The following is a 64,168-nucleotide window of genomic DNA, read 5'->3' on the forward strand; positions in this document are numbered from 1 at the left end:
TTATTCTTTGCGAAGGACTCCGTGGGATATTTAACATCAACCAACTAATGCCGCCAGAAAGGATTCCCAGTTTAACGTCCATCTGAAGGATGGCACACACATTGATGCCTGACCCTACTATGTCTCTGATTGATCTCTTTGACTTGAGGAACTTCAATCATTCAAACTCCTGGCTCACACTATTAGCCATGATTCTCTCTTGGGCAAACCATGCTTCAAAGTTGTCCTCCAAAGCCAGCCAATGACTCAGCATCCTCCATCTTATGATGCCCTTCCTTGGCACACCTGAACTCTTATCCACCTACAAGGCCTTCATCCACAGCTTGATGGATTACTGCTCTCTCCTTTGGGCTAGCGCCCCTGCTTCACGCATTGCTCGGCTTGACGCCATGGAAGCCAAGACGTTAAAGATCATTGAAATCTTCTGTGATGAAGCTGAGTCTATGGGTCTATCACATTCCCATCACAGGCAGGGCAGTTGTCTCTGTCTTCTACCACCTCCTTCCTGGTCTTGCACCCTTTGCTCTTCCAGTGTTCAGGAGAAACTTCCAAAATCTTGCAGCACTGCTCACCTCTAATATTTTCTTTCACTTTTCCCCACCTATGGAACCAACTTCCACATTCTCTTCAATTCCATTCTTTCCTCCAGGTCTTCAAGACAGCTGTCTCAGATCATCCTTAATCCAAAACCTTGATTTTTTCTACCCACATTAATCCAAAGGCCACTTCCTTCCAAATTTCCAGTTTTTCCATCCTAAGAGTTTGCTTCTGTATCTATCTTTTACACCCCCCTGTGTTGGAACCCCACTCCTCATTCCTCTCCACACCCATTTTTACCTGTGACGTGTCACAGGTCCACAAGAGTTTTGTGTTGCTGTTGTTGGGGTTCTTGGTGATGAGCGATTTTTGAAATGTGCACCCATTGGTAGGACAGCCCCACCACACCCACATCTGTAGCTTGACTCCACCCACAATAGTACAAAAACGAAATGATATAACCGCCATCTTGTTTCTTGGTGGGACTAAAACAGGTCTGTAGGCCTCTGCTGATTACACATTGCCCGGCTTTGTTGCGTCAGATTTCCATTGGCTTTGTTTGGGTCGAATGTTAAATTATTAGGGAGGTTTCATCAAGCTTGTATGCGTCCCCCTAAAAAGATAGCATTACTTAATTTTTGAACGGCCACATGTGTGTTAAATGCACGTTTCCCAATTGACCCATGTTACCAGATTTTTAAAGTCAATTCAATCAGGCTTAATGACAGTCCCGTACATCGAATGACCACGTACAGGTTTTTAGAAACAAAAAATGTTTATTACCACAGAGAGAGTGGGAGGGTGGAAGAGTGACACACACACACACACACACACACACACACACACACACACACACACACACACACACACACACACACACACACACACACACACACACACACACACACACACACACACACACACACACACACACACACACACACACACACACACACACACACACACACACACACACACACACACGATAAAACTGAGATAATGGATATAAAATTAATCCCCTGATCGGAATCACAATGAATCTCATCTATCTAAACTTATTAATTCACATGGGAACTCGGGACAGACATTGCTCTATGTAATGTTATTCATTCACATGGGAACACCGTCATACTCGTAAATGATATTGAACCAAAACATAAAGACCTTCGGGGATGATTGAATCAACCCTTCAGCAGCAAGGACGAGGGAATTGAATGGACAGAGGAGGAAAAAAAAAATTTGGTCAGTTTGTGACCACATTATGGTCATTCGTTTATCCAAGTCTCCTTTTAGTTAGTCCTTCAACCCTGCTGTTGGCATCCCCTACCCCAGGGGTTCCCAACCTGTGGGTCGCGGAGGGTGGGCTGGGGGGTAGAGAAGCCTTGGGAGAACTGGGTAGCCTTGGGAGAAGGGAACATTACCAAAACTTTCATTTCGCTGATACCTAGAACACACAACATAATGTTGTGCCGGTGGAGTTAGCTATAGTTTTCGCTTGCTCTTTTCGATGTGTTACCGATATGAGATGAACATAGTCTATTTCCGGGTTTTTGTATTTACAGATCTGAAGCAATGGCTAGAAGGCGCAAATACTCGGAAGACTACCTCAACATTGGCTTCACCACAGTACTCGCCAACAACGGCGTCGAGAAACCACAATGCGTCTTGTGCCATGTTGTCCTGAGTGCGGAGTCGATGAAACCTTCGAAACTCAAGCGTCACCTAGAGTCCTAGACTAAGCATCCGGAACACGCAGAGAAGGATTTGGAGTTCTTCAAACGCCATGAGCTTCTTCTCATGCGTCAAAAGCTCGATGCTAGTGGGTCTTTTCAGCAACATAGTGCAGCAGCAGTGGAGGCCTCATATGAAGTTGCGTTGGAAATTGCCAAACACAAAAAGCCTCACACCATTGGAGACACTCTTATCAAACCCTGCATGTTGAAGATGGTGAAGCTCGTTCTCGGGGAAGCCAGCGCGAAGAAGATGCAGAAAGTATCTTTGTCTAATAATACTCTTCAGAGGCGTATTTCTCATATGTCTATGGATGTGAAAGAGCAGGTTTTGGATGAAATCAGAGATTCTCCGTTGTTCTCCTTTCAACTCGACGAATCAACGGATGTGAGTTCATGTTCTCAGTTGCTTGTCTTCATGAGGTACATTCATTCAGACGACATCAAAGAAGAATTCCTCTTCTGTAGTGCACTTGAAACCACTACAAAAGCTGTTGACGACATGGAAAAGGTCTCTACCTTTTTTCATACCGAAGGTCTGCAATGGGGAAACGTGTGCGGGGTTTGTATGGACAGAGCACCAGCTATGCTAGGATCAAAGTCAGGATTCCAGACAAGAGTGAAGGAGCTGGCTCCCCAAGCTAAGGGCATCCACTGCATGATCCACCGATATGCTCTCGCCAGTAAGATGCTTCCTGCCACTCTGCGGGAAGTGCTCGATTCTGTGATCGAGTGAATTGTGAATTCGAGAAAATTGTGAATTACGTGAAGGCTGGGGCACTCAACACTCGTCTATTCAAAGAACTCTGCAAAGACATGGATGCTGACCATGAGGTCCTTCTCTTCTACATGGCTGAACGTTGGTTGTCGTGAGGGAACGTTGTGAATCGTGTCTTCGAGCTGAAAGACGAAATCAGGTTCTTTCTGGAAGTGCAAGAAAAGAGAGATCTTCTGGCTCACTTCAATGATGAAACGAGGAATAAACGGGTTGCGTACTTGGCGGACATTTTCGACCAGCTGAACAAGCTGAATTTGAAATTTCAGGGAAGGGAAACACACGTTCTCCTATTTCAAGACAATCTACGGGCCTTCATATCCAAACTGCAGAACTGGCGTCGGAAAGTCAATCTTGGGAACATCGCCATGTTTGAAAAACTCTGCGGAGTGATGGATGAGTCTGAGGGCGAACTAGATCAGTTCCTGAAGGATGAGATTACCAGGCACCTAGAGTCCCCAGAAAAGGAATTCCAGCGATACTTCCCTGAGCTCACAGGAGAAGAGGTGGCACTGGTAAGAAACCCTTTCTCTGCTACACTTGACGTATCCAGCCTCCCCGACGAAGTCCACGATGAATTATTGGATCTACGGAACGACTCTCCGGCGTGACCTGTTCCAGAAGAAATTGGTGACTCAATTCTGGTGTGCTATGCATCAATCATATTCCAAAGCCAGCATGCTGACCTTACGTGTTATTCTTCCATTTGCCTCCACCTACCTCTGCGAGGCCGGATTTTCTACCCTCGTCCACATCAAAACGAAGACCAGGAACAGATTGGATGTCGAGGATGACATGAGATTGGCTCTTACAAACACCCCGCCACGAATTCCAAGACTCGCTGCTCAGATGCAACCCCAACCATCCCACTAGCTAGGTTGGAGAGATGATATGTTAGTGATGACGATCATGGATTGTGTGACGATGGATGGCAGTGAGAAATAATAATGAGCTTGGTTTGACTAACTCACTAAAATTACCCGAATTTCATAATGTGCAAGGAATATTGTAGTAAAATTTGTAAAAATTGATAAATTTATGATTGTTTTCTCTTTCTTCACTTTTCCTTCTCAGAAAAATTTGTAAAACTGAAACGGCTGATGGCAGGGGGGTCGCGTGTGTTTCGGGGTTTTGAGAAAGGGGTCGCGATTACAAAAAGGTTGGGAACCACTGCCGTACCCTCTCTCTACTGTTCCATTTGTTCTGTTGCATCCTGATCCGTTCAGTGTTCTAGCTCTTCCACGAGCCTTGCCACTGTATACAAAACAAATAAAAAACCTGAAAGTGGCGTCCAGGTAAGAGTTCACACTTTGAATGCTAGCAAACAAATTACAACTTCCTATCATTGTGTTCTACAACATGTACATATACAAGAGTTCAACGCTGTTCACAAATACTGTATAAGCATCAGCAACAATGGTGGATTTCAGCCGGTAACACACTCACACATAAATGTGGAACCCTGGGTCTTCAGTTGTACGATATATTGCAACAAAAAGAAAAGAAAAGAAAGACTCGTGCATTGGACTAGCTTTGCACCCAAAACAACTGCTGCGAAAGGATTACTTTTGAGGTGCTATTTGAGGTTGGCCATATGCTCAAGGAAAAGTTTTCACATTTCAAACTTCCAAGCTACCCCAACTTTAGTGGGAAAAGCAAGGTCCAAGATGCATGGAAATAAAAACTGAAAAACTGAAATGAGTAATTAGATATGTAATCTAAAGCTCACATTGTAAAAATCTCCCACTATTAGGCCAAAACACAATGCCTGTTACTCTTACATTACGTACAAGTTTGTGGCCTTCTCAAATTTTTTAACCACCTCTCTGCTGGTGCCTTGCTCCCTCTGCTCTTGCTGTCCTTCAACCCTACCCAACTCTTCCAAGATTTATGCGTTCCACCAGTAACCCCCTCCTGGGTAAACTCCCAAAATCCAGGCCGAATGGCATTTGTTCCTATTTTCTCTCATACGTAGAGCCACCTTCCAGAGTTAAATCTCAAGTTCAATCCTACTCTTCACAACAAGTCTTCAATCAGGTGGTGCATCACCACCTTTTCTACCCTCAATGACCTTACCTAACCCACCTGTCTTACTTGCAGGTTAGTGTCCTCCATTCGTTGGTTTAGTCCATTCCCTTGCTTGTTTTATCAAATTGCGTAATCACACTGTCACTACATCGCCTTTATATTCCTTTCGTGAGCCTCAATTTTGTATACATTAAAAAAAAAAAATTGCATTCATTCCACTTCGTATTCACGGTACTTCAAGCGTCAGAAAAACCAAGAGAAAAAAGAATTTATTAGATAAAGAGAATATTTTGATCATACGATTAAAAAAAGTGATGCACAGTGGTAAAATGTTTACACTGAGATCGTACTTCCCAAAGAATGGTTAGGAAGATAAATAACAGAAGTCATATTGATGGCGTGGCAATAACTGATCATCAAGAGATTAATCAGAACGCACTTGTAATAAAAATCTCCAAATTGCCTTTAACTCGTCGTGGAGGAGATGCGATTCGATGCGAACGTACCAAGAAGTATATAATAATCAGCACATAAATTATTCATACATCTCTTGTACTAATAAGACAGCTGTGCTGTCCCCTTCCCCAAGGATTCCCAAGCATGAGTCGCCATACCACGCACCCCATTTGTTTCATCGTCTATGTCTCAAACAGCCGGGTGCCTCGTTCCGATCCACCCATCACTGTACGATCGAAAACCAACCACAAAACGAACATTTTCGTTTTTCGTCACACAAATAAAGCAAGGCATTAAAACATTTGCACATTTGTGCCACACGCGCATGGCATGGACAGCAATTTTACAATTCATACAAAACAAAACGGACAAAGAAAACGAAAACAAGACGAAGCATCCAAAATTAAAGTTCCAAATATAATTAAATAATTTCTAAAAGAGATAGCCAGGCTAACTGTATATACAGAATGTTAATCTAGTTCTAGTCATATATTCTTGTAAATAAACAAATCGGCTAGCTGTACATACCACTTGCCAAATATATTTTAAAATAGGCAGAAAACCTGAACATTTGGTCGAATTCCAAAAAGATGGGCATTTATAGTCGCACTCTGGGAAGGTCACATAAAAAGCACGCAGCGTAACCCTTACCAAGAGAGGCTGCTTCGGCAGCACCGACGATGTCCAGAGTGCGGTGCATTGTGGACGATGATAATCACACTGATGGAAATTAAAGTTAATTAAACCATCAATGAAATCAGCTGGCTATTGAGCAAACCATGACATTCAATATCCAAACACAAATTGACAGCTGCTCATACTGTATGGTAACTACTCATACATAGTACATTTGGAGATCGTGTGAAATTAACAGGCCCGTTGTGGTTGTAACATTCGCTAATACCGTCTCCAGCAGGCAATAGAAATGAGTGAAACAAAGATAGATTTTCTTTTTCCATTTCATGGATCAATCCAGCTTTTGAGAGATTGCCAAATTAATTCATTAATTTACCATCAAAATAATTCCATCTCAAGACATGGGGGGGGAATATCATCTCCATACCCCTTCCAATTCAAATCAAGCAACACTACCGACAGGAAACCAGAAGATCTTTTAACACGTCTGTAGTTCCAATCATGCTCTATTTTAAAGGACTCAACCCGCAGTACAAGCTCGAAAGTCACTCAAAGGCTCAGGTTCACCGTCCCAGGCTGAAGTTTCCCGCTGCTCAAACTGTGTATCATGGCGATCATCTGGGCGTTCTTCTGTATCTCCTCGCGTGCCTCTCGCTCCCTCTCTTCGACTTCTCGCAGGCGCTCCTCCAGCTGCTTCAACTCTCTCTCCCTCGTGCTTTTTTGCAGCTCCAGGGAAGAGGCCTGTGGATGCACCCAACACCGGTTTTCATTAATTTCTGAAGAAGATTTTAGTTTAAGCTGTGAATTATTGAGATTTGCTGAAGAAGCTTGGACACAGATTACACAGTGGCCAAAAAGACTGGCAGTAAGATGAAGAAGAAGAAAAGTATGAAGAAGAATAAGAGTATGAAGAAGAAGAAGAAGAAGAAGAAGAGGAAGAGGAAGGTGAAGTAAAAGAAGAGGAGGAGGTAGAAGAAATAATGGCTTTCACTCATTCAAATTTAATATCGATTAATTAAATTATGAGGCAAGTCGATAGAAATTCACAAATTTCTTAAAGTCTGCACTGATAATGCAAATGTCCCCAAGCACAAAATAGTTTAACACATTGACCAATTTTTATCATGGCCATTGCACGAGCAGGTAACATCATCCGTGCCCAATTGTCTAATGGCTGGTTACAAATCTAAAATCAAATTCGAAGATGTCTACAAGACAATGAATTTCAGTGCGTTTCGCATACAAAAAGGACACAACCAAGTTCAAGGAAGCAAAAGAGTTTGGATGATGAACCGCCCCCCCCCCCCCCCTACCCTCTCCCTAACTTCTGAGTTCCTATTAGTAACATGCAGTGATCCGTGCGGACTCAATCGTGATGTGCAAGAGACTGGGCATCTTTAGTCCAAATTGGATCGAAATAGAAACTAAAAGGAAAATTAAGCTTGATTTGAAGTGCAAGCTTTCGAGGCTTAATGGTTTGTGATATATGGATGCTGGGACTTTGATCATGAGGCGAATACTTTTACCTGTACGGACTGTATAAGGGAGAAGGGGAAGGATACCCCCAAAGTCTACCATGACCCGTTTGATAAGCACGACAAGGGCGAAGCAGGAGCTATAAGTCAAAATAAACAAGGCAAATGTATAAAACAATTTAGTAATTTAAATTTTGCATGGGGTACATAACGTTAGAACTTTGTACGTCACATCCTAATGGAAAGGTGGTGTCCTTTGGTAGGCCGATTTGAATACTTGCAGAAAATGGAAAGGTCATTGAACACCAAAGTCACCAGTACTCTCAACAACAAAAAAGGCAATACTTTGATTTATCAAAATTTGGTGTAAGGCAAGAAGAAAAAGAGAAAATGTCAGAGCCATAAATCATGTACAGTACTGTGCTTCTGTCAAGTTTGAACAAAATCGGCCCATACATGTCCAATAAATGGTTGAGAACATCTTCAACATCAGAATTTTTTTTACAACGAAAATGGCCGCCAGTCGGCCATCTTTGATCGCATCGTGAGACAAAACGATGTGCTTATGTATACCTTCATGTATTGTCTTTGCGCCAAGTATGAACAAAATCGGTCAATACATCTCTGAGATATGGTTGCTCGGACGTACGGACGCATGGAATCCATAAGCCCCCGTTTCCATAAGTCCATCATCCATAAGTCCATCAGGGCCTAATAATATACATATATGGTACATGCATGTATCCATGTACGCATGCTAGTCACAAAATCCGAAGAGTTGCGCATTCAGTCACAAAAACAAGAGGTAGCACAACAGATGACCGCAAGCACCTGCCTATCGCTCGTGCTCCACCAAAAGGCAGGTTCAGTGCTGCTGAAGCAATCTTACTACAAGAATTACAACCGAGCGGTTTACCTTCCCAACAGCAGTCAATGCAGAAATTTGTAAATTGATGCTGGCCATAATTCGCCTCCTCTTTGTGAGACATATTGGGATATTTAACATCCAGCAACAAATTCAAGCAGACGTGTTCACAGCACAATGTTCATCTGAAGGACGGCATACATTGTGATGGAACACCAAGTTGACAGTTTATAGTTGGGCCAGAAATCAAAACCAGGCTAAACAGGCCAAAAATGTATGCGCTACTTCTCTATGATCCTGTGGGACATCTTATATCATTCCAGCTCAAAAACCAAAAGTGCAATAGTTTGGCAAAATGCAGTCCTGTTTCAGCATACCTTGATGCTCAACTCCTTCCGTGCTTGCTCTGTGCGTGTCAGGTCTGCGCGCACGGCGTTCGCAGTCTCCTCTGAACGCTCACGTTCCTTCTCCAATGCTGTCAGCTGCTCATCTCGCTCCATAATCGTTTGCAGCAAATCTTGGAGAGTTTATCAAATCGACACAAATGCTCAACTCACCAACCCCCCTCTTCCCACCTGCGGTTCTACAAGTCAATGATGAGTGATCATGCAAAGTTTCAACAAGTTTAACTGGTCTCAGATATACAAACTCGAATAGATTCAGAAATCATCTCAATCACCGTCCTCGGTTCCTTCAGAACTTTAGAAATGAGGAGCCGATAAGAATATCAGAGTTAGATGGTATGTTTGGCATAGTGATGATCAAACGGTCACGGGAATCGAGTATCATCTGTAAGCTTTACCTTTCATGCATTCTTCTTTCGCTTGTAGCTGTTTTTGCAGATCTTGACACTGTTTCTCCATCTCTCTCAATAGCTCTTGCGTTCTGTGCACATTTAAACAATCAACAACAAGTGGACGATTCACAAGTGGTAAAATTACCTTTATTAACCAAAATATGAAATGCTGTAGAAAGGTAAGTATGAGAAGGGGGAGAACAGGGTCACAGCTGGTAGTGGAAATGGAAGACCATGATATGGTGGTGGGCAGCATTTTAAATGATATCAGCAGGGATGCAAGTGACAACAACAACAACAACATGCATTTTAAAGGCCATTTTCCCTACTAGAGCGGGGGTTAGCCTTGCGGTCCCCATGACAATCTTCTCCATTTTGCCATATTTTCTGCATCTCTCCTTGTTAACCCCCTTGCCCGCATTTCTTCTTCCACCATCTTTAGCCAAGTCTTTCTCGGTCTTCCCCGTCCTCTACTTCCTTCTACATTCATTTCCATCACTCTTCTCAACCAGACACTTTCATCCTTCCTCAACACATGACCAAACCATCTCAACCTGTTCCTCTTCACAGCATCAATCACAGGCTCTATTCCCATCATCTTTCGCAATTCATCATTTGTCTTCCTCTCTCTCAACGATAGTCTGCACATCCGTCGAACCATTCGCATTTCCAACCTTCATTGCTGCTCTACGTTCATTACCCATGTCTCGCTCCCATAAATCATAACACTTCTCACACATGCAGCATACACAGTTCCCTTCAGCTTCAACGACACTCCCCTCATCATGAGCATGCCACTCAGTTCCCGAAACTTCTTCCATGCACATCTCACTCGAGCAACCGTTGCCGAGTCTGATCCACCTTCTCCATTCAGCATGTCTCCGAGGTAGCAAAATGTTTTCACACCTTCCAGCTTCACGCTGTCTCCAAGATCCAACTCAACATTTCCTCCATCTGCAGCTCCCTCTGTGCACACCTTACATTTGAATGTAGCTGCCACACTGGTTAATGACCCTCTCAGACCACGACATTTTTGATGAACCCACTCAGCGCACATTGTACATTGAATGGAGTTCACTCCGACACCCTTCCGACACACACCACAGGGCCACTTCCCAGTTCTTTCCACCTCACCACATGCTTTACCACTTGCCATCACCTTCGTCTTTCCGATATTCACCTTCAGACCTTTTGTCTCCATACATTCCTTCCACTTGTTCATATTTTCCTTCAGTCCATCCATACTTTCCGCAATCAACACCAGATCATCTGCATACAACAACTCCCACGGTAAACCCTCCTTTACGTTCTGAGCCAGCACCTCCATCACAGCTACAAATAGTAGTGGCCTTAGTACCGACCCCTGATGCACTCCCACCTTCACCTCAAACTCACCACTGTTCCCGTCCTTCATCCTTACAGCTGTGCGCGCTCTTTTGTACATTGCCATCACTACTCTGATCAACCATTCCTCCACTCCTAACTTCCTCAATGCCCATGTCAATACTTTGCGTGGAACCCGATCGAATGCTTTCTCCAGATCAACAAACCCAAGAAACAACTTCTTCCTCTTCTCCGTGTACTTCTCCTGCAACTGCCTCACAATGAAAAGCGCGTCTGTCGTTCCTCTTTCTGGCATAAATCCAAACTGCATTTCGTCGATCTTCACTTTCTTCCTTATCCTCCTCTCCAGCACCCTTTCCAATACCTTCATTCCATGCTCCAATAACTTTATCGCTCGGTACGAGCCACACTCCATAGGGTCACCTTTCCCCTTGTATAGAGGGACGAGGGTACTCAGTTCCCAATCCACTGGAAAGCGGCCTTCTTTCACCACCAGATTACAGATCTCTGTCATTCTCTTCACACCCCAACTTCCTGCTGCCTTCAACATATCTCCCACAACTCCCGTCGGCCCTCCCGCTTTTCTACCCTTCATTGCTTTTATCGCCTCCTCAACTTCCTTCTCAGTTATCTTCTCTGCCGGTCCTAAAACTGGGTTACTCTCTATGTTGCCATCCCATTCATTCTCTGTATTCAACAGCATTTCCATATATCTTTTCCATCTTCCTTTAATTCCATCTGGGTCAACAACGATTTGTCCCACTTCATCCTTCAAGCAACTCACCCCCATCACATCACACCTCTTTCGCTATCTGCTTTGCAATCCTGAATACTGCTTTCTGACCCTCTTCCGAATCCAAGCGTTCTCCGAACATTTTCCTACATGCCTCCTGCGCCTTTGCTACCTCTTTCTTTGCAGCCTTCCTGGCTGCCTTATAACTTTCATGCTCTGCTGTTTCTGCTCCCGTACCCTTCGCCTTCTGCCACTCCTTGAACTTCTTCCTCTTCTCGTCAATCCTCTTTCCAACTTCGTCATCCCACCACCATGTTTCCGAGTGCCTCGGTGGTCCTTTTGTCCATCCACATACCTCACCAATGGCTCCCAACAGACTAGCTTTCATTGACGTCCAACCACTTTCAAGCTCAACCACATCATCCTCGACCCTACTCAGCCTCTCTTTTAATGCCTCCCTTACTGTCACCTCTTTCAACCTCCACACCTTCATTCTTGGTTGGTACTTCACCCGCCGAGCTCTCCTCGCACCTTTCACCCTTATGTCACAGACAACCAAGTGGTGCTGTGAAACAGCCTCCTCCCCCGGGATCACCTTTGTGTCCCGGAGGTGCCCCCTATCTCGCCTACGCACCATCAGGTAGTCAACGGTTGTCGTCGACCCACCTGACGTGTATGTAACAAGCTTATTATCCTCTTTCTGGAACTGAGTATTACAAATCAACAAATCAGCTCCATCAGCAAACTCCAAAATCCTTTCACCTTCTCCATTTCTCACACCATATCCGTAACCCCCATGAACTCCCTCAAAACCATCCATACTCCTTCCCACATGTCCATTTAGGTCTCCTCCTACCACAACAACTTCCTCATCTTTCACGTTTTCCATCAGCTTCTCTATCGCACACCAGAACTTGTCCTTCTCTTCATCGCTCCGACCAACCTGCAGAGCATATCCCGAGATGACGTTCATCAAGAGCTTTCCAATCATCGTTTTCACCATCATCAACCTATCACTCACTCTAGTCACACTCACCACACTGTCTACAAACTCCTCAGAAAACATGACACCAACACCATTCACGCCCTCCGGGCACCCTTGCCACATAAACTTGTATTTCTGTCCCTGCCTACCCTTCACCATTCTCACACCACTTCCCTTCCATCTCGTCTCTTGCACACAACATATGTCCACTCTTCTTCTGACCAATACTTCCACCACTTCTCCTGATCTCCCCATATGTAGTTGTAATTGTCATGGCTCTCTTTTTGAGGCAATGTTTTTATGGCCGGATGCCCTTCCTGACGCCAACCCTCTTAGTCGTCTCTTACGACACGCAGGGATACGGTGTACCTATTCTAATCCAGGGTATACACTGGGAAACGTTTAAAACATGGAAATTCTGGGGGGGGGGGGGTGGGGGGGGGCGGCGTCAGCATCACAGCTGCAGTTTAAACATATTTCAATTATATTTAAACAAAACCATGAAAAAACTATCTGGGAAAAGTCTCGAAATGAGAACGTGGATTTGAGAAAGCAGGAGCAGAGGTGGAAGAAAAACGAGATATAGGGGGCGGGGCACAAGTCGAGACGAGGAGGAGAGCGAACAAGCACGTGTCCGGGAGGAGAGAAAGAATTAATATATAATTTATTTTTTTGGTTGTTTATTTGTTTGTTCTGTTTTCAAAACGCTGGACAAAGGGTAAGATGTTCGTGAGAGGTAGGGGGGAGAAAAGAAAATCAAAGAAACAAGCAAATACTATGAAGGAAAGAAGCCATATTCACAAAACACTGACGGGGGGGAGGGAGCCCGGAGAGACCAGGCCGCGCACGAGGCGCGAACAAAAAAACGACTAAATTACACACAAATTTGCAACAACTACAAAACCAAAACCAAATAGAAACACACAATAACACATACACAACAAAATACCCAGCAGAAATTTGACAAAGACATGAACGGGAAAACACTCAAACTTTGATGCCGTGGAGAGATCGAAGCAAGCCTCGTCGCTCGAGGGACCTCGATCCTCGAGGGATGCAAGTGACAGGTTTCCACAAAAGAGAAAACTTATCATGCGGCACAAGGTGCTGCCATGTGGACCCGTTTTAGGTCTGCCTATGCTCGAGGGGTCCAGTGCCTTGAAATGTATATTTTTTTAAACGGGAATACTTTTTTCCTGAATTCTAAGGATATACAGTCGGACCACAACAATCTCGGATCCCGCGTATTCATGGTATATAACATGTGACCTGCTTCTACATTCGCGCTTTGCGTATTCGCAGTTTACATTAGGGCTGGGAGTCAAGGGAAGGAGCTAGGGGTTAAAAGTTAGGGATCTTTGTTCCTTTCACAATTCTTTATACTTTTTCACATTTCTCCTTATTCATTCTAATTCTTGCTTGTTCTTTCTTTCTCTCTTTCTTCATATATGTGTCCAAGGAGAGGTGAATTCTTGCAGAGATTTTTCTGGAAGGTTCACTTGGCTGCGCCTGGATGGGTTTGATGGTTGTAGAGTAGCAGCTGAAACCGGAATCCTATCGAGGTTCCTCCTGATGACTAAATCTTTGCTCTTTTCTTATTCGGGTTCCTTCTGATGACTCCAATGTAGTGCTTGGTTTTCTGTTTCATGACCAACCGATTGCTCTGAAACCCGATACAGCCCTTCTTTCTACTCAATGGTCCACAGGATCGCTTGGTGCGACATTTTTCAATTTTGGATCAGAAGCCCACCCAGGGAATCAGGGAGCTCCCAAGTGGGGTTCCCCCAAATCAGCAGAGGTTTGAACTACAACATCAAGAGATGACTGTGAGCCCACTCGGGGCTATTTATTGTTCATGAGGTAACCTCAGAGATTCTTTGTATCGAATTTAAATGATTGAAAGTACACACTGTCATACTCTTTGAATGAACTTTTATGATTCGGTGTGTCATCTATAAGTTCTCTCTTTCACTCCTTGAACAATGGCTGTGGTGGTATAATTTGCATACTTTTTCTGAACGCTGTGCAGTGCTGTCATCCAGGGCTGTCATTTGACGAAAGTAGCATTGTGCATCGTTTGCTTTGATATGCAGTAAATAAATGAGCTGCAAACTTGGAGAAATGGTCGCTCTGTATCTAACAAACTGGAATATTAAAAGGCTAAAAAGAAGAAGAATATTACAGGAGGAAATAAATTAATAAATCAGGAATTAAACGCAAGTACAATCTCACAAAGATGCAAGTTTATAAATCTTAGCACAGTCATACCAGCACATCTATCTCAGGAACGACTCAATAAATGATTCGTTTGTTCAGGGCATATTATTTTATGAGTTTGAGCATTTCTCACCACTCATTACGTCCAGTGAGGAATATAAAAGGTAAAACATTTGATAGTAACCCTGCACTCACCTGGCATTCTGCTGCTTCAAGTGCTCATTCTGGTTCATAAGTTCATTTCTAGCATTGCCAAGAGAACGGTTCTCAGCTTGCAGCTGCTGCCCCTGCTTTTCGGCCTCCTCAAGACTGCAAAAGACAAACGAGTCCAAATGAGTGCAGATACAGCACGTACACATCTCTTGTCCGACATTAATCTCACAATCGTTTTCTAATGTTCTTCGCCTTAACGGCAAATATATACAAAACGTCTTGTGAATCGTCAAAAAAAAACATATAGACAATATTTCCTCATAAAAATGAAGTATTTCAGATGAACGTTGATAAACAAAATAATATTAGATTATTATTATTATATAGTGAATAACCAATGTGCATTGTGCAACACTGCTTTTTCATTTTTCATATGTCGTGGCGATCCCAAGTTGTTCTGAGAGTATTAATTGTCAACCACAATGTGTGAACTGGCATCGCATGCAGACAAGAGCAGGTGGCGTAGGGAGATCACCCCCTTCATGTGGGTCGTCAGTGAGCAAGTTGGGCGTTTCCTGACGAGGTGAGAGCAACAATCTCATTCTTCTGAAATGATCTCAGGTTCCAGAAACTCAGGTTTAAAATAATGAATACTGCTGCATTGAGCCTGATGAATTTCCCACCCATAACCTCCAGCATGTCAGTCCAGTGCCTGACTACTAAGCCACCACCTCAGTGACCAGAGTGTTAAAGTCGATGACATCAATCAATGATGTTAGTAGTGATGATCATGAATATTAAAATGAAAGCAGCAATCAATCCGTACGCAAGTACTGTCTTGGAAAGTCGTTCCTCCAACTCTGTCAATCGAACCATCTGAGCTTCTAAACGCCTGCTATGCACAAGCAGTCTTTCCATATCCTGGCGACCTCGCTCCCCCTCTGCATGCTCTTCATTCAGCTGGGCCCCCAAGTTCTCGCAATGCCGCTCTGCCTCTCGGAGCAGTCCTGCAAGTCGCCGGGCCTAAGGAACAGAATCATGCAAATCTATTCGATCAGTGCCAAGAGAATAATCCATCTCATCCAGTCTATAGATTCAAAATAAGAATCGATTTAAGCAGTAAAGCCAGGGAAGCCTATATCACACGATTGCAAAAATTGCAGAAGTTTTGCACCCACTCTCTATCAGTATACATACTCCCATTTCTAAATCGAACATTCCTTCTTTCCAATGTTCCACTCTTCCATTTCTTACTTTTTTTTCAATATACCCACACCATCTTCATTCCCCTTTTGCATAGGTACAAGATATATGGCATCTGATATTTTGATAATAGTAACAGTTACAAGTGTACCTCCGCTTCAGTTTGTGCACAGCGGTAACGATACTGAGACAGCATTCTGTCAGCCTGTACCAGGGCGCTGGCCTTGGCCTCCAAGAGGTCCTGTAAGTGGTTATCTTTGGTCTGCAGGAAGGCAAAGCAGCGCAATACATTTTGAATGTTTTTTTCAAGACTTTTGGTCATATGATAGGGGCTTCATTTCTTAGGTCAATGTCTTTCTTATTGCATCTGTATTTCAGCAGATAAATTATATACGTATAAATCATTAAGCTTACAAATAACATCCTCTAAAAGACAGTTAGTTCCACGATATCAACAGTCTAGGACTCAATCCATGAAACTCACAGCAAGAGACGAGAGCTTTTGTTCATAGACATCGATTATATCGGATGTTCTTGGGTCTGTCCCAATGCTGTTCAACTGCAAAACAAAGATTAGATTTGTAGCCAAGATAAACAGAAAATCTTGCATTTTAAGGCACGACTGTTACTAGCCGAGAATTTTGTTCTTGAGACTTAATAATAATAATAATAATAATAATAATCATAACAATAATAATAATCCCTAATAAAGAACTTCAACGCACGAGGAGACCATTAGGTCCATCAAAGCCTATGCTAGTATTGCCAACGTATGGTTGTTTGTCCGAGCTCTATCTATGCGGTCCATATGACTTCCATATGACTTCCGTTTCCGGTCCGGTCGTGAGAGGACGCTGGCGTCACTTGCTCGCCGCTTCTCTGACTGGACCATTGTCCGTATCTTGCTTTCCTGGTGGTCGTGGCGGATTTTTGGCCATTGAGTCTTCCTCTGCACGGTCCCGGCTCTGCTCTGCTGCTCCTGGCTTCACCTGCTCGGCTCCTTCGCTATTTCCTCGGGCTCACTCTCGTGGGTTGTGCCGCCCATTGTTTGCAGCGGCGGTGGTGGCGGTTTGCCGCCGTGATCTTGATTAGCGGCGGCGGTCGTTTGCCGCTGCATTTGCCGCTTTGCCTCCTCAACCTTGGCCTCGTGCTCGTCTCTTCGCTCCTGTCTGCCCTCTGCATGGTCCCGACTCTGCTCCTGGCTTCACCTACCTGGCTCCTTCGTCTCCTTCGTTTCCTTGGGCCTGCTCCCGTGGGTTGGGACCATTGTTTCACCTCCTCAACCTTGGCCTCGTCTCGTCCCTTCGCTCCTGCCTGACATGGCCCTGCGGTACTCTGCCGCAAGGCTCCTTCTGCTTAAAACCCGCTCCACCCCATCATGCATCTCTGCAATCAAATCGAATGGACTCCTGCGTCGACCCAGGTACATTCACCGTGGCTCCGGTCGTAAGTTTGTTTATTTACAATCAGGTCACTCCATCCCCATCCTCTGGTCGGCTCAGCGCACTCCCACTCATCGTCCCAACACACCTGGTCACAACAACGCACAAAATCGCACCTCCTGTCTGCGAACCCTGGCCAAATCACCTGGATTCATACCCGCCGTACAAAACAACATCAAGCTCACCCTGTTCAATACCCGGTCCCTCAACAACAAATGCCTCATCCTGAACGACTACATCCTGGAAAATAAACTGGACTTTCTCTGTCTCACTGAGACCTGGCAACAACCACTGGACTACTACACGCTCAACCTCACCACACCCAATGGATATTCTTACATCAATAAACCACGCGCGGAGGGCCGAGGTGGTGGAATTGCCGTTATTCACCGACAAGACATCAAGACCAACCTCATCTCCATATCATCTGCTCCATCATTTGAACACCTGGCTTTTAAACTCTCTGGTCACACACAGTCAGTCATGGCTGTTGTCTACCGCCCTCCCAAACCACACCCATCATTCCTGTCTGACTTCTCCTACTTTCTGACCCAGCTATGTTCCCTCTCCCCCTCAATCCTCCTCCTTGGTGATTTCAATATCCACATGGACTCCACTGACTCCACGCTAACCACTGACTTCACTGAGTTACTCACCTGCTTTAACCTCACTCAACATGTCAACTTTCCTACCCATAACCGTGGTCACATTTTGGACCTTGTCTGCTCTACTGGACTAATTTTGCACCATCTCTCTGGCTCCGACCTCACTCTCTCTGACCACCTAGCCATCACTCTGACCATCAACATCCCCACTCCAGCACCAAGGCATTATCGCACTATCAACTTCCGTAAGCTAAACGCTCTTTCACCTGCCTCATTCTCATCGACCCTCTCTGAAAAAATGTCCACTTCTCCCTTCGTTGACCTCCACACGCCTTCTGACCTCACTGACTACTACAACCACACTCTCTCCTCCTGCCTTGACCAACTTGCGCCTATAAAAACCAAAACAGTTTCTTTCACCCATTCTGCTCCCTGGTTTACCCCTGAACTCCGCCTGATGAAAACTCGTGCTCGCCAACTTGAAAGACTCCGCAATAAAACAGGTCTCACAGTTCACTCCCAGGCCTACAAGGACCACATACAACACTATAAAGATGCCCTCTCCCGCGCCCGCTCCACCTACTACTCTCAAATTATCCACTCTGGCTCCGGAAACCCAAAAGCACTCTTCTCTACAATAAACAAACTCCTCAGCCCCCTGAACACCACCACCCAGTCATTCACAATAGACAACTGCATCTCCTTCCTTTCATTCTTCCAACGCAAAATTGAAAACATCTACAACAGCTTGACCACCGCCGCACCCGTTCCCCCTCAAATCACCTGCCCCCCCTTATCCTGCCATCCCCTGTTTCAATTCTCCCCAGTCTCCCCTACTGACCTCTCTGAACTCCTCATCGGAATGAAAACTGCCACCTGCACTCTTGACCCCATCCCCTCCAGCTTTGTCAAGGCCTCCCTTCCTGCTCTCTCTCCACTTATCATTGCAACAATAAACTCCTCCCTGTCTACAGGCATCGTCCCACCATCCCTCAAAATTGCTGCTGTTACCCCCATTCTGAAAAAACCTGGACTAAACCCTGACACCCTAAATAACTTCAGACCCATCTCCAACCTACCCTTTCTGTCAAAGGTTTTGGAACGCGCTGTAGCCACTCAACTCAAACATCACCTCTCTGCCAATAACCTGTATGAAACATTCCAATCCGGATTCCGCTCCAACCACAGTACTGAAACTGCTCTCCTCAAAATCACCAACGACCTTCTCCTCTCCTCTGACGCTGGCAACCTCAACATTCTCATCCTCCTCGACCTCAGCGCCGCCTTTGACACCATCGATCACACCATCCTCCTCACCCGACTTGAAACCACCTTTAACATTACCGGCACTGCCCTCTCTTGGATTAAATCATACCTCTCTGACAGACGTCAGTTCATCTCCATCAATAACTGCAAATCCCCCACTGCTCCCCTCCCCCAAGGTGTCCCCCAAGGTTCAGTTCTTGGCCCCCTCCTCTTCATCCTTTACCTGTCCCCCCTCGGTCACTTAATCCGCCGTCATGGTCTCCAATTCCACTGCTTCGCCGATGACATCCAGCTTTTCATCTCCACCAAGTCCATCTCCACCGCCACCCACTCTATCCTGACAAACTGCATCACTGAAATAAAATCCTGGCTTCAAATCAACTTCCTCAAATTTAACTGTGATAAATCTGAAATAATCATCATTGGCCCAAAAACGCTCACCAAGTCCACCCATAACTTTGCCCTCAACATCGACGGTTTCCCAGTATCCACCTCCCCTCACATCCGGAATCTTGGCATCATCTTTGACCAAACCCTCTCCTTCGACAAATACACTAAACAGATCACAAAGTCAGCCTTCTTTCACCTGAAAAACATCGCCCGTCTCCGTCCATCCCTCTCCTCCGTGGCTGCAGAAACCCTCATCCATGCCTTCATCACTTCCCGTCTGGACTACTGCAATAGCCTCCTTTATGGTTCACCCTCAACAATCACCAATAAACTCCAATACATTCAGAACTCCGCTGCCCGTCTACTCACCCATTCCCGGACCCGTGACCACATCACCCCCGTCCTTTACAAGCTTCACTGGCTCCCCATCTCCCAGAGAATCCAGTACAAAATCCTCCTCTTGACCTACAAAGCCCTCCATAACCTGGCCCCATCCTACCTGGCTGACCTCCTCTCCAGACACACTCCCACCCGCAACCTCCGCTCTGCTGGTACCAACCTCCTGACCCCCCCCCCCATCCGGACCAAATTTAGATCCTGGGGGGACAGGGCCTTCTCCATCGCTGCTCCCACCCTCTGGAACTCGCTACCTCACACCATCAGAGACTCCTCCTCACTCACCACATTCAAAACATCACTCAAGACCCACCTGTTCAACACTGCATTCAACATTTAACCCACAGCATCTAACCCCTGACTATCTCCTCTCCTTCTCCCTCCTTTGTGCTTTGAATATTTCCCTATTGATTCTTCTTTTTTTTGCAATTGTCTTTATGTTTTGCTATGCATTATGTTTTGCACTCTGTCAAAGCGTCTTTGGGCTTCCTGAAAAGCGCTATATAAAATAAATGCATTATTATTATTATTATTATTATCCTTTTAAGTAGCTGAACGTCAAGTAAGGGAAGCAGCACATACCGTTTTTTAAGTCTTTGATATGACTCGGCCGGGATGAACCACTGACCTACCAGACTCAGAGTGGACGCTCTAACCATTACACCACCGAGTCATTACACAAAGACTGGGCAGTGCATTTCCATCAGTTTTGAAAGGCTAAACATGAGATTTTGGAATGCAAATCGTTGTGCAATTAAATACATACTGTACCCTGTCTTACCTGCACTCCCGCATGAAACTGCTCCGCAAGTTCTTGTATTTTGCTGGGCAAGGGCTGAGGAGTTGGTGATGCAACATTGCAACGGAGACTGCTAGCTGAAGGGATCAGACGCATTGTTTGTGTTCTCTCATTTACTTCTTTGTCTCCCCCGTGTCTATGTGTTTCATTTCTAATTGCAACACTATCCACGAGCCTGAGAGAAAAAAATAATAGAATGAAAAAGACGAGGAGGAAGAAAAGGATGGGGCACTGGGGCAGACAGGAGGATTTAAATTGTACAATGTTTGGCAATGTATTAAATGGATACTTCTGAAACATGAAAAATTATCAAAGTACTAGAGAACTCATAAAACACCTTGCCCACACAGTATTGAGAGAAATCCTAGGACGTTCCAAGATCCGAGGACGAATTCAGAGCCAAAGTACTGCCTCGTTTTCAGATTTATGTTCCAATTCATGATCAAAATATAACATTTTATTGAAAAGAAGTTGTTCCTCGATCGTAAACTGACGTTTGTAGAGAAACAGACAAACGAAGTGAACCAATTACTTAACCCTATTGTGTAGCACACGTGCAGGATAAATAATGTATCTATATTAAAAAAACATTGTTTCCAGATTCTGAGTTGCATCTCCACTTATCTTCCCCAAGTCCACCCTTTAAAGTGATGTTAAACAATCGAGTGAGATTTATCAGCTCACCTTTTAACCAATATCCCATCACAATAGAGAAGCTGAAATGCTTCAACATCAGGAAAAATTGACAAGTTTAATTTGTACCAACTTTCCAAGACAGTAAATTCCATTTACCACCAATATGGTAGCCGAAGAATTAACTGTACGAAACGAGCAACTGGTTGCGAAGCGGAGGAAATGGCTGACGGGAGGCAACGTACATAACAGTGGGGAAATCAGGAAGTGGAGCGGCCTCAAAGAGGAGCCTCAGTGCACTGCAAACACGTCGCTTATCAGAGGACGTCAGTGCAAAGGTAAGGAAGGGAACCACGCGTGGATCCTGAAAAACAAAACAACAACAAACAAAACCAGAGTTCTCCCTCATAACCCCACAAAATAATGTTTGCTGTGTATTTAATGCCTCCTTACGGTCTTGAAAGGACAACAGTATGCCATAGAAAATGAAAACCCAGCAAATGGTATTTCTCACAACCAAGAATCATGGAGTAAGGCTTTTGCTGCTCTTTTAAATAGCCAAAGAGTAAAAACCAAAGGTCAAGACAATATAAATCAATGTGTACCACTGCTCCCCTTTGAGCGGTCCACTTTGGGTTTGATTTAATCGGTCGTCATGGTGCTTCACAAGAACATGTTTTCTCACATTTCATACTTCACTGGCATATCAAAGGGGTGCCATCCCCTGGAAGGGATATTAAGACAGTTATAAATATATAATTAAATATAAATAATTAAATTAAGAATATAAATAATTAAATATAAATAGAGATATTAAAGCCCTCTGCTAATCATTGTTTTTAAGACGTTAAAGATCCCTCAGTGCCTTTTCCAAAATAAATATACCATTGCGTGCCGGTACTCTGTAGGCCAAATCTCAAATTTCTATTTTAGCCTCCAGGGGCACAAATTCACCACAGTGGTGATGCAACCAGTGTGAATTCAAAGCAGAATTCTGGTCAATTACAAATTTGATACAAGAGAACAATTGCACGCCATTCGGTTACAGTCAAGTTCACCTAGCAAGCTTACCTGCAGGTATTTGTAAAATGCTGCCTCAGTTTCTGGGAGAACTTCCTTAGTGAAGCTCATGAAATCCAAGCATTTGATAATGACATCCGCACCAAAGACACTGCAATAGAGCACGTGAATGAGAGAAAGAGACATTTAAATACCAACTTTCAAAATCTGTTCCAGGGAGTAACATACAGAAAACTTGGAGGACAAAAAATATATACATTGCACAGTAAAAAAAAAAGTACGGACGGGAAGGGTGGGGGTGGGAAAACAGGGTTGGGTAAACTTGAAAGAGAATGAGTTGAGAAATGAGTTTATAATAATAATTAAAAAGAATTAAGGTTACCTCCATTTCCTGTTGTCAGATCTGTCACCCAATCCCATCTTGTTGAAAGCCAGTTGGAAATCCAGGAGTGAGTTAAGCACCTCAGAGCTGCAAGAACTGGCCAACAGGGCTCTTGTCTCGTTATCATGGCACAGGAGTGATTTAGGAGTCAAAGAAAAAAAATAATCGGAAAGATGACCCTCAGCTGTTACACCTACCGCACCTGTACCCATAAGAAAATTTAATTTACATACGACTTCCTCGTGCCTGTGTGCATCCAATTTTATATTGCCGCTCAACCCCCTCCACCCGTCATAACATCACCCTGTGTACCAGCAACCGCAGAGTAACAGAACAAAAGATATCAAGGAGCAGATCCAGACACTTGCTGAGAACATGGCAATGCCGAGCCATACGCGTCTCATCGCACTTTGGTTTCTCCACCTTCTCCTCGTCATGCTCCATCATATCTTGCTTCATCCCATAGTTGCGAAGATGTTTTCCCAATACGGGCAGCACAGAATCATGCACAGGCTGCAGGGACATCCCGCTGCTCACTGCCTCCTGGGGTCAAGGACAGGTAGCATGAACAAAATAGCTTGTGTTTGATCAGGAAATCTGGTGGGGAAGGAAGAGAGGGGGGGGGGGGGGGGGGGTTTAAGCCCAACAATTTCAGTTAGCAGAAGAAAAGAAAACCACTATCGGACCCCATTTAGCTAAACTTGTAAAATGCAGTCACCCTTTTGATGCAGCATAATTGCCACATGAAAGATTGCTTTCATACTACAAATGCCAATCCCTACAGGGAATATTGGCCACAGGAGACAGGGAGCTAGCGAACACTGTCGTGAAAATCAAACTCAGACACGACTTGTACCTTGGGTAGGTTTAATATCATTTAGATCTGTGGTCACATCCTGTAAAATACATTCATGCAATAGACATCAGAATCGGAGTATTACATGGGCAATCGAAGCATTACAGTATCAATAGGCAAAACAAAACAAGCGCAGCATATAGGGGCGTACATACCATTCAAACTACAGGACTATATGTCGCAGTAAGTGTCGCTGGAGTGTCCTTGCGCCGCGGTTGTCCCGGGTCTTATAGACGCCCCTTTTAGAGGGATAAGCGAGCACTCCCGGGTTCACCTTTAGTATAATTTCACTACATTCTCCCCACCATTAAAACTATACTGCCGCTAGGCAGGTCGCAAGCAAGCGTCAGCAATAATCGAATGGGGTACGTCAATCCACGTCAGTCGGTCCACCCGTAGCGGTCGGGGCGGCGAACTACCCTGCCAGTTCGTGTTCGGAGACTACCGGGTACGGCGTCCCCAAGCCCGGAGTCCCTCGCATCGGAATAGCTGCCGGAGGTGGGTGTCGGAGGGGGCACCCCAGGGCCATCAGGCAAGGGAGTAGGCGACGACGGAAGTGACGGCAGTAGTTCCATAGAGGAAGCTTCGGTAGAGTCCATAGACTCGTAGATTGGTTCGTTGATATCCCTGTCGTCGTCCCCACAAGGGGCGAGATGGCGTACGGAGACAGTAGACTCGCGTCCGTCCGCCGTTATCACTCGAGCATGCTCGGGATTAGCCTGGAGTACCCGCACCTTATCAACAAGGGGGTCGTACTTGCTAGCGCGAACCGCTCGTTTGAGATAGGCCGGCCCCGGCTCAGCGAGCCAGCTGGGTAAAGATTGGATACTACCCGAGCTTCTAGGGTGGTGGAACAGTCTTTCATGAGGAGTCTGGTTGGTGGCGGTACATAGGAGAGCCGGGAGCCAGTTTAGAGCCGCAGGAAGCGACCACGCCCATTTATCGAGGCCCCGGCCGAGGGTCCTGAGGCTTAGCATGACGGCCCTCCATATAATCCCATTAAAGCGTTCGATCTGCCCATTCGCCTGGGGCCGGTACGGGGTGGTGTAGCTCGAAGCGACATTATTCTGGAGCAAGTAGCCCCTCACCTCCTGAGACAGGAACACCGCACCCCGATCGGTATGCACGTAGGCCGGATACCCAAACATAGAAAACAAATTCTGTAGGCACCGTATAACCGTGGCAGCTGACATATCCCCGCACGTATAAGCAAAGGGGAATCGCGAATACTCATCAACGATAGTGAGCAGTTAACGAGAGTTACTCGACACTGGCAGCGGCCCCTTGAAGTCCATCGCCAAACGCTCCCACCGTCTAGTAGCCCTAACCAGCGTCCCCATAGGAGGGTTGTAAAAACACGGTTTGAGCTCCGCACAGATAGTGCAATCACGGCAGATCCGGCGGATGTCCTCAATCGAGTACGGCAGATTACCACTGCGCACAAAATGCGCGAAACGCGCTACCCCGGGATGACACATAGTGCCGTGTAAAGCGCGCAGCCCCTCCAAAGTGACAACCCCCGCGCAAGTGGCCGGCCTCGATAAGGCGTCGGCGACCAGGTTATCCTTCCCCGGGCGGTATTTGATGGTGTAGCAGAAGTCGGCGAGTTCGATACACCAGCGAGTGATTTTCTCATTCTTAATGCGTTGAGCATGTAAGGTGTCGTACATGAATGCAACGCTTTGTTGGTCCGTGACGATTTGGAAACACCGCCCGAGCAGGTACGGCCGCCATCGCCGAATCGATTCGACGATCGCGTATGCTTCCTTTTCAACAGACGAATGCCTCCGCTCAGCGGAGGTGAGAGTCCGCGAAAAGAAAGCCACAGGGCGTCCCCCTTGGGAGAGAGTCGCCGCTATCGCATGATCCGAGGCATCACTTTCCAAGACGAAAGATGCACTCTCGTCAATTGTCGCTACAGCGGCGCCCGCGATGTCGGCTTTAAGGCCCTCGAAGGCCGCCATGGCGGCCGGGCCCATGGGGAACGTGTCGCAGGCCACGAGGGGGCGGAGCTTCGCGGAGAAATTTTGCACCCACTTCGAGTAGTGGGCGAACAGCCCAAGAGCGCGTTTCATCGAAGCCCGATCGCTAGGCGGAGCCATATCGAGCAAAGGTCGCAGACGCTCCTTATCTGGAGAGACAGAGCCATGGGTCACGGTGTACACCAGAAGATCTACCGTGCGTAGAGAGTAACGACACTTAGCCTCATTCATGGTTCGGCGATATTTCTGCACGACCTCGAGGAAGCGTTTCAGATTAGCGTCGTGATGCCCCTGGTCATACCCACAAACCGTAAGATTGTCCAGATAGACAAAGACATCGGTCAAGTTCTCCTTCGTAACGAGGTCATCCATAGCCCTCTGAAAACAAGCGACCCCGTTAGTTACCCCAAAAGGTAGTCGGGTGAACTGGTATAACCTTTGACCCGATTCAAAGGCTGTATCGACGCGATCAGCCCTAGAGATGGGGACCTGATGATACGCACTACGCAGATCGAGAGTGCTGTAAACAGAGTACAGGGCCACCTGGCGTACCAGTGCATTCATCCCCGGTAGGGGGTAGGCATCCAGCTGTGTAAAACGATTAATCGTCTGTGAGTAGTCGATTACGATGCGCCGGCGATGGGCCTCACTTTGCACTACTAAGACTTGGGCCCGCCACGGCGACCGACTGGGTTCTATAATACCGTCCTTTAAGAGCCGGGCCGTTTCTTCCGCAATGAATTGCGCGTCTGCGCGAGAGTAGCGCCGCGATTTTACGGCTACAGGGGTACAATCAGTGGTCAGGTTGGGGAACAGCGAGAGAGGCTCCACGTCCATCTGAGCGAGGGCGCACACAGCAAGCGTGTCCGGCCCACCGAAGTCCATTTCCAAACGTCCATGTCGCTTAAGGAAATCGTGTCCTAACAGAACGTCGGCACATAACGCAGGTAACACCATGAGATACACGTCTGGGAACGTGCGGCCCTTTATCACAAGTTTCAGCCGACATGCCCCTTTTGTGCTCAGCCGAAGTCATTGGGAGGCCATGAAGATCCGTCGTGTAGTCCCGAGAACCGGCCACCCATGTTGATGCACTAGTCGTTGATCGATAAAACTATCCGTAGACCCCGTGTCGATCAAGACTTGCGCAAAAACGCCCGCGACCTTGAGCGGAATGATGGCCTGCACAAGGCCGGAAGACCCGGCAGGTATTGTGCCGTCCGGGCGAGAGGTTCGGGTGGATCCCACTCCGGCTGCAGTTTTCCAGTCGTTCGGGCAGCCCGGGGCATAGTTGGCAGCATGTAAATCGTAAAAACCACTGTCAGAGAACGTTCCCACGCCGGCTGCAGTTTGCCGGTCGTTCGGGCAGCCCGTGGAGGATCCTCGTGACAAGCGCATAGTTGGCTCACTGCCATCTGCGGTTTCATATGCAGGAGTGAGTGCGTGTAATTCGTAAAAGCCGCCGTCAGATGGCGCTCGAGTCACGCGTAGAGGATCACTGCCATCCACCGTTTCATGAGCTGGTGCGATAGCGTGTAATTCGTAAAAGCCGCCGTCAGATGGCACTCGAGTCACGCGCAGCGTTCGCTGCGAATCCAGAGGAGTTTCCAAAGCAGTACGGCGTTGCTTGTTTGAGGTGGGCGTCCGGACGCCAGCCAAGGCCGATCGCGACGCGGCCGGTCGTGGTCGCGCCGGTTGTTTAGGCGGCCCGATGTCCCCCATCAAGGTCGAGCGTGCAGCCAGGGGCCCGTGAGGAGGGGAGACGCTGATCGAGGCCGGGCGGGGCGCTCCGTTCGGTGCGCAGTCCGTTGGCTCTGCGATAAGCCCATTCAAGGCCGCGCGGGCTCGCGTACCTCGCGCGGACTTTTTGCAGACCTTCGCGAAATGGCCCTTGGTGGAGCACAGATGGCATATTGCCTCCCGAGCCGGGCATTCTACTCGGGGGTGCTGCCGATTCCCACAAAAATAACACTTTGCATACCGCTCAGGCCGTGGCCGGGCAGCGGTAGCAGCAGTTAGGCCGGAAGCGGAGTCCGCTTCAGGAGCACCCAGAGACTCGGCCGTGGTCGAGTCCTCCCCCATATCCTCGGCGGTAACCCTCTCCGGTCGCGCGAGTTGAGAAGTCCCCGCCATGACTCGTGGGTGGTCATAAGCAGTGGATTGTTCACGGGCATTGGTAAAGACGTGAGCCAGCCGTAGTGCCTCCGTAAATGTCAGCTCCGCGGTCTCCAAGAGTCGGAGCCTCAAGACTCCAGAGCTAATTCCAGAGACGAAAGAATCTCTGAGAAGGTCATCTTGCACTTGCTCGTGGGTCCGTACCTCCTAGGCACAGTCCGCCAGAAGGTGACGCAACTCCTGCGCGTAGCGATCGATCGATTCCGATGGTTGTTGTCGCCGCTGAGAGAGCTGATGCCGGCCGTGCACGGCGCTCCGTTTCTTTACGTATAGTCGCTTTAGCTTGGCCAGAGCCGTGGCGTACGTCTCAAATCGAGCAATGCACCGGTAAACGCGGTGGTGGACTTTCGACTGTAACACGGACAGCTTAGCCACGGCAGTGGGCTCCGTTTCATGCGCGGCGAAGTAATTCTCCAGCGTTTTGAGCCAGTGGGTGAACTCCGATCCCGACTCCTCGGCTTGAGCGTCGGCATCGAGAATCGGTACCGTAATCATCTTGGGTTCAGCCATTTCGTAGATTTAAATGATATTAAATGTCGTGAAAATCAAACTCAGACACGACTTGTACCTTGGGTAGGTTTAATATCATTTAGATCTGTGGTCACATCCTGTAAAATACATTCATGCAATAGACATCAGAATCGGAGTATTACATGGGCAATCGAAGTATTACAGTATCAATAGGCAAAACAAAACAAGCGCAGCATATAGGGGCGTACATACCATTCAAACTACAGGACTATATGTCGCAGTAAGTGTCGCTGGAGTGTCCTTGCGCCGCGGTTGTCCCGGGTCTTATAGACGCCCCTTTTAGAGGGATAAGCGAGCACTCCCGGGTTCACCTTTAGTATAATTTCACTACAAACACAATCCAAAATGACTTATTACGCTTTTATTACCTCCGCCACCGAAGGTGGACAGAGGTTATGTTTACACTCCTTTTTGCCCATCATATTAAGCTATTATGTTTAGTTCTTCACTCTGCTTTGTGGACCAGCTAATGAAGTTTATATAATGTATTTGCATGGAAATATTAGCACTAGCAAGCACGATTTGATTTTACTCGCCATGTGCAGCTCCAATATTGGTATCAAAATTTGAAGTCAAATTACCTCACAAACTTCTCGAAGAAGCTCCAGAGCGAGAGGCGCCGCTTCCTCAGAGCTGTGAGGCAGCCCGTCGACCCAGCAAATGACGCCGGCTAGAAGGCGGCTGGGCCCTGCTCGTTTCGACTGGCGTAAGCCTGGTTGCAGGTTCTGTCCAGGAAGAAAGAGCTCAAGGCAAAGTGGTCGACGTAGAAGGGGCACGTTGCTGAAAGCCAGCAAGAGTTCCAGAATCTAGATAAAAGATTGGAAGAGGGAGGTGGAAGAAACAACAACATGATGTTGATTCGGAAAGGTAATCTAGGCAATAAGAATGCAAAATATTTTAACTACCAATTCAATGAGAATAGATTTGTCCAGTAAGAGGGCCTTTTGATGTCACGTTAATGAAGAGATGAGATGATGGAGCTTACTTAAGAATTTGGATGACAAATGTAATTTAAAAAAAGGGGGGAACACAAAATTGCTGTCAAAATTATTAACTCAGCAATATTTTTAAAATGTATTAGGCCATGTGAGAACAACAACAACAACAACAACAACAGGACAACAAAAAACAGCTCATTACTACATGCTGGTGGAGATTTGAAAGTATGGCAGGGCCTCCATGGATCTGCTTTCATCAACTCGTGCACACACTTTGTCCAAATTATGAGAGAGTGTACAACCGCGTTGTGGCAGAAAAAGCTTTGAATCACAATGACATTCTCAGCTTAAAAATAGTTCTTAAAAAAGGAATAACTAGAGAGTTCATTAAGCACCTTACCCCCACACTCCCACTCCCTTGCCCCCAACATCATGCAGTCTTGAGAAAAATAAGGACATGGACGGTGTCTGCAAGCAGCAAATCTGAATGGTTGAGATGATGTGAAATGCCGTAATATTTTATCCCATTACTGATAAACGAAAGGTTTTTAAAAGTGCCAAAAAAGTGATTTGTATTCCATAGTGTTGAAGTATATAAATCAATTTAAATAAAATAAAGATTTTAAAGGTTGTAGAAAAATGTATTTGGAACTTTACCGCCGTTCATGCAGCGTCTTTTACACCACCCTATCTAGCACGTTACTTTAGTTATTTGTGCCTGTAGTGTGTGACCTTTCTGACATCCTTAAAAACAGTAAGTTTCCTGTTTGGAAGGATTGTCAATTTTGTTTGACTGCCAGGCAGACAGAGCAAAAAAACTAACTTACTCTGCTCTGCGCATGTGCGATTGGGATAATTCAGAACCAAGTTACTGTTAAACAACAGGTTCGTTTTCCGATTCGTGTTCAAAATATAGCATTGAATTGAAATCAAGTTGTTCCTCGATCATAAACCAACGTTTTAAGACAGGACAGACAAAGTGAACCAATTGCCTCAACCCGCTTTTCGCTTCGTGCACACGAGGTAATTAAATAATCTCAATCACATGAGGGAATCTACAAATTGGCGTGCGTTTGAAAGCACGTCTGTATGAAAGCTCTTCTCAGAAAGTGACCAGTGTACCTGAAAGCACAGAAGATATCTCTCGCTTTCATTATTCACATCAACTTTTCGACTGACCTTTTCAATTGCGTCTCCATTTTTACTCCGTAAAAGATCTAAGATTTGCCTCAAACATGATGAGAAGTGTTCATACCTGCACAGGCACACGCACGTCACAGAAAAGTCTAACATGATTAGAAATATTGGGAATTGAAAAAAATACAACTGCTGACAAAAACCCACTAATTTAATTGATTATTTATCAGTGTTCAACTGTGAAGAGAAGACTTTGCGCTGCAGGTTTGACAGGTCGAGTGGCAGGAAAATGGCAGGTTTGACAGGTCGGTTATATCTGCAAAAGGTGGCTACTTTGCCGAGTCAAAAATTTGAACTAAATTTTGTTAAACAAAATGATTCTATGATTTCTTTTTTATCTCCAATTGTTTATTTGTTCTATGCTTAATTTCAGAGTACATTGAGACATTAAACTGCATAAATTTCAATAAAAACTGGAAAAATTGAGGTGTTCTAAAACTTTTGACCGGTAGTGTATATATTACAAAGTAAATCCCCCATTAACCCCCCCCCCCCCCACAACCCCCACCCTTTCCTTTCCTTCCCTTCCCCAAAAACGCTTCTTAAACCCACCTGCTTAAGAGATCAATCACTTTTGCATTCTCAAGAAGGTCCATGAAGAGATCTACAGAGTATTTCCTTGTCAATTTCCCTTCACCATTTACCAAGATGTTGAAGATTAGTTGGAAAGTCTGATGGATGTTCTTGGCATGGAAGAGCTGCCACATCACAATTAAAAAGGGTAAAAAAAAAAAAACATTACAATCAAATGCTCAAACAAAAATTTCCAAAAATGAAGAGCCAGCATTTATGTCATGTGCAAACACAAAGAACAGATCAAAATATGCAAGCTTCGGTCTTGCAAAATAAAAGTCACCATAGAATGAGTGCTGGCCTACCCTTTCTCCAACTTCCTCACCAAGCGTGAGACTGGTAAGGATAGAGAGGGCAAACACCACCACGGTGAGGCTGCTATGTGCCAGGAAATGAATGAGGCTCCGATAAAGAGACTTCACGTTTTTCTGAAAAGGAAGAGAAAAGAAGTGTGCATTATTTTGACCTTGAAGAACAAGACCATCACAAATGCGTGCCAAATCTGAGACCGAAAAATGATATGCTAAAAAAAATCATTGTGGAGCAGGTTGACAACGTTGATGTGTCATGAAGTAACAGTTTGGTTGAAGCTTGAAGTTTGAAGGTCTCTGTGAACGCTGCTGTTGGTCTACGTCGGCAGAGAAGATAAACAATGGAGCTTTATTAACGAAAAGTTGATACAAGTGTGTTTACCGCCATGGGAAATGAAGTGTGGTGATGTTTCCAACGTTAGCCCTTTGTCCTTTTTCTCTGGTGAAGGGCTAATGCTCGAAATATTGGCCATACCTCATTTCCCACAATGGCAAACATTTTTGTAAACCTTCAGTTGATCGAATTCAATGGTTTGTTTGACTGTTTGGGTGATCCCATCTCAGCAATAAGCTTGGTATGAGATCTCAGGTTCAAATACATGTACTGTGTCAATTTGTCAGTTATTTACTACTGTCTTTGCAATGCACAGAAAAGTACATCGATGTCTCATAATGTCATTGACTGCTGTGTGTAACATGTGTACAAGCTACTATATGAACCTTAAATAAAAACAAAAAACAAAAACTAGAATGGGCACTCGGTAGAGAGCATACCTCCACCAGGATGAGCAGTTTACATTTCGTATCCCATTGATAGGCCGGATCAGGATACAGACCTGAACCAAAATTGAATTGGCTTGTTCTTGTCACCTGACAAACTCATCTACCTAGTTCATAACTAATCCACATCATTTTGAAATAGCATGTGATATATCATTTTTGGCCCTATCTCATAATGGTGAAGAATCATTTAAAATATTCTCAGATCCGGATTTTCACCAAAATCCAATCATTTCATCATTGTCACACACCCAACCTCTCCACCAAATTTTGTCTGAATCCATCCATAAATTTTTGAGACATGTTGGTCACAGACAAACAGACAGGGGTGAAAACATAACCTTTGTCCACCTTAGGTGGCAGAGATAATTAACAAGTTTTTTTTTAAATGCAACAATATATACACACAAGTCTCCAACTATCTTTGCAGAAGGATCGTCTGAAGAAACACCGACCTATTTCCATGGTTAACCACCGGAAGAGGTTCAATTTCTTGAACTGCTGCGCCTCACCATCAGCCATAAACTCTCTTGGGTCAACCATGTATCAAAACAAGCCAGCAAAGCCACCCGCAGGCTGGGTATCCTCCATCGTACCGACACCTTCCTTGGTAAATATGAACATCTCATGGCATGCAAGGCCTCCATCCATAGTTCAATAGAGTACCGTTCTCCCCTATGGGCTGGTGCCCCCTCTTCACAACTGTCTCTACGGGATGCTGTGGAATCTAATGCTCTGAAGATTAATGGCATCTCCAACAAAAAGGGAGAAGCACACAACCTGCTTTCTTCTCATTGCACACACGTTTGTGCACTCTTCATTCTTTACTACCCATCTTCAGATGTTGCTCCCTATACTGTTCCCTCCCTCCCCCCAACCCGCCCTCACCCCTAGCCCAAACAGATCACGTGCTTTTTCCAGTAATCGCATAGTCAAGTTTTCCAAAAGTGAGGTTTACTTTATCTAGCTTGTGGAACTGCCTTACTCAGTTTGTTATGTCCATAATCTTTTCTACCACAAATAACCCTCCCCTATCCGCACCTCATTATACTTGCAGGTTACATTTCTTTCCCTCTACTCTTTGCACCTCCTGTCCGTTCACCTTTTGATTGTGTCCACGTGCTGCCCTACTGTCCCACCGTCAGTGCATTGCCTTTTCACCTCTGCCCCCTTGCTCTTCCATGAGCCTAAATTTTTCACGCAAATTTTTATTCAATTAATAAGCAAATGATTAACAGCAATGTTAAAACGGTGTGTTTGTGACGAAAGAAAGGACATACAAACGACTTGACTTGTGCTTGAATGCAAGGACTCTGCCGGCAGAAGTTAGCCAACACCCTCAAACATGGCATGGTGTGCTCACTTTCAGCTGCCTGGCTGTACACAGAAAGCGAAAATGAATAAAGCCATGTAAGAACCTTCACAACAGTGCCACAATTGCAACGCTCCACACATCAAAATGATCCTGGGCTCGATGTCAAACAGATTTTGAATTTTACCAAACTCTCCTTCTGCTACATCATATGGCTCGCACATCTTTGAAGTTGCCGGTCGTCTGGCCGGTCATTAGGATGTAAATAAAGGTCCTATGATCATCTTTCAAAAGAATGGTGACATGGCACCAGTAATGGAACAGAGCTATTGTGAAGGACCTTAAGTATTTGGTTAAAACAATATATTGTCAAGTACCCGATACATGATGCAAAGCTAGTCGAGCTCACCACCTGCAATACCAGCACTAAGGCAGCTTAAGCCGGTATTACACTGCGAGAAAGATCCCCCATGTCTTCTTTGATCAAATTAACAACAATGGTGTTAAAAGAAGACACCTTAACAAGGTAGCATTTCAACACAAATACAGTATTTAATACAAAAATCAAACAATTGCAATGAGAATAAACAAACAGCCTGATCCAAAAACAGCCTGGAAATCCTTCGGCTATGCCAGGCAACCAATAAGATGAGAGATAGGAGCTCGTCTGAAAGAAAGAACACATAATAAACACGTGATTTTAAATGATGTTTGTTATATTGCTACATACATGTTTGTTATATTGCTACTGAACATACACGCTTGGTATATTGCTACTGCACACACACACTTGTTATATTGCGACATACATGTTTGTTATATTGCTACATACATGTTTGTTATATTGCTACTGAACATACACGCTTGGTATATTGCTACTGCACACACACACTTGTTATATTGCTACTGAACATACACACTTCTTATATTGATACTGTACACACGCTTGTTATATTGCTACTGTACATACACGCTTGGTATATTGCTATTGTACATACACGCTTGTTATAATGCTACTGCACACACACACTTGTTATATTGCTACTGTACATACACGCTTGGTATATTGCTACTGCACACACACACTTGTTATATTGCTACTGTACATACACACTTCTTATATTGATACTGTACACACGCTTGTTATATTGCTACTGTACATACACGCTTGGTATATTGCTACTGCACACACACACTTGTTATATTGCTACTGTACATACACACTTCTTATATTGATACTGTACACACGCTTGTTATATTGCTACTGCACACACACACTTGTTATATTGCTACTGTACATACACACTTCTTATATTGATACTGTACACACGCTTGTTATATTGCTACTGTACATACACGCTTGCTATATTGCTACTGAACATACACGCTTGGTATATTGCTACTGCACACACACACTTGTTATATTGCTACTGAACATACACACTTCTTATATTGATACTGTACACACGCTTGTTATATTGCTACTGTACATACACGCTTGGTATATTGCTACTGTACATACACGCTTGTTATAATGCTACTGCACACACACACTTGTTATATTGCTACTGTACATACACGCTTGGTATATTGCTACTGCACACACACACTTGTTATATTGCTACTGTACATACACACTTCTTATATTGATACTGTACACACGCTTGTTATATTGCTACTGTACATACACGCTTGTTATATTGCTACTGTACATACACGCTTGTTATAATGCTACTGTACATACACGCTTGGTATATTGCTACTGCACACACACACTTGTTATATTGCTACTGTACATACACACTTCTTATATTGATACTGTACACACGCTTGTTATATTGCTACTGTACATACACGCTTGTTATATTGCTACTGTACATACACGCTTGTTATAATGCTACTGTACATACACGCTTGTTATAATGCTACTGTACATACACGCTTGTTATATTGCTACTGTACATACACGCTTGTTATAATGGTACTGTACATACACACTTCTTATATTGATACTGTACACACGCTTGTTATATTGCTACTGTACATACACGCTTGTTATAATGCTACTGTACATACACGCTTGTTATAATGCTACTGCACATACACGCTTGTTATATTGCTACTGTACATACACGCTTGTTATAATGGTACTGTACATACACACTTCTTATATTGATACTGTACATACACGCTTGTTATATTGCTACTGTACATACACGCTTGTTATAATGCTACTGTACATACACGCTTATTATAATGCTACTGTACATACACGCTTGTTATAATGCTACTGTACATACACGCTTGTTATATTGCTACTGTACATACACGCTTGTTATAATGGTACTGTACATACACGCTTCTTATATTGATACTGTACATACACGCTTGTTATATTGCTACTGTACATACACGCTTGTTATAATGCTACTGTACATACACGCTTGTTATAATGCTACTGTACATACACACTGGTTATATTGTTGCTACATACACACTTGTTATATTGCTACTGTACATACACACTTGTTATATTGCTACTGTACAAACACACGTTATATTGATACTTACACGCTTGTTATATTTCTACATACACGCTCGTTATATTGCTACTGTACATACACACTTGTTATATTGCTACTGTACAAACACACTTGTTATATTGCTACTGTACATACATGCTTGTTATATTGCTACTGTACATACACGCTTGCTATATTGCTACTGTACATACACGCTTGCTATATTGCTACTGCACATACACGCTTGTTATATTGTGACTGTACATACACGCTTGCTATATTGCTACTGTACATACACGCTTGCTATATTGCTACTGTACATACACGCTTGTTATATTGCTACTGTACATACATGCTTGTTATATTGCTACTGTACATACACACTTGCTATATTGCTACTGCACATACACGCTTGTTATATTGTGACTGTACATACACGCTTGCTATATTGCTACTGTACATACACGCTTGTTATATTGCTACTGTACATACACGCTTGTTATATTGCTACTGTACATACATGCTTGTTATATTGCTACTGTACATACACGCTTGCTATATTGCTACTGTACATACACACTTGCTATATTGCTACTGTACATACACGCTTGTTATATTGCTACTGTACATACACGCTTGCTATATTGCTACTGTACATACACGCTTGCTATATTGCTACTGTACATACACGCTTGCTATATTGCTACTGTACATACACGCTTGTTATATTGCTACTGTACATACACGCTTGCTATATTGCTACTGTACATACACGCTTGCTATATTGCTACTGTACATACACGCTTGCTATATTGCTACTGTACATACACGCTTGCTATATTGCTACTGTACATACACGCTTGTTATATTGCTACTGTACATACACGCTTGTTATATTGCTACTGTACATACACGCTTGCTATATTGCTACTGTACATACACGCTCGCTATATTGCTACTGTACATACATGCTTGTTATATTGATACACACGGTACATGCTTGTTATATCGATACATACACACTTATTATATTGCTACTGTACATACATGCTTGTTATATTGCTACTGTACATACATGTTTCTTATATTGCTACTGTACATACATGATTGTTATATTGCTACTGTACATACACACTGGTTATATTGTTGCTACATACACACTTGTTATATTGCTACTGTACATACACACTTGTTATATTGCTACTGTACATACATGTTTCTTATATTGCTACTGCACATACATGATTGTTATATTGCTACTGTACATACACACTGGTTATATTGTTGCTACATACACACTTGTTATATTGCTACTGTACATACACACTTGTTATATTGCTACTGTACAAACACACATGTTATATTGATACTTACACGCTTGTTATATTTCTACATACACGCTCGTTATATTGCTACTGTACATACACACTTGTTATATTGCTACTGTACAAACACACTTGTTATATTGCTACATACACACTTGTAATATTGATACATACACGCTTGTTACATTGCTACATACACGCTTGTTACATTGCTACATACACACTTGTTATACGATGCATAAGAACACGTGATTTTAAATGACGCTTGTCATATTGCTCCATAAACACTGGTTATATGCTGCATGGGAACACGTGATCTTAAATGACGCTTATTATATGCTGCATGGGAACACGTGATCTTAAATGACGCTTGTTATATGTTGCATGGGAACACGTGATCTTAAATGACGCTTGTTATATGCTGCATGGGGAACACGTGCTCGCAGATAAAGGAGGAATAAAATGATTCTTGTGTAAAATTCATTTGATTCTCATTGTTCATTTTATTGTAAATGTGTTACTGTGTGCAGTAAATGTTTGGAAACTTTCAGCGAATTGTGAAAGTGTGAAAATGTAAAAGTGAAATATGAGTGCGAAACCACAAGCAAAATATTCTGGATGTCATGAAAGAGTGGAAATTGCAGACGTATTGTTATATCAGTCTCTGACATTTTTGGGTTTTTTTTGTTTTTTGTGTGGTGTTTTTTGTGTGGTGTTTTTTGTGTGGTGTTTTCTGTTTTTTTGTGTTTTTTGTGTGGTGTTTTTTGTGGGTTTTTTGTGGTGTTTTTTGTGTGGTGTTTTTTGTGTGGTGTTTTTTGTGTGGTGTTTTGTGTGTGGTGTTTTGTGTGTGGTGTTTTTTGTGTGGTGTTTTGTGTGGTGTTTTGTGTGTGGTGTTTTGTGTGTGGTGTCTTTTGTGTGGTGTCTTTTGTGTGGTGTCTTTTGTGTGGTGTCTTTTGTGCGGTGTTTTTTGTGCGGTGTTTTTTGTGTGGTGTTTTGTGTGTGGTGTCTTTTGTGTGGTGTCTTTTGTGTGGTGTCTTTTGTGTGGTGTTTTTTGTGCGGTGTTTTTTGTGTGGTGTTTTGTGTGTGGTGTTTTGTGTGTGGTGTTTCTTGTGTGGTGTTTTTGTGTGTTTTTTTGTGTTGTTTTTTGTGATTTTTTTTGTGTTTTTTTGTGTGGTGTATTTTGTATGGTGTTTTTTGTATGGTGTTTTTTGTGGTTTTTTGTGTGGTGTTTTTTGTGTGGTGTTTTTTGTGTGGTGTTTTTTGTGTGGTGTTTTTTGTGGTTTTATGTGTGGTGTTTTTTTGGTTGTGGTGTTTTTTTGGTTGTGGTGTTTTTTTGTGGTGTTTTTTTGTGGTGTTTTTTTGTGTGGTGTTTTTTTGTGTGTTTTTTTGTGTGGTTTTTTGTGTGGTGTTTTTTGTGGTGTTTTTTGTGTAGTTTTTTGTGTTGTGGTTTTTGTGGTGTTTTTTGTGTTGTGGTTTTTGTGTGATTTTTTTTGTGTGGTGTTTTTTTGTGTGGTGTTTTTGTGTGGTGTTTTTTGTGTGGTGTTTTTGTGTGGTGTTTTTGTGTAGTGTTTTTTGTGTAGTTTTTTGTGTAGTGTTTTTTGTGTAGTGTTTTTTGTGTAGTGTTTTTTGTGTAGTGTTTTTTGTGTAGTGTTTTTTGTGTAGTTTTTTGTGGTTTTTTGTGTAGTTTTTTGTGTTTTTTTGTGTCGTGTTTTTTGTGTAGTTTTCTGTGTAGTGTTTTCTGTGTAGTGTTTTCTGTGTAGTGTTTTTTGTGTTGTGGTTTTTGTGTGTTTTTTTGTGTGATTTTTTTTTTGTGTGGTGCATTTTGTGCAGTTTCTTGTGTGGAATTTTTGTGTGGTGTTTGTGTGGTTTTTGTGTGGTTTTTGTGTGGTGTGTAGACGATGCATTGACGACGTAGGTTTATGTTTTGACAGCAAAAATACCTTTTAGGTTTTATTGTATAAATGCACGTTTCAATCTCATGTACTTTATGGAAAATAACACATTCTTAACAGTACATATTTAATAGAGATTCTCACATTCTAATTGTACATACTTTTCTTGAGGTACTCGGTTGAAAAAAAGATACCATGTAATACTGGCTACCACCGGATGGCATTTGCGGACTACATTAGCACATTACGTGCAGAGAGACAGACAAACATAAACGGACCCACATGCAATACCTTCCACTGAGGGTAATAAATGCTCAATTTGCACCTGCAAATGCCAAGTGTTGAAAACGTGAGGCAGGTGACACAGATGATGTTGAATCACACATAATATTGCCCAAATATTTATTTATATCATGTATGCAGTATTTTCAAGTTCCTTTTACTCACACGGACTCGACAAGATAGCTGAGAAGATCGGCAACTTGTGGACTACAGTAGGTCAACTGCACATCGTACGTGAGTCTTTGTAGGAGCTGCAAACACTGCAAGCAAAACGGAATATTTAAAGCTCAATGAAACAAAGGCAATTTGCTCACACAAAACAGAGGCAACACATAGGACACGTCAAACTGAAATCCGCTCACGTTCTAAAGTACCATTCTGAGAAAATCCTCATGGCAGTATCATGGTGATCTGTCGACTTGAAGGTTTTTCCAACATTCTCTTCCCGTGTCCTTCGAGAAAAGTCTGTATCATTGTGGACCCCATTATATTGTCCACAAAGTCGTTTAGGTTATTGTTAAACCGTTACCTTGGCTAAACATACTCCTTAGGGCCTCAGAATCAGACTATCAGAGGTTGCACTTGACGCATGGATGCAAGCACGCAATAGTTTGGAGGTAAGCACACGCGTCATTGAGTCGTCACATTCGATCTCGACGCAGCTATAAACTGCCATCCTGGTGTGTTGCATTCGAGACCCTGAAAATTGCAAGAAATTAAAAATCCTGAATAAAACTGCACGTGATCTCCATAATTGATGTAACATTGTAATGAGACCTTAAAGGAAGTTAAACAGTCTTTATCGTAATAAAAGACAAGTTTCCTCATAAGGTGAGAGGAACTGCAATGGAAAACTGCATAGTTTGATGTTGCCTCCAGAGGGCACTTGAAACACAATGATCATCAACATCGCCAAGAGTGGAAACGGTAAAACGGGGTAGGCAAGTGAAAATCAATCATGCTTAGGTATTTCTCTGTAACCAGATTCCAGAAAAGGTCTCACAAAAATCAGTTGTGGCTGCAGGACTGCATTGAATATGAGGATCACAAAGTGCAACTAATCAGGGATGACATAGAGGGGAAAGGATGGTCATGGTCGCAGTGTGGTCTTCAACTGTGGCTAACGGGTCTTAGTGCACATGGTCTGAATATCCTTCTTGTAGGGAAGCAATGACTGCAATGGCCTGCAGGAGGCCACAATACCCACTAAATGACACCACCTTCAGCTGTTATTCCCCATACAAAATACTTGGTTGATCGTGCCTGTGCCTTCCTATACCGAGAGCAATCGGATGAACTTCCATGGCTCCCAATGAGATGTCCTAATCAGAACAACAGCTGACTGGGTGTGTCAATCCAAGGCAAGTTTTCCTTGGTATCCCTCAACTTACGAGGCAACTCCGAGGGACAGCACATACACTGATGAATCATCCTGCCTGTGAAACATCTGGATGACAGTTTATAGCTGGGTTGGGATTCAAAATCAGACTATACAGCTTAGAGGTGAGTATATGTACCTCCAGGCCATCCTACCAGCTTCCTGATATTCATTCCTTAGATGAGCCTCATGTAAAAAAAAAAATCCCAACCAAGCAAAACCACAAGTCTTGTCTAACAATTATCATCAACTATATACTATAATTTTGCTCTCTTTCCCATGAAGCCTGTGTCAAGTCAAGTTCTTATCCCTATGACTTAGACGAGGCAATGCATCACCAGCTAATACCATCCATCTGGGATTTATTGGGCTCATCATAGCCAAAAATATATGTTTGTTTCCACCTCATAAACTCCTTTTATAAAAAAAATCTTTCATGAACCTCGACAAAACAAACTACAAAAATGAAGTGAATGAAGGAAAGCTGAAGGGAAAATCAATCCTCAAACCTGTGCAAGTATCGAATGTGGGTCACAAGTGGACAAAGAGTGAACCAGTCTGGCCAGGGCCCCTGTAAGGTCCAACGTACATCGCAAGGTATCAAGAACCTCCTTCTTTGCAGCTGGGGAAAAGCACGATGACATCACAACAGGGACCGAGTTATAAAAATCTATCGCGTATTACGATGAGACGGCAAAGCGCAACAGGCAGAGAAGCGAGGCGAAAGTTTAAAGCTATCAAATTTAACACCTGAATATTGTACGTTGCATCCCAAAATTGGATTTACCATATAAAGTTGTTCTTTCATAATCAATGAGATATTTTGAGTAGAATATCTTGAAGTTGTGGTTTCTAACCCTAATTATTATAATAATCATAGAAAAAAGAAACAAGGTATGTTATGATTTCCAATATAAACCCGGAATTAATTTTACTTCCAAACTTCCTGTACCACCTCTGCCCTCAGCTATTTTGCCTTAAAGGCTCAAAATATTCGTCAGCGACTTGTATCTCGAGACCGGAGAGGGGCAGAGCGAGACGCGAATCTGAAATAAATAAATAAGATATGCATATCTCAAACTATTAGAGAAGAGCTTCCCCCCTCCTAGACCTCACTCCAGATAAGGGTTAATGCCGTAATTCCACTCACAAATACACCTTCTGCGTTTGAATTGCAGCCTATCCCCCTTTTAATTCCAACCTAGGGGTATAAAAATGGAAGTGAAGGATGGAATGGTAGGATAAAGCATGAGTGGGTACGTACCCAGTTGTGAGAGCAATCCCACGGCCTTGGCACAAATTGCTGGGTTCGTCTGGGAATCCAAAACAAGCTGGACAAGGCCATTCAAGCACTCAGTAGGAAGTACTTCCGCCAAGGAGAAATACACACAGATGTTTTTGCTCGCAGATATTGCCTGAAGAATGGTCGTGAAAGGGCAGCAAAGGGTAAAATGGGAAGGGGATTGTAAGAGAGAAGCACATGCGTAATAGGAAGGGGAAAATCAATGTGGAATGTCATTAGTGGAATCACATCGAACGTATAAATAATTAAATCTCAAAATTACATTGCGAAGTACTTCTACAAACTTTGAAATGGTAAGGATAAAAAGCCTTTTCTTTATCTCTCAACCAATCACCGAGCCTATTCCTTCCTCCCCCACCACCGCTGGGCTATTCCCCATTCCTTCTCAGCTACTTTTCCTGGTCCTGGGTTCTCAGCACTCCTTCCATCCACATCTTACATCGAGCTGTCGAAGTAGTTGCTGCACGTTTCCTTCATTGGAGTCGTTTCTGTACTGCGCTGAGGCCAAGAGAAAGCCCTTCACGCATGCTGTGGAGTCCATGACACATGTGACAGCAGCACAATCAGTGCGTTCGCTTCCCTAAGGAGGGAGAAATAAAACACCATAAGTGGTCCTAAAGAACAACAACAATAAACTATTGATAACAAAATAAATCATTGTAATATGAAACTAAAAGCACTTTCAAGGGATTGTAAAAGCACTTATTACCTCCACCACCGAAGGTGGGTGGAGGTTAGTTATGTTTTCACCCCTGTCTGTTTGTCTGTCTGTGAACAGGATATCTCAAAAAGTTGTGGATGGATTCAGACGAAATTTGGCAGAATGGTCCTGTATGTGACAAGGAAGAAATGAATAGATTTTGGTGAAGATCTGGATTCGGATCCGGCCACTATAATTTTTTAGTCATTCTTCACCTGGTGTTGGCTTAGCGGTTAGGGTGCCGGCTTGGGATCCTGGGTTCGAATCCCGGTCGATCGCTGAATTAACACCAGGGGGGTTGACTCAGCCTGTCATCCTTCCGAGGTCGGCAAATTGAGTACCAGCTTGCTGGGATGAATGATCCCGGTGTGTACCCCGGTTTAGAATAGGTACACCGTATCCCTGTGCATCGTAAGAGGCGACTAAGGGTTGGCGCCAGGAAGGGCATCCGGCCATAAAAACATTGCCTCAAACAGGGAACCATGATTGTCATGGGGCCTGCAAGGCTAACCCCTGCTCTAGCGGGGAAAATGGCCTTAAAACGATCATTCATTCTTCACCATTGGGAGATAGGGCCAAAAACGATACACAGCAGGATATCTCAAAAAGTTGTGGACGGATTTGGACGAAACTGGGTGGACCGGTTGGGTGTCTGACAAGGACGATTCGATTTTGGTGAAGATCTGAAAATGGATTCGGATACGAGAATTATTTAATTTTCAACTGATTCTTCACCAAAGAGAGATCGGGCAAAAAGCGATATAAATACAACATGGTATTTAAAAAAAGTTATAGACTAGTTTTGACAAAACTTGGTGGACGAGTTGGCTAGGTGACAAGAACAAGCCGATTAGATTTTGCTTCAGGTCCACATCCAGATCAGGCCTATCAGTGGGATACAAAAATAAACTGTTCAGCCTAGCGGAGGTATACGCTCTACCAAGTGCCGTTCTAGTTATAAATCTGCCTTTATGTATAATCAATAATCAATATGATCCCCTTTTGCCTTGAGAACTGACTGGTGGGGGGGGGGGGGGCGGGTTTTTATTTTATTTTAGTACGGGCGGTTTTATTTTAGTACGATAACAATTGGTGTCGAGGAGTGAGATCGGACCCGGAGCGCGTTTACGCGCTCGAAATTATAAAGCCGAAATTTGTTTGTTGTATAAAAACCCAGAGCATTGCGGCTCTGGCCGTCGGCTCCTAGCGGAGGTATACGCTCTACCAAGTGCCGTTCTAGTTATAAATCTGCCTTTATGTATAATCAATAATCAATATGATCCCCTTTTGCCTTGAGAACTGCCTAAACTGCATGTGGGATTGATTTAATCACATCCACCACCGAAGATGGGACGAGGTTACGTTTTCACCCTTGTCTGACTGTCTGTGAACAAGATATCTCAAAATGTTGTGGATGTATTCAGCCGAAATGTGGTGGTGAGGTTGAGTGTGAGGCTTGGACAAATTGATTAGATTTTGGTGAAGATCTGGATCAGAATCTCTCCAATATAAAAAATTTTCGGGATTTTTCACTGAGACACAGGGCCAAAAACAATATACAGTATATATACAGTTATATACAGTAAACATTAAAGTAAACAATATAAAGCACAGTAAATAAACAATATATAAACAATATATAAATATATAAACAATATAACAATATAACAATATATAACAATATAACATAACATAATAACATTAACATAACATAACATAACATAATATAACAATAATATAATATATAACAATATATAAATAAACAATATATAAAGTAATAAAGTATACAGTAAACAATATACAGTAAAGCACGTTATCTCGAAAAGTTATGAACGGATTCAGACGAAACTTCGTGGACATGTTGGGTGTGTGACAAGGAAGAGTCGATTCAATTTTTATGAAGATCCAAATTCAGATCTGGATCCGTGAATTTTTAAAGTGATTCTTCACCATTGCGTGATAGGGTAAAAAAAAAGAAGATATTGTTGTGAATATGAGGACTGTATATTTTTTTTGATTGTGTGCTGTATTATTGTGATTATTGTTTATTCTGTGCCTCCTGCCTCCGGAGCTGTGTAAAGACCAAAAGGGCGTCCCATAGTCCACAAGCATACACGTCAGCCAAGTAATAGAATATACCTGTTGATAGTTATCTCTTATTCTGTGTTTTAGCGTAAGGCTGTGTCTTCCATTAATAGAAATACTCCATTGCACCAGTGAAAGAGATAGATTCCCTTCCATTCCCATCACCAGTTACCTCCGATCCAATTGCCGCCATTGGCCACGAGGCCGGGTTGGGGAAGAAAGGCGTGTCTCCACCTCGTCATAGAGGGGGAGGAGTGAACCAGCCCCGCTCGACCAACCATGAGCCAGGGGTTTGGCTACAGAGGGCGGAGGAAGAGCGGTCGGGGAGGTTCGCAAAGGTTGAGGGGCGGGGGCCTATATAACCCAAGGCAGGGCGTGTCCAAAAAAGGGAGATGCGTTTTTACAGAGTCGAGCTTGGAAGCAAAAACGGAGATGCACTTTTGAGCCGAGACAAGGAGGGTCACAAAGAGCTGAGTTGGTCGTCAGTGGTTGCGTTCAGTGGTTGCGTTCAGTGATTGCGTTGAGGGGTTGCGTTGGAGACGGAGTGGTTGGACCAAACAAAAGAAGAGAGGAGAGAACCCGTCACGCCAGACCCCCCACCAGCGCGTCGGCTCTGGCCGTGATCCGACCCGTGATCCGACCCGTGACCCGACCCGTGATCCGACCCGTGATCCCACGCACACGACAGGATCGGAGGCATCAGCGGCCGTCGAGGTCCCGCCCGACGTCCCGTGCAGGATCAAGCTCCAGCCAGCTCCGTGCCGTCCTCCCCCTCCAGCCGCGCACCGCCTTCCAGCCAATCCACTCTGCAATTCCCCGTGTGAGTCGTCTTTGTTTGTTTTGTCCTGGGTAGTTAATTAAGTCTGTATAAGCTAGTATTTTCCCTGTGTCACCTGCGTCTTATGTGCTTGTAAATAAACGTGACTGCTTTATTTTTGCTTGTGTGTAAATAGTCAATAAATTTAGTAGTATTTCCAACCTGTTTGTCTTCATTTTCCTCTTTGCATTGCGTCGTTTTCGTCTTTTCCCTCATTGAGCAGCTGGGGTGCGATACGGCCAAAGTCTGGGTGAATCGGGTGAGATTTGTTAGGTCGCGGTCTTACACCACCGCTCGGTCTATAACATCTAACCGCGATCTATAACAATTGGTAGTCAGGAGGTGGGATTCGAACCTGGGACTAAATTTATTTAGCCCAAATTTTGGACACCAATTGTGTTAGTACGATAACAATTGGTGTCGAGGAGTGAGATCGGACCCGGAGCGCGTTTACGCGCTCGAAATTATAAAGCCGAAATTTGTTTGTTGTATAAAAACCCGAATTTTGAAATCGCGCCATGGCTGTTCAAGGCGACGGGATGCCGGTGGGAGAGATAGACGGGGTGGAATCGACCCAGGACCTCGGGGAAATGTATGTGGAGGAAAGGGAGGAGAAAAATGGCAATGTGGTTGAGGGAGTATCAGACGCACAAAATGGCGCGCTCGCGCACGTGGTTGAAGAGTCCCAAAATAGCGGCGCCGCGGAGGGCGAGCCCGCGGTGGCGGCTGGGGACGCTGGGCAAACCGGGTTTGACCTCAAATTATTCTTGACCCAACTGAATGCAAAAATGGATAGTATGGGGGGCCAAATGGGGGTAATGAGGGACGAAGCGAGGGGTACCGGTGAGGGATTAGAAAAGAAATTTGAGGGATTAGAAAAGAAATTTGAGGGATTAGACAAGAAATTTGAGGGGTTAGACAATGGGATAGAAGGGGTGAAACATGGGTTAACGGGGGTGGAAAACAGAATGGCTGCCCAGGAGAATCAGTTAGAAGGGGTGAAACATGGGTTAACGGGGGTGGAAAACAGAATGGCTGCCCAGGAGAATCAGTTAGAGGGGGTGAAAAATGGGTTAATGGGGTTAGAAAATAGGATGGAGGACAAATTGCGGGAAAGAGGGGAACAATCGCCCGGGAAATCGAACAGATGGGGAACCAGATGGAGGAAATACGACGAGGGGTGAGTGAGGAGGTCTCGGGGCTACGCGAGGAGGTAAAGCGAGGCGAAAAACGTATAGAGAAAGAGGTGAGAAATAATACGGTAAAGTTACAAGGGGGAATAGAAGATCTGACGAAAGGAGTAGAACAGCTGACAGTGGGACAAAAGGAACTAGCGGACCAAGTGGAAAAGAACACTGCAATCATCGGGGGTTTAAAAGCAACACAAAAGGACATTAAAAATGAATTAATAGCGACACAAAAGGAATGTCAAATGGTACATGAGGGATTGACGAAGAGGTTGGAAGAGGTGACAGAAGTAATGAAGACGAAGGACCGGGAGGTAAGGACGCACATAGAAACGGTTAAAGTAGCGATGGAGGAAGAAATAGAGGGGGCGCACCAGGAGCTGAAGGAGGTAAAGGAAAAATTAGAGGAGGTGGAAGAGGGGGTGAGTGAAATTAAGAAGAGACGGAGGGAAACTAAGAGGGAGATAAAGGAGGAAGTCATGGAATATGTACAAGGTCTGTGTTCAAATCATGATGAGATGCTCACTAACCAAATAAAAAGTTTGCAGGTGGCAAAGGAGGTGCGGAGACAAAGTACGGAGGTGAGTGGCAATGTATATGATGTGAGGAAAGCTTCAGTCGGCTTGGGGATTGGTTTGGATCCGGGTGTTCGTGAAAGGCCGTTGGTGAAGTGTGTGACAGGTCAGGTGTGCGAAAAAAGAGGTGTGCGAGAATGTCCGACCATGGGGTGTGTGAGGAAAAAGTGCACGCCGGGGAGTGAGTGTGCCGTCAGGAGTGAGCCGGTCGAAGCGCGTGTGCGAGGGGGTACATGGAAGCGCGGTGTGGTGAGTGTTACGGAGGAAGTAACGAGAGAGTGTACACCTGTGGTGAGTGTTACAGAGGATGTAACGAGGAAGTGTACGCCTGTGGTGAGTGTTACAGAGGATGTAACGGGAGGGTGTGCGCGAGAAAGGTGTGTAACGGACGGGTGCATGAGGAAAGAGTGTGCCGTCGAAAGTAAGGGTGAGTGCGCTGTCAAGAGTGGTGGTGAGAGTAGTGAGAGTGACAAGGAGAGTGAGCTGGTTGTGACAGGTGAGCGAGGATGTACACCTGGGATGGAAGGATGCACACCTGGAATGGTAGAGCGTGTGTGGGAAGGCACATTTGAGTTGGTAGTGAGGCACGTGGTTGGGTGTGCGGGTGAGAGCACACCTGTGATCGTCACAAAGGAGGTGACCGAGAAAGGGGCGCGAAGAGGTGTGTTGGTGAGGTGTGCGAGCGACGAATGTGTGCCAAGGTGTTCGGTGGTCAGGTGTGTGACCAAGTCGGTGAGCGGAATGAGTGTACCGAGGTGTGTTAGAGAAGGTACGACCAAGAGCATGGAAACGGCTGCATGTATGAGCACGAAAGGGGTAGCGTATGCTTGTAAGCATCCAGGTGAGGCGTCGACGATAACCGGGTTAAAGGTTAGAACGACTTATAGCCGACTCGGGCCCTCGGTGCGTGCCGGGCTTCGCGTGCCGCGAGAACCAGCGGGGATCCGAACCACGGCGGTTTCGAAAGAACTGCCGTGCGCGATCCACGCTGGGCCTCGCATGGAACGGCCGCGTCCGGGCTCCACTAGACGGAGCGGGCCGCCCGATAGGAAGGGTCGTCATGGCGACCACTTTCTATTGAGACGTGCCGGCAGGTCGAGATCGGGACATTGGATGGCTCCACGCCGAGGTGGTGCGTGGGATCTCGGCCCGGGTAAGCCCCCATCCCTGCCACGAATGCGGGACGTATCCAGCCGCTGGCACAAAAGAACCCGCGTTCATGGCTCGGCTGTACGAAGCCGAGCTTTCGAAGGAAATTGGCGCACCGAGAGGATGTAATAAGTAGACGGGTGATGGTGATAGTGATTTAAAACGAAATTTAGAAAAGTGAATAGAATTGGCAGTAAATGGAAAATTTTTGAATTGTTGGATTTGGACGAGCGAAATTGGTAGTGAGAGACCCCCGATGTGGTGGGATGGCAAATCCACCATCCTTCCCATGTGGGGGCAAAGGAGCAATAGTTTATGGGGTGTATGGCAGTGAAAACTAGCCCGGGTGGGTTAGGTTATATGGATAGGGCCCTAGAAGGTGACATTAGGTGACGTTAAGTTTAGTTAGTGACTGATACCTGTAGTGGGGACGCAGGTAGCTTAGTGTGGATTATAATGACGTGGGAGCGCAATAGTTTAAAGGGACGACTGGGAAGCGCAAGTTTCAGAGGGGAGTAGTTAGCTGAGATGATGCCGTGTGTGTGAGGATTGAACAGGTGAGAATTGAACAGGTGTGATTGCACAGGTGTGCAACTGAACAGGTGAATGGAGCAGTGTATGAGGAAGTAGTGGTGATTGCGTGTTGTGTTGACCAAATGGTCCAGGAAGAGGAGGAGGGTGCAGGTGGCACCAGGTAGGATTGCACAGGTGTGCAACGACAGGTGAATGAAAGACAGGTGTATGGAATAAATGGTCTGGAGGATTGGAATGGATGGTCGTGGAGTGAGAATGGTGGAAATTGTGGAGTGGAGTGGATGGTGCGAAGGTGTGAATGGGGGAAGAGTGGACCCCCATCACGGATACCCGGGGCGGGTAGTGTAAGTGTTAGGTAGAGGGTACAGGTAAATTGTGGTTGGATATTGGCATCTGTGGTGCGGGTGACAGAATGGTATGTGGATGGGTGCGTTGGTGTTGTGGAAATGGCTGGGCGTGTAACCTGTTAGTGTGTGTAGTTGGTTTGGGCACTCCACCACTGTAAGGATGTCGGCCAGGTGAGGCCGCAGGTGGGCTCTGGGAGCCGGTAGTAGTTGTTGTGGATGGGGCCCGAGGATCCGGAGGACGGACCCGGGTAGCCCAGTGCCAGAGGGCACCATGGGGTGACAGAGCCAGGAGAGGGGCTGTCCCCAGTTAGTTAGGTTAGGGTGAGGAGCTAGGTAAGCTCGGGTGGCAACTACAGTGGTGGAGGTGTGCAGGTGGGTAGACCTGTTGGGAGAGGTACACGTCGCAGCCCAGAAATTGTGCTAGAGCACCGGGAGATGAATCGGGGGAGTGAGACCCCAAATTGAGAAGCACCACAGTTTGGCCAATGGGAATTGGTTATTAGAACCCCTAGTGTAAGAGGGCCAATGGTTTGGCCAGAGAAAGACCCCGGGTAGTGTAAAGTGTGTTAAAATCATTTAGAGGATAGTTAGGATGAAGGATCTCCTCGCACCATCTGCATCCACTCACCTGAGGTGACAGGTACTCCACACCATGCCATGTTTAATTATTTTTACTGTGCAAATGTTTGGAATGTGAGACGCATCATGACGTGGGTGTGACATTGTGCGTAATTCCATCTCTGCCTCCTTATGAGGATTGATGATGAATTTGGTGATGGCAAATTTTGAAGTAGAGGGATTGTGGAGACGAATTTGGTATAGGGGAAATATGGGGAAGACGTGACAGTAGTGACGAATTTGTAAATGTGTAGATTTTTGTACATATGGGGTAAGGGCAAGGGTAGGCTAGGTGACAGGGGGGTGACGTACGGTAGGGACGAGCTTTCTCACTTCGCCCTCCGTACGCATTTCGCCTTGCATTGCCTTATTGACGTGTACCTTTGTGACCTTACCCCTCGCTCAATTGTCTTTCCCCTTTTGTCTCCCACATGACCTGTGCGCCGTTGGGCGCCGAGGGGAGCGTGCGTGGGTCGACCATTGTGCGCCCGAAATGCCCAGAACCAGCTGTCTGCATCGATGCACCACATTATGGACCACATGCCTGTGGCCGAGCACCACTTATGGACCCCATGGGTTGGGGCATGGCCCCTCTGCTGGAACCGGCCATGAGGGCCCGAAATCTTGCTGGCGGACCTTGGCCACAGGGCACCGATGCCCCACAGGTGAACCACACTAGTCGGCCCTGTGGGCCATAAATAAAATCAAATAAAAAAGGGACACATTGGGCACACTTTATTGAAAATAGGCCGCCAGTAAGCAAAGCAAAATGGAAATGACAACATCTGGAAGACAAATAATAATAACCAGCAGAGGGAGCCGAAGAGCGAAAGACCACCTGCAGGGTTAGGGGTTGTTGATTCTATTTTTATTGAACATTCATTGAACAATGGTGACTGCACCGATCGGTGCTTGGGTGTGTATTGGTGCGTTTTTGGGTGCGTTCATGGTGCGTCGATGCAGAGCAGACTGTCTCCCCCCCAGAAAGAACAATTACAGGTCCTGGGTTAGTTTTGTAAATAAAAATAGCGTCAGTGTAAATAATGCTCCCCACCGTCAGTGTTTAGTTTGAAGACCATTCCGCAATTCGGTTAACTGTGGGCGTAAGTCTGTTAGGCAGGGTGCAATGGAGCAGCGGGACACATTTATTTATGTTTTAAAACTGTCGCACTCGGGGTCAGGTTAAAAGTAGAGGGAACTACACCTACGTGTCACACTAAATAAAAGTTGTAGGCCCGGGACGTGCCTAAGAGGAGGAGGGTGCAGTGTTGTGAATATGAGGACTGTATATTTTTTTTGATTGTGTGCTGTATTATTGTGATTATTGTTTATTCTGTGCCTCCTGCCTCCGGAGCTGTGTAAAGACCAAAAGGGCGTCCCATAGTCCACAAGCATACACGTCAGCCAAGTAATAGAATATACCTGTTGATAGTTATCTCTTATTCTGTGTTTTAGCGTAAGGCTGTGTCTTCCATTAATAGAAATACTCCATTGCACCAGTGAAAGAGATAGATTCCCTTCCATTCCCATCACCAGTTACCTCCGATCCAATTGCCGCCATTGGCCACGAGGCCGGGTTGGGGAAGAAAGGCGTGTCTCCACCTCGTCATAGAGGGGGAGGAGTGAACCAGCCCCGCTCGACCAACCATGAGCCAGGGGTTTGGCTACAGAGGGCGGAGGAAGAGCGGTCGGGGAGGTTCGCAAAGGTTGAGGGGCGGGGGCCTATATAACCCAAGGCAGGGCGTGTCCAAAAAAGGGAGATGCGTTTTTACAGAGTCGAGCTTGGAAGCAAAAACGGAGATGCACTTTTGAGCCGAGACAAGGAGGGTCACAAAGAGCTGAGTTGGTCGTCAGTGGTTGCGTTCAGTGATTGCGTTGAGGGGTTGCGTTGGAGACGGAGTGGTTGGACCAAACAAAAGAAGAGAGGAGAGAACCCGTCACGCCAGACCCCCCACCAGCGCGTCGGCTCTGGCCGTGATCCGACCCGTGATCCGACCCGTGACCCGACCCGTGATCCGACCCGTGATCCCACGCACACGACAGGATCGGAGGCATCAGCGGCCGTCGAGGTCCCGCCCGACGTCCCGTGCAGGATCAAGCTCCAGCCAGCTCCGTGCCGTCCTCCCCCTCCAGCCGCGCACCGCCTTCCAGCCAATCCACTCTGCAATTCCCCGTGTGAGTCGTCTTTGTTTGTTTTGTCCTGGGTAGTTAATTAAGTCTGTATAAGCTAGTATTTTCCCTGTGTCACCTGCGTCTTATGTGCTTGTAAATAAACGTGACTGCTTTATTTTTGCTTGTGTGTAAATAGTCAATAAATTTAGTAGTATTTCCAACCTGTTTGTCTTCATTTTCCTCTTTGCATTGCGTCGTTTTCGTCTTTTCCCTCATTGAGCAGCTGGGGTGCGATACGGCCAAAGTCTGGGTGAATCGGGTGAGTTTTGTTAGGTCGCGGTCTTACACCACCGCTCGGTCTATAACATCTAACCGCGATCTATAACAATATATAGCAGGATATTTCAAAAAGTTGTGGATGAGATCTGACCAAACTAGGTAGATAAGTTGGTGACATGACAGGAACAAACAGATTAGATTGTAGTTCAGGTTTGGATACAGATCTGGCCTATCAGTGGGATATAAAATGTAACCTGGTCAGCCTGGCGGAGGAAAGGGGAAATTAGGAAATGGAAAGAATATGGAACTACCCAGGCTCTTCCTAGAGCTGGCCATTCGACCAAATTGAGCAACCGGGCCACAAGGACCTTAGCCAGAGAGGCGACCAATAACCCAAAGACCACTGACCACTGACCACTGACAGAACTACAGGTTTCCTTGATTGAGAAGGGAGAACCTGCCAGAAGGAAAACAGTCTCTGCAGCACTTCACAAATCTAGGCTTTATGGGAGAGTGGCCAAACGGTAGCCACTCATGAGAATAAGGCACATGACAGCACGCCTGGAGTTTGCAAAAAGGCAAAAAGAAAAGGATTCCACTTTGACATTACGAGGTAATTGTGTGTCGATCAGTGACACAAAAAAAACCTCAATTTAAGCCATTTTTAATTTAGGCTGTAACACAATGAAATGTGAAAAGGGTCAAAGGATGTGAATACTTTTTGAAGGCACTGTAAGAAGAGGAGGAAGGGCATCAGTTGTGTGACATTGAACAGTGTAACTGTTGAAACAAATCCCATTTCACTTCTGAACGATAGCTTCTCGTACCTCAGGAAGGTGTTATGGTTTCATCAAGAATATGTACGGGTTTGAGATTGCATGCAAAGGTGGGTGTTGTTTTGACTGAAGAGCTGACCACAGTAATCGACATGTCGAGTTAGTGAACTCCAACTCATACGCACTCTCACTCAATATCCTCGTCATGGTATCACTTTTTAGCTCGTCTACAACAGAGTTGAGGTGAACTTTTAAAGCCATAACTATGTTCTTCAGTCAGACAGTCAATGGGTCCATTAATAATTTTTCGTTTTTAGCCGCGTCGCAGACGCTGCTAATAGAGTGCCCTCTGCTGTTGTTGTTGTTCTTCTTGTTCTTCTTCTTCTTGCAGAGAAGACAAAACCTCAAAGCTCCACCCATTCTGGGAACCATAGCTCCACCCATTGTGGGAGAGGCTTAATATAAACAAATATCCACCATTTTATTAACTCGCATAGCTTTGAGGCCTGTTTTGTAGGCACGTGGTGTCTTCCTCTCTCACACAGTTTTATTTCAAATCAAATTCGATATATCATTTCATTTTTCACAGTCGCTAACATAGTTTTAGACTCGGTTGAAAAAAAACGGGAAGAAAATCCGATGAAAGTTGCCCTTTATAGAACGAAATGAATTCTCAAAGGCCTGTAACTTCAAGTCCATTGAGATATTTTTTTTTTAAATCGCGGCATGGTCAGTCATACACCGCCCGAAATAACAGACGGGAAAATGCCGAGATATATATATTTTGTTTAAATCGCGGCATGGTCAGTCATACACCGCCCGAAATAACAGACGGGAAAATGCCGATATATTAAAAATTCGTCCATTTGATGACAATCGTCACGATGAAATATTTAATTTATACGTTGTCACAATAATGTGGAGAGAGGAGCATAGCTTCGTTCACGTGTCGCTACACACGAGAACTTGCCGAGATATATTTTTTTACAATCACGGCATGGTCAGTCATACACCGCCTGAAATAAAAGACGGGAAAATGCCGAGATATATTTAAAATTCGTCGCCACACACGGGAAATTGCCGAGATATATTTTCACTTTGCACAAAAATAACATCTAGTAATCGAATCAATAGCAATGTCCTGTGCCTATAACATCGACGTTATAGGCACAGCTGCATCTAGGCATTGTGTAACATCGACGCGGCTTTTGTTTTAATTAAAACTTTTTGTACTTGCTTAACCTACGAGTACACCCACTCCCTACGGGAGCGGCAGGAAGGCTAAAGTTATCTTATTACCTCCGCACCAAAGGTGGATGGAGGTTATGTTTTCACCCCTGTCTGTTTGTCTGTCTGTCTGTCTGTCTTTTGTGAACAAAATATCTCAAAAATTTGTGGACGGATTCGAACGAAATTTGGCAGAGATGTAGCGTATGCGACAAGGACGAAATGATTATATTTTGGTGAATGACCAGATTCGGATCCGGCTACTGAAATTTTAAAGTAATTCTTCACCATTGGGAGATCGAGCTAAAAACTATACATACCAGGATATCTAATAAAGTTATGGATGGATTTGGACGAAACTAGTTGGACAGGTTGTGTGTGTGACAAGGAAGAATCGATTCTAATTTGGTAAAGATCCAGATCTGGATCCAGCCAGTAGAATATTTTTTAAGTGAATCTTCACCATTGAGTGAAATGGCCAACCAGGCAGAGGTATGCTCTCTACTGAGTGCCGTTCTAGTTAGGGGTATATAGATTACAGTAGATCTGGGCTCAGATCCGTTAATCTGTGGTGGATGCAATAAGCATAGAATGCCTCAAGGACGTTGCAATTCCTCCAAATTTATTTCCGTTTTGTGTTAAACAGCAATAGCGACTGCTTGAAAAAGTAATCATACATGTTTTGTGGTTTATAATATTTTTTTGCTTCTGGTAGGCATGCCCCATGATAAGCTATTTATCCATGTTAACACGACTTTTGGCCAAGGAGGAAAAACCCCTTGGGAAGAGAGGATATTATTAGTATTAATTTTGTTGTGTAATAACATTAATATTATACCATTATTATTTGTGTTGTTATTAGAAGTGGTTTTGGGAAAACGGCACGATAAGCTACCTTAACATGGATTTCGCCCAAGGTGGAAAACCCCCTTGGGGAGGTTGGGGAGAGGGGGGTTGGGTGGGAGGAGGATTGGAGGGGGAGGGCAAATGAAGATACTACTTCCTCCATCATGTGACGATTAGTCCCGTCAAGTTTGCTTGACATTGGATAAGTAACGACTGAATATATCACGGTCAGACAGACACAGACACCAAGTTGCATGTTTTAGTATGATAATGTAATTAATTCCCCCTTGCTTTGGATGGAGAACAGGAAAGAAAGGGGAGGGGAGGACAGAGTTGGGGTGGAGGAAAGGGGGCGGGGGCAGAGATGGCATAATCCTTTTTAGTCCCTTTTAAGACCCTTTCAACAATTTTGACCCATTAAGGCCCAATAGACCCTTTAGATCTCCAACTACTATTGGAATGTACATTTTGGACCTTCAGACTATTATACCCCTTCAGACCATTAAGACCCCTTCAACACTTTAGACCCTCTAAACCAGTTATAATGCATAGATCCCTTGATCCTTTAAAACTCTTAGACCTTTTAAGACACTTTTAGACCCTTTTGACATTTACATCCTTTAGAAACCTTCCAACCCATTAGACCCTAACTACTATTGGAATGTACCCTTTATATGCCCTATGACCCTTTAACCCCATATAGATGCTTTCGATCCCTTAGACCTGTAGTGTAGACCCTTTAAACCATAGGTTCTTAACCAGGGGTACCTGTACCCCCTGGGGGTACGAAACCTCCAAGCTGAGGGTACGAGACACGCCACCCCAAATAAATTTCAATTCAAAAATAAGGGTATAACAGTGTTTAAAGGAAAAAAGGGTTAAAATGTTTTTATTAAAAAACGACAAGGGTTAAAATGTTTTTGTTAAAAAATTACAAGGGTAAAAATGTTTTTGTTAAAAAATTACAAGTGTTAGGGTTTTTAAAAATAATAATTTAGGACTTGAGGTGTTCATAATTATTTTATCTTTTAAATATGTTTTTATTCAATAATAGGCAAATATTATATCATAAAAAGATATGAATGAGCGCTTACAATAAAAAAATGACAACATGTATTTATTTTCTGAAGTAATAACCATAAGTGCAGCAAATTTTAATTTTATGTCATTTTTTAATGTCTTTTTATATAGAATCAAATCTGACTTAGCATGTCCAAGAAACGCAACATTCGGCACGGACGTACAAATTCTGGGCACGACTTCAACAGCTTGAAGATCAAGAGGGAACGATTTGATCGTGGCGGCACCCTGCCAATGCAAGGATTTGTGCAGATTGAGAAGCCATTGTTGCAAGCATCTTATCAAGTTGCTTTCTTGTATGCCAAAAAAAAAAGCCTCATACAATTGCTGAAGAACTGGTGAAACCTTGTGCACTAAAAATGGCAAAAGTAGTGTTGGGGACCGAGGCACAAAATAAACTTCAACAGGTACCCTTGTCAAACAACATTAAATGTTCCAGGGTTGGTGACATGAATAGAGATATCTTGCAGCAGGTGATTGCAGACATCAAAGCTAGTCCTGTCAAAGTGAGTCTTCAGTGAGATGAGTCAACTGACGTCAGTTTTTGTAGTCAGTTGTTGGTATTTGTGCGGTACATGAAGGAGAAAGAAGTGATGGAAGAATTATTGTTTTGTGAACCACTGAAAACAACCACAAAAGCAATCGATGTGTTCAATCTCGTGAAAGATTTCTTCTTGAAGCATGGGATGACTCTCAACGTGTGTGGGGCACTTTGCACTGATGGAGCTCCCGCCATGCTAGGAAACAAATCAGGCTTTCCTACCCTTGTGAAGAAGAAGATGCCCCATGTCACTGTCACGCACTGTGTGTTGCATCGTCATGCACTTGCCACGAAGACGCGGCCAGGACACCTGAAGAATGTTTTGTCTCTCTGGAAAATCCTCTCTATCTCTTTGCTGATGACTCCACTCTCTGCCGCTCCATACCCCATCCCTCAGATCGGCAGTCTGCAGCCTCCTCACTCTCTGCAGACCTGGACAAAATCACAATTGGAACATGTCTTTCAATCCTGACAAATCTCACACTCTTACGATGTCTCTCCGAAAAGGCCGACTGGACAACCCTCCCATCTACTTTCTCAACAATCTTCTCCAAGAAGTTCTGTCACTCAAGCTTTTGGGTCTCACCATCTGCCATGATCTTTCCTGGGAAAACCACATTTCAAATCTGGCCTCCAAAGCCAGTCGCCGACTGGGCATCCTCCGTCGTGTGAAGTCCTTCCTTTGCCCACCTGAGCTCCTCACCACATACAAGGCTTTCATCCGCAGCTCAATGGAATACTGTTCTCCTCTCTGGGCTGGTGCTCCTGCCTCACACCTAGCTCGGCTTCACGCTGTTGAAACCAAAGCTTTCAGAATTATTGGAATCTCCCGCGATGAAGCCAACAACGAGCGCCTTTCACACGCTCATCGCAGGCAGGTTGGTGGTCTTTCTGTCTTCTACCGACTCCTCTCCGGCCTTGCTCCCCCAGCTCTGTCTGTGCTGTCCCCCAAATATTCCTACAGGTCGCAAAAGATCTGCCTGCAACCCTATAATGGTTAAACTGCCAAAATCAAAGCTCTATGCTCACCTTCACTCTTTCATTCCTCTTTTCTCCTGCCTCTTGAACAAACTCCCTCACTCTCTTCAATCCCACTCCTCCCTCCAGGTCTTTAAAACAGCTGTTCACCACCATCCCTTATCTTCCCCCAATCCAAATCCTTGATCTTTTCTACCCCTGTTAATTCAACCCAGATACACTTTTTTGAAATACCGACTTCTTTCCTGGAAGTTCTAGCAGTGTCCATGTATTTTTTTTTTACCTCTCCCACCCCCACACCCCTTCCCATGCCTCCTCCCCTTCCCATGCCTCCTCCCCCAAGCCCTCTCCCTCCCACAGAAGTCCCGATGTCCCTGCTCTACATCTTGTTCTCCCGCTCCCTTTATCATATGTTTTATGTGTCAGTTTGTCTTTATGTGATCAATGTCAGCTCTTACACGAGCCTCGATCTTGTATACAAAAAAAAAGAAAAAAAAAGTTTTGTCAATTGCTGTGCGTGCAGTAAATGTTATCAGAGGACGAGCCCTGAATCGCCGTCTCTTCAAAGTTTTTTGTGAAGAAATTGGAGCTGAACATAGTGTTCTTCTTTTCCACACGGAAGTGAAATGGCTTTCCCGTGTCTTCGAACTGCACGAATAAATCAAGCAGTTTCTTAGAAAGCAAGACAGTGACATTGCTGACCACTTTGAAAATAGGGAGTTCATTTCGTCCCTGGCATACCTGGCAGATATATTCACACACCTCAACGATTTGAACACCTGCATCCAAGGAACAGGGACAAACATGATCACTGCCAGGGAAAAGGTGTCTGCCTTCACCCAAAAACTTCCAATTTGGATGCAGCGCATTGAGAATGGGATTTTGCAAACTTTCCTAAACTTGATGAGGCTGCTAATGCGGAAAAAAACTATCCATCATGACTGAAGTGAAAGAACATTTGCAGGTGCTGATTCAGTCCTTCCAAGGATACATTCACCACGGAGAGGTTTCTATTGCACAGAAATGGATACGGGATCCATTTCTTTTCAACCTGGATTCCATGGATGACAGTGATAAAATCAAAGATGCTCTTGTTGAGCTGAAGGCCAATGAAAAAATCCGAATGGAGTTTGAATCAATGCAGCTCGACATCTTTGGTGTGCACAACTCAAAACGTTCCCACAGTTGGCAGAGAGACCTCTGGAGACCCTCTTGCCATTTGCGACCACCTATTTGTGCGAGACAGGTTTTCCAACACTCCGACACATCAAAACAAAGGCCAGGAACCGTTTGAATGCAAGTGACGACATGCGTGTGGCTATTTCAAAGAAAGAACCTCGTTTCAGCATCATAATTGATGAAAAACAACAACAACAAAAGAGCCACTAGAAATGTGTCTGTGTACTGTGTAGTATGTTTTTCTACAAAAGTTATTGTTGTACTGTTATCTACTTCAACAAAGTGACTTTTCAGCAAATACAATGCATTATGATTATTGTTTCCATAAATGTGTTTTTTTAATGTGAAAATAAAGAAACTTTATTAATCTATTATTGTAGTTTTGTCATTTTTGACAGGAGGTATGGGAAAATATTATTTAAACTCAAGGGGTACGGGCACTTTAAAAGGTAAGAACAACTGCTTTTAAACACTTCAGACACTTACACTGTTTAAAGTTAGACGTGTACACCCTTTAGACCCCTTGAAGCCACTTTATAACCATGTTAGGGTCTAAGATGGTTTATGGGTCCTTTCACTGGACAAAAACTAATGGAACGTTTTTTCATAAATTCATGACCCGCTGATCCTACATTAACAGAGGTTCCACTGCGCGGATACAATACGTGTTATCAGGTCTGTCGGCCCACACAACCCCCTCATTTTCCATCTAAAATCAACTTTATCACAGAATGCACCCCAAATACGACCACCCTCCATCGGGAGCCGAGCGTCTGCTCCAGCCTCCAATTGGGTCGGATCATTACATCCGAGATCGCAGAACGTTACTTCGTTCCGAAAAGAACGATACGTAGGCAAAGAATCGCAACATACCTTAGAATTGATGTTAATCGCTTTGCTCGTTTGTTTTTATTTTAATGAATGATCTGAAAAACTTACAAGTGGTTACCGCATCTATTTAAATAACATAATTCAATCACAACTCCCCTCGAACTGCCCTGTCTCACCTATTCCCGCGCCCTGTTCAAACCAACCGTGCACGTTACGTACTTCCGGTTCTCACTTCCTTCACGAACTTCATTCGTTGAAGTTTATTAGAGACTGACAGTAAATCGGTTAAATTGTGATTAACTTGCGCCAATATATTCCTGAATGTTGTTTTTAACGTATTACACAAAAATAGAGAGCACTCCACCATTCAAAGGACGAGCGACATACACCGCTCTAAATATATTTATTTTACACTTCATTCATAGTTTCGTCGTTAACATAAAACTATGAACTGGGATTTCAGAGAAAATATGAATCGAAAACAGGTGCGAATTCACAAGTTTCGCTAGATTCATGTTTTTAACTTAGAAACATTTGGCGGGAGACGGAATTAGTACCGTATGGCCTATTCTAACTGCACAAATCACACACGGTCTCGAATGACACTACCTCAACCATGACAAAGCTTTACAAACTACAAAGCACTATCAATATCAATCACGAGTCTGCGTAATTGTCCCCCGTCGCACCGCGGAGCGAAAGTAGGACGATGGTTTTACCCTCGGTCCGTGTGTGCGTCCGTGCGTGCTTCTGTCCGTCCGTCCGTGCCTGCGTACCCTTGTGAGCGGAAAAATCTTGAAAAATAAATGAACTACGAACGTCTAATCCGGTGTGTGGGTGTATCTAGGCATAAGGAATAACGCTATTGAAAATTGGGCCGCCACGTCAAAATCCAAGATGGCCGCCACCATATATGTCTGAACATTGTGAGCGAAATATCTTGAAAAATAAACGAACTAATACCTTCTAATCTGGTGTGTGGGTGTATCTCGGCATAAGGAATAACGCTATTGAAAATTGGGTCGCCACGTCGAAATCCACGATGGCCGCCGCCATGTATGTCTGACACCATGTATGTCTGAACCTTGTGAGCGGAATATCTTGAACAAAAAGCGAAGTACCAACCTCTAATCTGGTGTGTGGGTGTATCTCGGCATAAGGAAGAACGCTATTGAAAATTGGGTCGCCACGTCGAAATCCAAGATGGCCGCCGCCATGTATGTCTGACACCATGTATGTCTGAACCTTGTGAGCGGAATATCTTGAACAAAAAGCGAAGTACCAACCTCTAATCTGGTGTGTGGGTGTATCTCGGCATAAGGAAGAACGCTATTGAAAATTGGGTCGCCATGTCAAAATCCAAGATGGCCGCCACCATATATGTCTGAACCTTGTGAGCGGAATATCTTGAAAAATAAACGACCTACTAACTTCTAATCTGGTGTGTAGGTGTATCTCCAACCCACTCGCACATATTATCGACTCTTCCATGTTTTCTGCGTCTTCCACTTTGTCAACTCACATCACTTCACCGACGGGGGACCTAGGCGTAACGCTTGTTATATTCGATACGACTATGAGTAAACCTGTGTTAAAGAAAAAACTGCTGTATGAATCATGGATTCTCCAGACTCCAGTCCAGAGACGGTGAAAGTCACCATCCTTTATTGAGCCAAGAGACACGTCATAGACCATAGTGTGCCTGCTGAATAATAACACGATAACACACTTGGGTAAACGCACATTGCAAGGTATGACTTAAAAATCAAGTATAGTAATTAATGCAGTAAGTATTCACGCTGGCTGTGAGATGTCATGAGCATTTCCTCACTGAATCACGTCACCACCATCCAGGATTCCATGGGCGGTATCACTTCACTTCCGATTACGATAATAAATAAATGAATGAACAATTACAGATACATTCAATGTACACTGCCCCCATGCCAAATAATTAAATATACCGCAGTGCAGCTCATAGAGATTGCGTTGGGAGGGAGAGGTGTAGGCCTACAATAATTGATTGATTAATTGCATAATTAAAAACAATAAAAGATTATCATAAAATATTTTACTAATCAATTGGCTAATAGCATAGCTAAACCACTCGTGCTTCATCCGAAGATGTATCTTTTAGAAATTTAATTAAATAAGTCATTAATAAAAAATTAAATAATTAATTGATTAATCGTTAAATAAATAATTAATCGATTAAATGATTAATCAATAAATCAAAAGTATCCTTTATGGCCACATCACCTGGTCACTGTCATGTCCAAATATTAGCTTCCTTGCTCAAAAGGTGCCTGAGATATTGCCCAGATGAGAAAGAAAATAAATAAATGATTAATAATGAAAATAAATAAATCATAATCATAAAAAAATTAAATAGTTAATCAATTGGCTCATAGAATACATAAACCACCACCATTTCATACGAATCTGTAGCTTAAAAAAATTAATTAATCAAGTCATTCATCGAATAATTAAATAATTAATCGATTAATTAATTAATTAATAAATAAAAAATACCTTTTACAGCCAAATCACTTAGTCATTGTCATGTCCAAATATCAGCTTCCTAGCTCAAAAGGTGCCTGAGATATTGCCCAGATGAGAAAGAAAATAAATAAATAATTAATAATGAAAATAAATAAATAATAATAATAATAAAAATTAAGTAATTTATCAATTCGCTAATAGAACACGTAACCGACCACCATTTCATTCGAATCTGTAACTTTAAAAAAAAGAAAAAAATTAGTCATTAATCAAATAATTAAATAATTAATCGATTAATTGATTAATCAATAAATAAAAAATAGCCTTTGCAGCAAAATCACTTGGTCATTGGCATGTACAAATATTAGCTTCCTAACTCAAGAGGTGCCTGAGATAATGCCCAGAGGAGAAAGCAAATGTTTAAGTACATACTTAATTATCGCTAGTAATTAAATAACTCATCAATTAATTGATTAATCAAAAAACAAAAAATTAAGTTTTTGACAAAGTACTTGCTCACTACTGTGCCGAAATTTCAGCTTCCTAGCTCAAAGGATGGCTGAGATATCGCCCGGACAAACAAACAAGAAAGCAAGAAAACAACCAGAGTGAAAACTGAGTACTCCCTTTCAGCGTGCGTCACTGCCGAGCCCCCTTCGGTGCCCGGCAATGACGTTATGCAGTGCCTGGAGATGGCATAGGAAAGGTGGGGTGTACAACAAACAAACAAACAACCAGAGTGAAAACTGAGTACTCCCTTTCAGCGTGCGTCACTGCCGAGCCCCCTTCGGTGCCCGGCAATGATGTTATGCAGCGCCTGGAGATGGCATAGGAAAGGTGGGGTGTACAACAAACAAACAAACAATCAGAGTGAAAACTAAGTACTCCCTTTCAGCGTGCGTCATTGCCGAGCCCCCTTCGGTGCCCGGCAATGACGTTATGCAGCGCCTGGAGATAGCATAGGAAAGGTGCGGTGTACAATGATGAACGAACGAACGGGCGAACCGACAAATGGTCGAACCGATGAACCGACAATCCGATGAACCGACGATTGGTCGAACCGACGAATGGACAGATGGACGAACGGTCGAACCGACAAACCGACGATTGGTTGAACCGACGAACGGACGGATGGACGAACAGTCGAACCGACGACCGGTCGAACCGATAAACGGATGGATGGACGAATGATCAAACCAATGAACGGTCGAACCGACGAATGGACGAACCGACAAACGGAAGAACAGACAAACTGACCAATGGACGAACAGACGAACGGTCTAACCGACTAACAGAAGAACCAACAAACTGATGAACGGTCGAACCGATGAACGGTCAAACCGACAAACCGACAGACGGGTGAACGGATGAACCGACGAATGTTCGAACCGTCTAACCAACGAACGGTCGAACCGACAAACGGACAGACGGGTGAACAGACGAATTGACGAACGGTCGAACCGACGAACAGTCGAACCGACAAAGGGACAGACGGGTGAACGGACGAACCGACGAACGGTCGAAGCGACGAACGGAAGAACCGACAAACTGATGAACGGTCGAACCGACGAACGGTCAAATC

At 44.3% G+C, this 64,168-nt stretch overlaps 1 protein-coding gene across 1 annotated transcript; it reads right to left on the minus strand.

Annotated features, from left to right (window-relative positions):
- Window positions 1–5,323: 5,323 nt before the first annotated feature.
- Window positions 5,324–60,290, minus strand: CIP2A (cellular inhibitor of PP2A). Its single transcript, XM_068123311.2, has 22 exons — window positions 60,261–60,290; window positions 42,663–42,803; window positions 42,185–42,335; window positions 41,430–41,542; window positions 39,708–39,802; window positions 33,490–33,586; window positions 31,424–31,546; window positions 31,098–31,243; window positions 30,528–30,603; window positions 28,992–29,216; window positions 23,211–23,409; window positions 22,867–23,002; window positions 22,536–22,635; window positions 21,710–21,828; window positions 20,814–21,006; window positions 16,418–16,492; window positions 16,085–16,195; window positions 15,557–15,753; window positions 14,773–14,886; window positions 9,305–9,387; window positions 8,880–9,019; window positions 5,324–6,903 (listed from the first exon to the last, which is right to left on the minus strand). The coding sequence occupies exons 2-22, from the start codon at window positions 42,762–42,764 to the stop codon at window positions 6,712–6,714; spliced, it is 2,787 nt and encodes a 928-aa protein (XP_067979412.2). The 5' UTR covers window positions 42,765–42,803; window positions 60,261–60,290; the 3' UTR covers window positions 5,324–6,711.
- Between the last annotated feature and the right edge of the window lie 3,878 nt (window positions 60,291–64,168).

The sequence above is a fragment of the Myxine glutinosa genome, chromosome 7 (assembly GCF_964187855.1).
Source record: "Myxine glutinosa chromosome 7, kmMyxGlut1.1, whole genome shotgun sequence".
NCBI classification, from domain to species: domain Eukaryota; kingdom Metazoa; phylum Chordata; class Myxini; order Myxiniformes; family Myxinidae; genus Myxine; species Myxine glutinosa.

Bases quoted from the DNA above. Each gene is read 5' to 3' on its own strand.
- CIP2A (XM_068123311.2), bottom strand. From the start codon at position 42,764: ATGGACTCCACAGCATGCGTGAAGGGCTTTCTCTTGGCCTCAGCGCAG. The intron at 33,587-39,707 runs GTGAGTAAAAGG...TTCTGTGTACAG, and splicing joins AGCTATCTTGTCGAGTCCGT to CCAGGCAGCTGAAAGTGAGC. The intron at 21,829-22,535 runs GTAAGCTTGCTA...TTTGTTTTTCAG, and splicing joins CATTTTACAAATACCTGCAG to GATCCACGCGTGGTTCCCTT.